Source organism: Oreochromis aureus, linkage group 16 (assembly GCF_013358895.1).
Source record: "Oreochromis aureus strain Israel breed Guangdong linkage group 16, ZZ_aureus, whole genome shotgun sequence".
Taxonomy (NCBI): Eukaryota; Metazoa; Chordata; class Actinopteri; order Cichliformes; family Cichlidae; genus Oreochromis; species Oreochromis aureus.
In genome coordinates this window covers 2,913,526-2,965,956 of record NC_052957.1, presented here as the reverse complement: position 1 = coordinate 2,965,956, position 52,431 = coordinate 2,913,526, and the positions used below count along the sequence as shown (strand labels likewise).

General features: G+C 42.2%; 1 protein-coding gene across 3 annotated transcripts; it reads left to right on the top strand.

The window, feature by feature from the left end:
• The first annotated feature begins 801 nt into the window (after positions 1 to 801).
• epb41l5 (erythrocyte membrane protein band 4.1 like 5) lies at positions 802 to 37,884 on the top strand. 3 transcript variants are annotated; one of them, XM_031749484.2, is made up of 26 exons: positions 802 to 1,052; positions 2,443 to 2,654; positions 11,015 to 11,119; positions 12,012 to 12,054; positions 12,568 to 12,646; positions 12,794 to 12,838; positions 13,847 to 13,899; positions 17,872 to 17,992; positions 18,303 to 18,390; positions 18,591 to 18,679; positions 18,771 to 18,840; positions 20,976 to 21,145; positions 21,822 to 21,928; positions 22,876 to 22,894; positions 23,592 to 23,637; positions 23,907 to 24,025; positions 30,050 to 30,201; positions 31,043 to 31,140; positions 31,299 to 31,433; positions 31,684 to 31,751; positions 32,434 to 32,508; positions 33,176 to 33,248; positions 33,935 to 34,015; positions 34,350 to 34,412; positions 34,632 to 34,771; positions 36,289 to 37,884. In XM_031749484.2, the coding sequence occupies exons 2-26, from the start codon at positions 2,475 to 2,477 to the stop codon at positions 36,356 to 36,358; spliced, it is 2,289 nt and encodes a 762-aa protein (XP_031605344.1). In that variant the 5' UTR covers positions 802 to 1,052; positions 2,443 to 2,474; the 3' UTR covers positions 36,359 to 37,884. The 3 variants fall into 3 exon arrangements, with proteins under 3 accessions (XP_031605344.1, XP_031605343.1, XP_031605345.1); XM_031749483.2 differs by having other exon boundaries at positions 803 to 1,052; positions 32,383 to 32,508; XM_031749485.2 differs by having other exon boundaries at positions 804 to 1,052; positions 32,437 to 32,508.
• Positions 37,885 to 52,431: the final 14,547 nt, after the last annotated feature.

Here is a 52,431-nt window from a genome sequence, read left to right as displayed (position 1 = left end):
GAGTGATTGTTGGCAAAGCTTTAAAGCTGTAAAACCTTGAACATTAATATGCAAAAATCTGAAGACAGCTGAATCTTTTCAGATCTTAATCACAATAATATGGAAATTAATCAGGATAAGGCATTGTTTTAGCATTTTAAAGGCCTTTTGACAGAAGTCTGCCTGTGTACCTGGCCACAAAACCTCAAAGATGGGCTAAATTTAAAGGCACCCCTGTAGTCATATGTGCAGGGAACAAAACATTCATTTCAAATTAAACTGCATCAGTTTCTCAGAGGAGATGTTTGCTTTCCAAGTGCCTCTTTACGTCTAGGAGCCAAGAAAGTTAAACTTATTTACTTTCAGAGTAATTTCTCATGAAATTTGTCTTTTTCTTAAAAGGGTCATTTTCCGTTTTTCCACAGCAGTTTTACTATTCATTACTTTCTGTGTAGACATAGTAATAATGTTTGGGCACACCAATTCCCTTAAATGAACCAGCGGTTCCTACAGCAACCAGTAGGGGGTGCAGCTGTTAAATAGTGGCCGTACTTTGATTCAAGTTCAGAAAAATTAAATGAGTGGTTAAATCCTTAAGCGCTGCAGCGTTTCAAAAGCATGCCAGCTATTTCCAGTTACATGTTTACACATATCTGATTTTACGTGTACCAGCTCAGCAGCCCCTTTTTCTTCTCTCATAAATGAAGTAGAAACTGAAATAAAGTAAATATAAATTGCCAAGAAAATGACCGCTTAATGATTTTTTTGTTTGTTTGTTCCAAATGAGTAGAAAAGTTTAAAAAGAAAAGGTGTGTCGCTTTAAAAATGCTAATCAAGTCCCTTTCTTCGGGATTTGTCGTGACGTCACTTCCTGAGGAGCGCTTGCCTCCTACTTTTTGTTGGGACCTGGGAGAGAAAATTATCCCGCAGAGGCACCGAGGCGGAATAAAACAAGGAAAAGGAAGAAAAGAAAACAAGAAGTCACAAAGTGCGGAAATGTCCGAGGCTTCTGTTTAGCCGACTACGATGCAGGCGGGCGTCCTTTCACCGTGAATTCCCGCGAGGAGGTTTTTGTAAGTAGCCCATCATTCAGACGTCCTCGGATCCACAAGTGTCTACTGGAGCAAGTGTACGTCGGCTCTGGGCGCTAAACGCGGCGTTCGTTTTGTCGTGCGGGGTGCGCCTGCCCGGTCGGAGTCGTACTTCTTAAACGCATTCGTGGCTAACGGTTAGCCCGCGCGGTATAACGAACGCACACCTGTTGCTTTTGCTTACACCAGGTACTTCGGGCCTTAACTGGGTAAGGTTACCGATAAAGCTAGGGCTAATTTGGTTAATTAATGTTGATCCAGCGGATTTTTCAAATTATTTTAGGTCTGTTTCGGACTTTTTTTTAGGAGCTCTGGTTTACCGGGTGGCCTGAAGTCACAGGAAAAAAATGGAATATATTAAAAATACGCACACTTAAGGTCGATTACCGTTAGCAGCTGTTTTCAGACTCATTTAAAACGTAAACTCTAACTTTGTTTTGCCGTGTTTAACGTTACTTTGCCTTCTTGATGTCAAATAACATCGCACATATTTATTTTCTAGATTTATTGTTATATTAAAAAGCCTTCTCATCGATAAAATCCTCCCATCAGTGTTTATAATCTATTTGGGGATTCTGTTAGGTGGAAAGAAAATCATCTGTTTAACCGTGACACCAGGTAGATGGTTACCTGCGGTCAGTGATTACAGCCCCACCTTATCGGTTCTGTTTCCTTGACTAAATGAGCAGCATAACTACATACAAAGTGATATCAGCTCTATTTGAATGTCAGATTTTTGACAGCTTAGCATAAAATGTGTCACCTGTGCAGCTGTACACTCTAACCAGAGGACACACCTGTGTTCCTGTGGCTTAAAACTGTGACATCCATCCATGTTTTGCTGTTTATCCCAGCCTAGATCACAGCTGTGGGCCAGCTGTCTAAGCAGAAATCTCCAGACATGTTATCCAGACCTCCTGGGATGCCATCTAGTATTTCCCAGTTCAGTGGAGCACTTTACCTGGGCCAGTCACAGGGTTTCCCCCCCAGTTGGCTAAAAACCACTCAGGAGGCATCCTAGTCAGATGTCTGAAACACCTCAGCTGACTCCTTTCAGGTTGGAAGAGCAGTCATTCTACTTTGAGCTCCTCCCAACCCTGAAATGACAGAGTTCCTCACCCGATCTCTAAGAGAGGGCCCAAGCACCATTCAGAGGAAGCTCATTTCCACTACTTCTATCCGCCATCTCATTCTTTCAAGAACTACTGGAACTTGTGGCCATAGGGTGAGGTGTAGGAATGTAGATTGACAGTGGGCACTCCACCCTGGTTAGGCTGACGGCCATGGCTCGACTACAGACCAACTGCATACAAAACTTATACATTTCTACCTTAATTATTAAAAAAAAAATCTGTACACTCTTCGATTTCAGGTGCGTACAGGTGCCCTTCCTCTCCCCTCATCATGTTAAGTTTCCTGCGCAGGACGCTGGGGCGACGCTCCATCCGGAAACATGCAGAGAAAACCCGGCTACGAGAAGCCCAGCGGGCCACAACGCACATCCCTGCTGCTGGGGATGCAACGTCTATCATCACCTGCCGTGTGTCTCTGCTGGATGGGACAGACGTCAGTGTTGACTTACCGGTAAGGAGTTTTTAACGATACTTCCCATTGTGCCAGGAAACGTCTGTCAGCTCCTCATCGCACTGTCTTTGGTAATTATGATATTCATTGATAGTCATCAAAGCCTTTACATCTTAGAGAATTTCACTCTCTCTGCGCTCAGTCTTCTTTGAAACTGTCAGAAACTGGTGGATGTGAAGTTTTGGGAACATATGCAGACTTTCTCTGGGCCCCAGACCGGCTCCCGGTTTGTGGTTAGTTCAGGCAGAGAGTCCCGATTTGTTTATGCAGGTTCCTGTTATTTCTGGCCATTATGATCAATAAAAATATGGTTTAAAAAAACAAAAAAATGATGCACCAATACAAATCATTACAAAGTAATCAACAACAAGTGTTTAGATACAGGATGACTTGCTGCTCTGCTACATGTGCTGCATACAGTGCTGAGTATATTATAAAACAGACTGAGAGCTACTCTGCTGGACAAACTATATTATAACACCATTTCTAAATCACTAAAAGTATATTTTTCTGCATTATTCTTCAGGGATGAGGAAAACTAGCAGCTTACGAGAGAAAATAGACAAATTTCCTGGGGGGAAAAAAGAGCAAATTTACCAAAAAAAAGAACTCTGAAAACAAGTGGTGCTATTTTTTTTTTTTAATTAAGTCAAGTAAGCTTCACTTTTTAATATTAAGTTGTATAGAAATTCATAAGACTTTGATTATTGACTCATAAGAAATATTAGAAACAATGTTATAAAACCACCAATGCTCTTTACAGATATCACATTAAGTGACAGAACAAAATAAAACTGTCCTGAACTAACAACACTGGTCACTATGTTGTTGTACACTGTTGAAGACAACAAGTATGCCACCTGTGATAGGACAGCCACCTGATATTTAGATTGATATCAGCGCTCTAAAAATGTACTTAGCAAGGCTGAATAGCACGCTACAAAAATAAAAAATGACCCATTAACCAGCGCAGGCATGTGAGAGAGTCATCTTTTTGGACATGTCTTTATCCTTGCTCATCCTTAAAATTGACACCCTGTTAATAATAGCATAAACAGTCAGAGTGAATCATTCTTTGTGACTAATTGCCTTCAGATAGGCTCTTGACATAAACAGCAGAGTTCTTATGTGGTTATGAGAGCTGGAAAGTGAAAGCAGCGTACCGCTGACCACAGTGTGCCCGTGTCAGTGGAGCAGTCCTGTTAATCCTATGAAGCGCGTGCTCTCGTGCTCCTGATCACCTGTAATTCCATGATCCTCTCTGGAGAACACGCTTGGTCACATGACATGCTGGTCACCACTGCAGAGTTCACTCCTCCCGTCTCCTGCTCCTCTTTTTTCTCTTTTCTCTTTATTGCCTCACAGACGAGCGCCTTGCTGCACAGTGATAGTGATTACACTTCTAGGACAGTTTCCCCCTCGTGTGATTATTATTTTCCTGTCGCTTCATGTTCTTCCTCCCATGAGCCAAAACTCCAGTGAAGCCAGAAGCTTATCTTGAAATCTGTCTTGTATAAATTCCAAGGAAAATGTGCTCAGGAGAAGATCCTCCTCACTGTTACTGCCTGATTTCACTCTCCCTGTTGTATATGTTGTAGCTCAAACTGCCTGCTGCCAGCAGCAGTGCAGACCTCATTACAGGAATTTCTCATTTGCGAGCAGGAATGTGTTTTACTCAGCATATCTCACAGGTGATGTCACACATCTGAGCCCGTCCTCAGCCTGACCTGCCAAATCCTTAACATGTAATCCCTCCTACCAGCTCAGTATTGTGCACATGAAGAGAGAGTGCCATTGTTTTCTTACTCGGTCCCTTAGAGAGGAATGTTATCTGCTTGGACGCGCTCTCTTGGCCTCTTGTTTCTGCTTGGGAATTGATGATTACAGGAATGTTACTACTCCAGCCTGTGCTTGCATTCATACATCTAGAAACTCAGACGTTTGGTGTGTGTGTGAAAAACTTCTACAAATGCATTCCAGCAGGACCTTTTTCTTTATGTGGGGACTCGTTGTTTTACCCCTCCCCAAGATATGCTTATAGGTAGCTTCTGCAAACACTCCCATCTTATCATGCAGCACACTCTCAATGATTGGGCAGCAGCAGAAACACACTTGTTAACAGCCTTACTCAGTAGTCTCCTCACTCATTTAACTTTAGTTTGCAGTTACGATAATGTCCCCAGTTAGCTGAAATAATTTTAGTGTTATGTTTTTAAAACAAGCAGCTCAATCTTGGTCTTGTTTGCCCATCAAATTTTTCTCCAGAAGGCGTTTGACTCATCCTGTGTTCTTCTTGAGCATCCTAATCCGTTTCCTGTCAACTGAGGGTGATTGTTTGGGTCTTCCTCCAAACTTTGTGGTCACACGTCCAAATAAACTTACAGCTGTTTGAACTGATGATCGTGGAATCTGCGGTTGTTTAGAAATGGCTCCAAGAGATCTTCCCAATGTGTAAATGCACAAATCTCATCCTTAGATCTTAGAGTTCCTTAGACTTTCCTATTGTTCGGGAAGGTCCAAGGTCAATCTAATGACCGCACTCATTGGATTGGTCAGTGCTGTCAAACAAATCCTCTTTATTATGTTGACAAAGAGAAACTGCCAGTTGTAGTCAGTCACAATATTAACTTCTCATCAACTTAAAAACAAGTTCAGCACCGCTTATTAAAATATATTATTGTGGAATACAGAAGAATACAAATTAATTTAAACTTGTCCACCCCGTTTTTTTTTGTTTGTTTGTTTGTTTATTTAAGATGTATGCTGTACAATAATTTCACCCAGAAAAAGAACAGTTAAAAGAAATGATTATAGCCTCAAACGTCTGTAAACTTCTGGTCACAGCTGTAGTGGATGATTCTCACAGCTTTGCTGGAAATCCAGCTCAGCCTGCTGTGGTACTCGTGACACAGAGATCTGCTGATGGTGATTAATTTTCAGAGTCAAATTTTTCTTTAATCATCTATTTTTATCATTGAAATTGGAATATTTGTTTACAAAGCAAGCACAGACGCAGTCCATCAGTATGTTAGTCTCTGCAGTCTTTTCTTTCATGTCTGTTTCATATCTCATCCTGCTTTCATTAGATGTCATAGACGTCTCCCCTCTGTGCTCTGTCAGTGGTCCTGCCCTTCACCACTTTAAAGCCTGCCTAGTACAGAGCAGTACCTGTTGACAGACGCTGAGGTGCTGCTGAAGCTGGGGGTCTTTCTGATAACCTCATAATAAGCTGTGTCTCACCGGTGGGTTGGTCACTACAAAGTTATGCAGTTTTTCTCAGTGTAGTCATCAGAAAGATTAGTAAAGATTTGGACTAACAGGGATTTTCCAGTTAATCAGTTTGAGACACAGAGTCTGTGTTACCTTCTGTGACTGAAATCGAGTCCTGTTATTTTTGATCATTTGGAGCACACAAGTATCCGCTACGTTGGAGCTCATTACTTTCCAATAAAATTAAAAATAATTTCATTACAGTGCTGGTAATTTTGTTTTGACTCTGACTAAAGCCTCGTTGGGGGATGCCCGATTTCCTGTGTATGAAAAGCTGAATAATAATGAAAGCTGCTAAGGATACTTGGGAGAAAACAAAAGTGTATTTTAAGGGGTTACGGAAGCACAATTAAAACGTTGTGATGTTCAGGGAGGACCTTTTGTATTTGCCAGAATCTCTGTGTGTGTGTGTGTGTTAATGCAGAGTTTATTTATCAGTTTTAATTTGATGATCCAGATGAAAGAGAATTTTCCCGCCTTGCAGCAGAGCCCTACTGGGAAGTGTTGGCTACACCAGTGGCACAATGTTTAGTTAAAGAACTTAAAGAAAACTTGTTTCCTGTCGCTTTGGGAAGCCGTGATGGTTTGGAGAGGCTGTTGTTTTCCTTTGTTGTTCTATGCTGTTTGAACTGTTTCTCCTACGCTGCCAGCTACGCAGCACAGGGAGCCGAACTTTCATTATATTTCATACAAACAGTGTGAGCGTTCAGAGTGAAGCACAGAGCGAGGTTTAGAAGCAAACGCTTCAGCTTTCAGCCTCCAGATGTCTGCATTTCAGACACTGTTAATGATACACATGTTACACAGTTCATGATTCGTTTCTGGAGTTTTATGGTCCATATGGTTCAGTAAAACCTAAGTTCATTGTGACAAACATGAATATATATTCTTTGTATCTGTACTGACGTTGCTGTCCATTTAGCTTGTCTGTGTGTGTGAATGCAGACTTAAGAACTGATGCAGAGGGGGATGAGCATCAGTGACATCAGTTAAACCGATGGCTGTCCAAGTGTGTTGGACTTTTGAAGCAGATGTGAGATAATGTAACTGAAATGAATCAAGATCTGAAATTGCTAATTTAGCATCTGGAGGTGTTGTGTGAGCGCTAAAAATTAACCATGTTGTTGGTGTTATAACTTCAATGGTTAACTTCAGAAGTCGCTTTGTTTCACTTTGGATTTTTTACTCTCAAAGAGGAGAACTTTACACCCACAAGTACAGGTGCTCAGGAAATTCGGCCGTCTTTGGATCTACCATCATCACATTGTTAATGATGAAGTCTAACAAATCCAGATACAGAACCTCTCTCAGTGACAGCAATGAACCTGACTTTAATGCACTTAAAGCCCAAAACAGACCAGATTTCTCTCACTGAGTGAGAAATAAAAGAGAAGTAGCTGAAGTAATTAACAACAAGCAAAACAGCAGTAGCACTTTGTATTAAAAGAGCCTTTGAAATTTTACAAAAGCATGCACGTGCACGCAACAGTCCCAGTTTGTCATGTGGACTCTTGGGGAAAATGAACTGCCCACCCTGCTGCAGAGGCCTCATTAACAGAACCTGCAGCTGCTCTTTCAACCACTCAGTCAACTTTCAGGTTTGTGTGACAGAAGTGTTAGTTAGCTGTTGTTGCTCTCTGCATTTATACTGTGTCGGCCATCGAAGCCCTCTCTTCGTCCCAGTCTGCCTCTGCAGACTTCTCACAGCGGAGGCTCTAAGGTAGAGTTTAAAGTTGACCAATTTTGCTATAATTGAGCAGCGCTACTTCACAGCTGAGGATAATAATGTCAGAAGACCTTTGGACAAAGAGCGGGCTGGATTGTAAACAGGTTCATCGCTCATAATCATATGATTTACGATGCTTGTAAATGAACTTTTATATTGGATCCCTGTTTTGGATCTCTAATTCTAATCTGCTCTGTATTTCACTCACAGCTGTTTGTAAGAGGCTCTCTGTGCTCCTGCTCTCACGTGTCTGTGCTTCACACATTCATTTGCATTGTTTAAAACAGTGGTTTTTAAACATTTTGAGCTTTAGGTATAACAAAGGGAAACCAGAATTTGAAGCCACACCTGTATTCATATGTGAAGTCCCTTCTTCTCTAAGGCACAGACTTTTTTTGGGCCTCTCTGCTAGCGTATGCCCTCCATGCATCACCTTAACGTGGCTTTAGGTTCAGACCTTGTCCTCCTCTACATCTCTCTCAGGGTGGTGTTTCTCAGTGTCGGTGTAGTTTGCTTGGTGACATATTGGCATCCCAAGTCAGACTTAAGCTAAAGCAGACTAAAATTTCTACCACCTGAGTAGTGTGGATTGGCTCAGTGGGCGAAGGTTCCCTTGGACTCAAAGTAAAAAAAAAAATCTCAAATCACTATAGTGTGTTTTAACACACCGACTGGGAACCAGTGGTCTAAACGTCTGGCACCAGGTGTCAGCTTAGACATCATAAAAGTAACTTAGGTAGGCAGAAATGCTATGTGCCCCTTCTCAATGCTACAGTTGGTTTCCTTTATTCTTTTGAGATGTTCGAGTGGCTGTAAATACACACTGAATAGGATCCATACCTCACTGGTTTACCATCTCTGGTTCTTGTATGTAAGACCCCCCCAGGCCAAAGGATCCTTCCCTTTTGGACGTTTATCCCCTTCCTTATGTTAAGTTTACACCACTGCCAGCAGCTACCCCACCCTATCACCTCCACTGACCTTCTTTTGTCTGTAGTACGAGAGAAAAGGTCAAACCCTTTTTTTGCTTTTTGAATGGAGTATTTAAGAATAGACTAAATTTACATGCATGCAAACACTCGAATCATGTTTTTCTTTCTAAAATAACCGTGTAACGCTTCTACTCATCTTAGATATTGTTTCCTTTTCTTTTATGGACACATTGCTCCCCTGGCTGCTTGGTTGGACTTGTACTGCAGTAGTTGATATCGGTTAAAGACTTCTTTTGTCATTAAACAATCTGAGTGTCTCAGAGGGAGAACTGTGTGCTTACAGGGAGGCAGAAAGACTGCAAAGACTCTAACAATGCTACACACACACACACACACACACACACACACACACACACACACACACACACACACACACACACACACACACACACACAATGAGTCCTTTGTACTCCCTCTCCCAGGGTACTGTAGGGGTGCGGTATGCCTCGTCGGCTATGCCAGCTAGCATGGGGCCAGCCCCCCTGTGCTGCCCAGGAGCTCTCTTGGGATCTCTGTGTGTGTGTGTGTGTGTGTGTGTGTGTGTGTGTGTGTGTGAGATTGAGGCAATCCTGCTTAAGCCTTTTACTCATTCTTAGTTCTTAAACACTTAACTCATTTCTGGAAATAACATTTTGCACATAGTTGTTGCGTTATAGCCTCAGAAAGGATGTCATGTAACTGGTTTGGTTCGTCTGTTTGGTCGCATGAAGTGAGATAAATGGGAAACTCTAGGACTAGTATGCTAGAAACAATGTTACCTGGCACATGGAAAAGTACTGTGGCATCCAGGGAACGTTCACCACATGACTGTTTTTGATTTAAATAAAAAGGCTTGTGCTCCAATAACTGGGGGGTGGTGAAACCTGGTAAACAGTTAAAGCTACACCTGTTTGATCAAATAATTCCAACTTTCTTATTATGGACGAACAGATGCTGCCAGCTCGATCAGGCAGTGGTGACCAATAGGGCTGGGCTATATCATACCGTTCATGGTAATACCGGTGTAATTTTGGGCAACGATAGGAAAATGAAATATCGCGATAGAATGTGGGTAAAACGCGCATGCGCAGTGCCTATGTTTACATACGCACAAGGGCGGTGACGGAGAATGAGAAGAGCGAAAGCTGATCGTTGAATGAAACGGATGAACCAGAATGTGTTTGTAAAAATGCTGCAACTTCAGTGGTGTGGAACTGGTTTAGCTTTCGTCCGTCAGATACACAACAAAGCACTATTTTTGGTAGCGCATGCTAGCGGGCCGTCGTTATTACCGTGTTGTTTGGAAAATACGGCACACTTAGAATCAATCCTTTGATTTTTTCTGAAAATCGACAGTGTCCCTTATAATCCCGTGTGCCTTATGTATGAATTCTGGTTGTGTTTACTGACCTCGAAACGATTTTATGTACACGGCGCTCAAATCTGTCAAATGTTTTAGTACGACTTTGCTAAGTTACGAAGCTGCACCGCTGGATGGATTGTCAGAGCATTACAACTATCGTAGGCAGGAGCCTCGCGGAGTGATACGTACTGTGCTTCAACATAATATTACTGTATTGTGTGTGTATAACCCCTTTTTAAGTTTTGTGGATATTATACATGGTTATGCTGAGGATATGTCGGCCAGTTTCCACTGGAAATGCCTTTTGGTTAAACTGTCAGCGAGGAATTTGCACTGTTACATTTTTATATAACTTTAATGCACATAAAAAACAGCTGCTTGTTTAAGTGAAAATACATTGATGGGGTTTTTTGCACTAATAAAGTTGTGGAGTTGTAAAGTATTTTGTCTAGTGTCAATTGTATCGTCAGTTATATCGTTATCGCAAATTTTCAAATGCATATCGTGATAAATATTTTTGGTCATATCGCCCTGCTCTAGTGACCAATTGGTACCGATTTTATGGGCTGATTCTAAACTCTCAAATGAGAGGACGAGGACAACGGTGGAGCTGCAGGTTGATCTCGGATGCACACAAAGCTTCTATTATGGGATGTGACTGCTCCTCATGGAAATGTGAGACTGAGAGAAGAGCGGTGTATATTTGAGAGATATTTCCCAGTCCCAACGTGAACGCAGGCAGTGACTGGTACGGCCTCGTCAGAGAGGGCAACACCTATTCAGCTTCTGACAGCTTGACATTTTCTCTAATCTCTTCCACACAAGTCGGAATGTATTCCAGGGAATTATATTATTTCCAATAAAACCTATAAAAGTTTTCAGAGCTGCAGGCATTGCAAAGACTGTGATCAAATAATCAGTTTTATCATTTATAAACTTCATGGAGGCCGAGATGACCCTAATTTTCATTAATGTGCTGACACAAGAACACTAAAGTCTTTTTTTCTTTTTCGTGTGTTTCCCTCAACAGAAAAAAGCCAAAGGCGAGGAGCTGTTTGAGCAGATCATGTACCATCTGGACATTGTTGAGAAAGACTACTTTGGAATACGCTTCATGGACTCGGCACAAGTTCCAGTAAGGATGGAGGGTGTCTTTTCACTCTGTATTGGTTGTCTTTGTTTGTTTATTTATTTAATTATTTATCCCCCATTACAGATATTGGATCTTGTGTTGATGTATAAAAAGTAAATGTTTACACACCGTTTGTTTACTTTTTTTTAACTTTTAGCACTTGTGTTATGAGAAAATATACATCTAATTGTATTTGTTGGGTAAGGAGTTCATTTTAATTTCTGACTGTATTATAGTAAATATCAAAAATTTAAATATCTATTCTTTATCTGTATGTTCCTGACGTATAATTCTGTGTCATGCTTTTATTTGATATCATACCAAGTGTCTCTGACAGTCGTGTTTTAGCCACACTGGCATCATATCCCACATTACTGCTCTCCCAGGAAGGGTTGAGACACAGACTTTCGCTTTCAGGGCTTAAAGGCTTGATCCACTCTGGGAGTCGGGCTGTCCTCTTACACAAACAGTTTGAAGTCATCGGTCTCTCGGGGACTCTGTTCCTTCACAGGGAAACTCAAAGGCAGGCAAACAGGAGGGAGGTTTAGAGCGCTGGGAGAGGGAGGGCTGCAATAAGGAATGTGGGGGAGAGAGATGAGAGAGTGCTGTGAGTTCCTCTGTTATCTATCTCTGTCTCTGACATGGACAGACACCTCCCTCTCTCTAACATAGTTCATGCCTCGCAGAGCCTGAACTTCCAAGAAGAAACCTCGAAGAACAGCGCACTTACTAACCAATTAACTTAACTGGTCACTTTGTATCAGTTGCACAAATCAGTGCTTAATGTTTGTGTTCAATAAAAGCACACATGTAGTAATGTTGCTGTTGGCTTTCATCTCAGTTTTGCTAAACTTTGCTGTATTGATTTAATTGTTGCTACTTTGTATTCTTTCAGCATTGGCTTGATGTCACAAAAAGTATCAAGAAACAAGTGAAAAGTGAGTATTACAGCCCAAACACATTGATTCCTGTGTGAAGAGCATGTTTACATTTTTGGAAGAGTTCAGATTAATTAGTGCGTGCGTGCGTTTCTGGACTCACTGTGGTCTGTCTAGTCTTTAAGTCAGGTTTGCTAAATTGTCCCTGCAGTTTAAATGTTGCAGAATATAATTGTGATGGTGCGTTCACACCAAACATAAAGTAAAGTTTTTGTACGGCACGGTTGCATTCACATTTATCCTGGGCGAGACGAACAGAGTGAAATCAACATCTGAACGATTTAAAATATTCTCTTGCAAAAAAAAGTAAATATATTTTCACTGTGTTACGTGGCAGAAACTCACCAGCTGGGATTCTCCTGCCGACGTCACCATCACAAGTGGATTTCTTTGAAATGTCTTTGCTGTTAGAGGCCAATACGACTGTGTTCATGTGAATAACATGAGGCACACCATTACACACTATTGTGTTCTTAAATTTCATAAATATCTTTTTTTTATTCTTCCTTTTAGTTGGCCCTCCTTACTGCCTTCACATGAGAGTCAAGTTCTACTCCTCAGAGCCGAACAACCTGCACGAGGAGCTCACCAGGTGGGTTTAGACACCCACACCTACATTTCTTTCCTCACACTCACATTTTAAAATCCCACTGTAGTGAACTTTAAAGGAAGTCACCGTTTTGCCATCCACCGCTCAGAAGGATAAAATATCTGATAATTTCGTTCTGTTTTCTTTCAGATATCTTTTTGTGTTGCAGCTGAAACAAGACCTCCTCAGTGGCAAGTATGTAACTTCTTTTTCTTGTACACATGAAGCACTTTTTAGCATTTGCATGTTTTAAGTTGTCAGGTGTTAAAAATGATGCCTGTTCCCATATTTGTTCTTTACATTCTGAGGTTTCTTCTGCTTGTTCAGAGCAGAAAATGATCAGCATTTTTCAGCCACGCGCTGTGATGCAGCGCCTCTCTGCTCGAGCACTCAAAGCATTTTTACACGGGAACATTTCCCTGACAGCTGTTAATACAGCTGTGCTGTAACTGTGTTTGGTAACTAAACAATCCTGCACTGTAGCCTTTGAATTGCTTTAAGTAAGAAGCTTTATTAATTACCAAGGCGTGGACAGCTTTTCAGTCAGGAATGAAAGTTGGAACGTTTGGCTTACTGAAGGGACACGGAGACATTTACATAGGACTTACCTGCATTTATTTAAAGGTCAAACTACGTTAGGTTTTACTTCTGGTTCAAAATATAAATTTAAGGATTGTGCAGTTTCTTGAGCTTTGAAATGTATATGTAAGCTTAAAGCTCAGTGTGCTCTGCAGACTGTCCTCAGTCATAGTTTCTAATCTCTGACTAGTTAAAATGAACTTCTCCTGCTCAGATGTGATCCTTTTATAAATGTTGGGTTTGCAGTTTTTTTCCTTGTAAGCTTAACGTCAGGTTACTGAGGAGTTTGTTATTAACAACAGCTCGTCAAACAGGTAAATTCACTGGGTAAGAGAGATGTTGGCTGCGTGCGGAGGACGTCTACAAATCTCTGAAGTGTGCGAAATTTGTAATATCTTTATAGTTTACACAGATCTGATGAGACACTCGACTGTTGAACTCTGGTTAATGTCTTTAAATGTGAATCCTTTGTGTTGGTTTTCTTTGCCCTGTAACCTTTAGAGCCTTACAGGATTATATATCATTGGAGTATCGGTGCCTTCATTCAGTCATTAAATGGAGATTAAAATATGGAAATCTGATTTCCTTTCACTGTGACTGATGTTTGCACGTCTGTATTTTTAGGCTCGAATGTCCGTTTGACACAGCGGTGGAGTTGGCTGCCTTCTCACTACAGGGTAAGCACATCAGTGTTTCACACACAGAGCTTATGTTTTATGCAGATGGTGATTGTTCTGGTCTGGAGATTCAGCGCAGCTTAGAAAGTTACTGCAGCCAGATCTTACAGCAGCTGGAGAACTTTAGTCCATGCAAACTAAACGAGGCTGTAGAACTGTAGCTTCAAATGCTAACTTGATGATCTTGGTGAGGTTGTGTGCCAACGAGGCTCTCCCATCACAGATGCATACAGAGCAGCCTGGGTGCGTCTGATGTGTCCCTGTTTAACGAATGTGTATTTGATCTGGAACCAGTCATGGCAGTCTTTGACTTGCACTCCTACCGAGCAGCTGAAATGAGCTCATACCTTCACACACCTGCAGTAGCTGTTTCATAAGTCTACTGTTTACCTGCAGGAGCATTGTGAGAGGTGCTGCAGAGGAGCAAAGACTGAGTCAGTGGAGACATTTATGGAATGGGCTTGCGTGCACCAACCCTTGTGTGCTCACACTTACACATGGTCATTGTGGGTAAATGCCAGCTCATTAGTGCTCGATCCTCTTCTGAGGCCCCCTAATCCAGCACCCTTTCTGCCTTCTCTCTGCCCCTCAGCTGAGCTTTCTCCCTTTATCTTCAACTTTTTCACATTTATGTTGTTGGTCCACATTTAGGGATAGGGTAAAGTTATATTTTCTCCCCTTTATCCCGAGGCTTAGCTCACAGCTGGACTAGCTAAACACTGAAGATCAGCAAACCCGAGCTGCTTCTGTGTACCCAAACACTGCAGATCAGTTGTAATCACGACTCTTTCTTTCCCTTCTGTTTGTGTCCAGTGAGACAATTTTCTGTGTGACAGTTTATTTCTTATGTTGTCAGCTGGAATACCCGTTACCTCATTGGACACTTTTAGGTGGGTGATTCAGTATAAAACCAGTTAAATCTGAGAAATTCATGCATACAGTAGTGTTCAGAAGTCTCGAGCAACCCCTCATTTCTTTATATTTTGCTTCAATGGAGCCAGACTTTCCTGTAATTTTCAAAGTGCTCTTTCTTTGGACAATGGCTGCTTTTTCTCTTGCTTTCAGTCCAATCCTTGTACCCGACCGTTTTCAGGGAAATGTTTTTGTTTAAGCCGCGTAACTCTGACCTCTAAATCATTCAGGCACTCAAAGACTCCTAACTCAGTGTTGTGTCTACACATAAGAGGAAACATAGCAAAGAACCAATTTTAAATTTAATCTTTGTCTTTGTTACAAGCAGCCGGCCACAGAAACTGATCATTTCTTCTCTTCTTTACTTCAGAAAATGGCAAAGATAACACAGACTGGCATAAAACAATACTTTTGCACCTGCAAGGTGGTTTTTCCAGAGAGCTGTTTGCTGAAAACGTGACATATCTTAGTGTAGACAAGCAGCAAACAAAAGGTGATGTGGACGTGTCTACAGTAGAGATGGCACGATCCCACTTTTTTATGTCCGATACCGATATCATAAATTTGGATATCTGCTGATACCGATGTGAATCCGATATAGTGTGTTTTTTAATCAATAAAACTGTTTTTTTAATATCTTGCTGCATTTTGTATAAGTTCATACTGACGTTTAAATAAACAACAACACTAAAACTATTCTGTTATACCTGTATGTAAAAAATACACTGCACCCAAAATATTTCATAGTTCAGCAACACTGGTCAATCTGATAAACTTAAACCTGCTCCATCCTCCCTATTCTGGTATTTTAAAGAGTACTTAGCAGAAATATTAAATAACCTAACTAATAGGGTTGCAAACTCCCAGCAAATAAAAATAGGGAACCACCCCCCACCCTCCACCTCATGATGCTTAATCGACGTAATCAACTTTAATTTGATGCAGGGTGAAAAAAAAAAAATGAACAGAAATCAATTATATTTCAAGAATAATTAAATAGATTCAACATCTTTCTTCAACAGAATTGCAGACTGCACAGATGGTACCTTCCCAAAGGAAAAGTACTATAGCTTACTCGGGTATATAGACTTAACAGTTACTATATACAGTAATGGACTTCTATACATTTACATCAGATTAAAACTTTGGGTGTAAGATTCAGATAATTATTTATTAAAAGCTAGACATTTTAAATGAGAATAAGAAAGAAAAGTATGTCTTTGTGCTCCCTTTTCCCTGTTCATGCCCTATCGGCCCCCCTGGCTAAACTTTGCTAGATCCGCCCCTGCACAGTTACCAGCCGTCAGCTACCTAGAAAAGGATCCTGGTGTAGAAAGTAATATTAAATAAATTCTAACAACAGCTTATCAAGCTTAAACGTGCTGCTGTTGTTCAGCCGCTGGTTTCCTCTTTCTGGTGCAAAGTGGGCCAAAAACAAAGAAGAGAGACGGACTCGCGACAGAAAAGCCGATCAGCTGATCATTGATCAGTTTCATGATTGAAGTAGCAGCAGGAGAGGGAGAGAGAGAGGCAGTCGCTCCATATATCGGTTGTTAAGCTTAACGTGGGAACGCTTTACAAACATTCAGAGATGAACTTACACACTTGCTTTACTTCTCTCTGGGATAACTTCGGAGATTAAATGCTGGTTTGGTAGCGAGGCTACAAATACACACAGCCGCTCTATCACGTGATGCACACTGCTCCAACGTGCTACGGTTATGAGCCGAGTTACGCCGTGTCGCAAGTTTTGTGAGGTGTTTTCTTGATATTTAATGGATCGGATTACATTTTTTATTTCTCTCCGATATCCGATCCAGTAATTTACGTCAGTATCGGACCGATACTGATACGTAATATCGGATCGGTCCATCTCTAGTCTACAGCAGATGAACAGTATCTGAAAGTCAAGTTCTTAAGAAACAAGAAAAGACCCGACACAGGAGCTGAGAGATGCATCTGGAGCTTCATCTGATCCATGTACAGAAATGGTTTCAGTGGTAATGAACTATCAAGCAATTGTGCAAACTGTCTTCATGCCTTAAATACTGTGTTTCCATGTATGTTTGAACATTTCTATAAATTGTTGAACCCCTTTCCTATTTTCCTAGAAAAATGTAAAGAACAGATTTATTTTTATGAATTCATTTAATTATTAGTTTAATTTTTTTTAACCCTTCTAAGCCCATCGGAGCGTGCACGTTCTGATTTGCGTAACTATTTTTAATTCCCACTAGAAGTGCAACCACATAAGCTAGCGCTATAATTTCTTTTGCATATGAAACCAAAGGAGTTGCACTTACATATCATGCATTCAACTTGTCCCAAGTCACCGTTTCCTTCCACATATGGCTTTGCAAAAATTGCTGATCCGATCAGCTGTTCATAGCACTTCTGCATTAGAATAAACATCAGGGCGAACTATTGCATGTCTACCATTACCTGCAAAAACTGGAAGTGACATCATTTTTCATGGGAAATGTAGTTTTTTTCCCACTACAGGGCCTTTCAAAGGTTTACTGGGGTTTTTGAAAATCGTGTTTGACTTTATGGCTTTTTGTATAGTTTCTGGGAAGCTTAATTTCACTGTTGGAAATAGTTTATTATGATGAACATGCTGTTTTTATGCAAATTGGGCACAGTAATATTTATTTTGTTTTTCCTGCAGTTTATAAAAATTGGTGAAATACATTTCCTGTGGTTGGAAAGTATTTTGGGCAACTTTTTTGCATTTACAGTTTTGATGGATAAACCTGAAATTTCTGTAACTAGAAATGTGTGTTTACAAAAACAATTTTTTATGTAGTTACTATGGACTTCATGCATATATATTTATTAAAATTTGAGATATAATGGTTGTATTGATGTATAGCAACTTGAAATGTTCCCAAAAACGGGACACAGCAGGTAAAAATATAAAGATAAGCTCTGGCTCTTGGTTCTGTGGTGGAGAGCCTCATGTGTGCTTCCTGGGGTTGAATTTGGGATTTTGGTAAAATGCTGAATGGGGGAAAAAAATATTCCATCATTAACCGTAAAGATGCGTCTGTGTGTTTGCAGCTGAGTTGGGCGACTGTGATCCATTAGAACACAATTTGGATCTCGTGTCAGAATTTCGCTTCATGCCTGAGCAGACAGAGGAGATGGAGCTGGCTATATATAACGCATGGAAGGAGTGCAGGTAAGTGTGTCATTGTTATTCAGGTAGTGTCTTTGTGAGCACAGGTATAAAGTCATGTAATACCAACGCTGCCATAGACATCAAACATCTTGGGACTGCACTTTCATTTTTTTTTTTATGTAGTTCGCACAAAGTTGTTTTAAATCACAACAGAAGGTAAAGACCCGACGATTAAAGGGATCCCCAACGATCAGATGAGGTCACAGCTGGCTTGGGGGATGAGGAGGCAAAGGGAAAGCACGTGAAGCGGTGGGAGGGGAGGAGGGGAGTGTAGTCTGATGCATTTGTGTTTCCTCCTCACCTTTTTCAGAGGTCAGACACCAGCCCAGGCTGAGATCAACTACCTGAATAAAGCCAAGTGGCTCGAAATGTACGGGGTGGACATGCATATGGTGAAGGTAAGTGGCGCGTCTTTCTGTACCATTTACACACACATCAAGCACACATAGGATTCCAAACAGGAAGTGCCCTTGATGAAAGACAGGAAGAGAAAGGAATGTGCATCGCAACATTACCATATGATAAGATCATAATGTGAGGTCTTTGGTGTGTCTTCTTTCTTCTCTCTTCCTGTCTTTTCATCACTTCTGCCCTGCAGGCTCGAGATGGTAACGAGTACAGCCTGGGCCTGACACCCACTGGAGTTCTGGTGTTTGAAGGACAAACTAAGATCGGCCTTTTCTTCTGGTACGTTTCATTCAGACCGAATTCACTTTATTTTTCATGCTTTATAGACGTACTTTTTATTTTGTCCTGCCTTCCTGTGTGACTGTCGTAGGCCCAAGATCACTCGTCTGGATTTCAAGAAGAGCAAACTGACGCTTGTGGTCGTGGAGGATGATGATCAGGTGATCACGAGCGCACACACACGACGTACACATGACGGGCAGCAGACCGTGGAGAATACGGAGTAGATGGGCAGTAGAAACAAAATAAAACCAGGTGTAAAAAATGTTTAACTGAAATTTTAGAAAAATGGATAAGACCTAACTCCTGTGCTTACAAGACTAAATTAATTCAAAATATAGATAAAATGTCTTTAACTGTAACACCTGCCAGTGTGATCACGTTATTCAGCACATTAAGTGCGAGCAGGTGTTTTTATGTGTGCGTTAGGCTGCAAAGTCTCCATTACTGTGGCTGTTCTAATTTTTCACTCTGACTCATAATAAACACAAATAAAAGCTAAACTAAAAAAACTTTTAATGAAGCTAAACTAAAGTGAAAAAAAAATCAAAATGTAATAAGAATAAAAGCTAATTTAACAAAATTTAAACCTTTTTATTAACTCTGGTTTTGGTTGCTGCACGTTTGTTCCTGTCAGAACAAACTTTTACCATTTTTCTCAGCTTGTCTGGTTGAAGTAAATTACAAAATATCAGACGCTTTAAAAGCTAAACTTTACTTTGCAGCTGTAACTCTACACTGTTCGATCTAATGAAACTCACTGAACACATCTAATGTGTCCGCTTCCACAAAGAAACACGAATCAGGATGAATTTCAGCTTTTTGAGAAAAGTTCATCTTACAGTGTAAAATCATTATCCTGAATCCTTTCATAAAATTCCAACAAACAACAAATTTTTTGTTTCTTAACAAAGAAAAATCCCCCCCAAAAAACTTTGATGTTGTTCCCAATCCATATTATAACAGAGAGGTGTGTGTGTGTGTGTGTGTGTGTGTGTGTGTGTGTGTGTGTGTGTGTGTGTGTGTGTGTGTGTGTGTGTGTGTGTGTGTGTGAGCGTCTGTTTGTGTCCATCCCTCGGGTCTTTGACTGAGGTTAATAAAGGAGCCTGCCCCCTCTGGTATTTCTGGTATGCACCCCCCAAACCTACCAACACACACACACACACACACACACACACACACACACACACACACACACACACACACACATTCTTGTTTTGTTGTCTTAGCAAGGACATGTAATTGACATAATGCTTTCCCTGACCATCAAAAATGAATGCCTTACCCTAAACCTAACCATAACCTAATTGTAACCCTGACATTAAAAACACATTTTGAGCCTCAAAAAATACCTTCAAACTTCTGAGGATCAGCGTGTGTGTCCTCACAAGTATAGTGGAATACCAGTTTCTGGTCCTCACAAAGATGTCTAAACAGGTAGATGTGCGCACACACACACACACACACACACACAGAGTTTTCACCTCCTAACTCTGTCCTTTAACAAATGTATGCTGTAGTAATGTGATGCACACACAGACATTTTGACAGTAAACCCGTCTGCCCGGGTGGAGGAAGAGAAGCAGTCACTTCCCCTTTTTGCTGAAACCCCTGTTGTGTAAAGGATGTTGTGTTTTTCCCCTTTGGAGTGGGAGGTTATGGTGTAGCTTCATGCATGTGTGAAATACCAGAAGTACACCTGAGAATGGATGAAAATGCAGAAACAGTGTGACTGGCACTGGCCCGGCTCCAGGTCTTGTAACTGGCTGCAGTGCCAGGCGGGCTTTCATCTATGTCTCTCTGAGAAATCGGATTAATGAAGCAGCACCTGCGATGGTGGTACAGCCGTTCATTCCTCACATATCTGTCCCCTTCTGCAAGGAAAGCTCTGATTGTACTCCACCGCAGACGCGAAAAGCTCGAGGTTCGATGGCCAAGTAGTCATTCCTATTGCTCTTCAGTAAGTCTATGCATGCCTAATGTACATGCATAGTTGAGGCATGTAATGTAGACGTGGAAAAAAATAATCAAAACTTGTGCAGTTTTTCCAGTAATGCTTCCATTGATCAATAGGGGGCGGTAAAATGCAGTGACTTTAAAATGTACTTTAAACATCAGATTCATCATAAAAATTGTAAATAAAAATAAAAACATCATTGGCTTGTTTGAGTCCTTTTTACCTGCCAGGTCACTGCCACGGTGTCAAGTTCTACTCCAACTGCAGAAGTTCTCACAATTTGCTCTAATGATGTCAAACTGCTTTAGTAGAGTCCAACCCTGTCCCAATCCTCCTCAGGGTAAAGAGCAGGAGCACACCTTTGTCTTCAGGATGGACCACCCCAAGGCCTGTAAGCATCTCTGGAAGTGTGCTGTGGAGCATCACGCTTTCTTTAGGCTGAGAGGACCTGTGCAGAAGAACTCTGCACGCTCTGGATTCATACGCATGGGCTCACGCTTCAGATACAGGTGAGAGATGCACAGCCAGTGCAGTTTATAGGATGTGGTTGTTCAGAGTCACGGAGTCTTTTTGTCTATATGGTCTTAATCAGTTTTACATAACGTTTAGCCTTACATCCCAGATCATTAAAAATATAATTCCCAAGCTTTTTTAAAAAAGGGAATCAGAGCTAAAATTAGGATTTTAGCTCTGAGAAATATGGTTGTGGTGGGAAACGTGTGCAGTTAGACTTAAACGTAAACCGGGGATTATGGCAGACTGCTCGAGATTAATATGTCAGAAATTTGATGTGTTTGTTTGTCATTGTGCGCCAAGAAGACAGTCTCAGATTGACAAACAGTACTTAATCATTCTCTATACATGCAAGTAGCCCATGTGTGTACACACAGATACTTGCAGTGGTACTGACAGGCACTCAGTATCAACATGCTGCAGAAGCAAGCTGCTTCCCAACTGTGTGTTTAAACATTACCCAGTTGGATAAGCACGGGCAGTAATGTTGATTTAACACGGGGGTTGAAGGGGTTTGTTGTTAATGAAAGGTTATCGCCTGGATGCTTTCAGGGTTCAGCAGGGGTCATTGCTGCGCCTGTTTTTGTCACAGAGCATCATTAAGAAATAAATGTTTGTTGGGAACAAATAGTGTTTGCAACTGTAAAGAAATTCTTGTGTTTGCACGATCAGCGGCAAGACTGAATACCAGACAACAAAGGCCAGCAAAGCAAGGCGCTCAGCATCGTTTGAGCGGAGACCAAGCAGACGCTACTCGAGAAGAACCATGCACAACAGAGGTGAGCAGTCGCACACATACCTGCACAGCCTGAAACGTGACAGTCAGCATTAACACTCACGGGAACAAATATTCATGTAAGCATGCATCACAACATCAGGTGGAAATATTTTATAGTAGAAAGTATTCTTGTGACATTTTTCTCGTCAGTTTAACAGCTAAAAATTAAAAACACTGACTGATTGGCCACAAAGGAATTCCACCTGTGAGCTGAATGAATAAGAGCTAAAGTAGTTGGGAAGGCGTGCACCTGTGCACACAAGGTCCCCCTCTATGTGCACTGCGTACGCTTGGGCAATAAAGTTGTAACAAAAGCTCGAGAAGCTTCCTGAGGACACAAACTAACAGAGCTTTAGAAATCCTCTGCTCCTTGTGTAAAAAGCATATGATGACCTGCTCGCCCCACTTAGGCAGAACTAGTACTGTTTTTTTTTTTTCTCCGTGATTGGAGAAAAAAAACAGTACTCCTCATCACCCGAGCAGTGCCCCCTGGAGTAGCTGTGTGAAGGCTAATGTAGTCTCCAAGATGAGCATCATGCCAGGGGGCCTTTGTGTTGCAGGGTCTGGAAAAACCAGTTAGTACTGGAGGAAGGATGGAAGGAGAGGTCCTTAAAGAAAAGCTGCCCAGAGTACAGAGTAGCTCACCTTTCAGGGTGATCTTACAGAACATGAGTAACCTGCTGTAACCTCACGTGCCCCTCGCTAAAACTGCAACTATAACACAGGCACACTGTGCACCAGTGTAAATGCTGGAAATGGCCTCGACCCTTCGTGCAGGCTGCACTGTAGCTTTACTTGTATTAAACTCAGACGCTTCTACAAAGAAATGAATTAAGGGTCTAAATGTTGGTTCAGTATGAACAAGAGCAAAAACAGTCATGTCTGCTGTAAACAAACAGCATTATTCATGTGGACACAGTTCTTAATGTGTTTTCTTTGCTTTTCCAGGACCGTTCAACCCACCAGAGTGAGTACAGTGACGTATAAGTCTGTTCTTGTACATTTAAGATACTTTATTTGTCCTCTTTTTTCCGACCATTTTCACATTAATGTGTGTAAATGTTATATCTCATTTATTGATTATATGGAGGCTTTCTTTCTGAACACCCATATTGGGTCACATGATATAAATTTATCTGTAGAGATTTTCACCGTTTTCAGTTTAATCATCAGGCTGAGCTATGATCTCGACACAGAGCCTTTTGTTACAGGCGTGTGTGTGTGGGCTAAGGCGTGATGTCAGCTGTAGCTTTAAGCTGTCGTGGGAACTGAGCTGCTGAGTCAAAGCATTTATGATAAATGAGACTGTGTCAAATGGATGAAGACTTGCTGTCTTAATTATTTATGAGGGTTTTCAAATTGCCTTAAATTAAAACTTTATCATAATTTAAGACAACTTTTATGTTTTCATTGTTCCATCCTGCATGTGTCCTGCAGGCTAGAAGCTCCACAAACAGTTTGCCACCAATGATGGTCGCTCACCCAAATTTGCAAAACTTTAAAACTTTATTTCTTAAATGTTCTTAGCCGTTTTGGGGTTTTTTGGGGGGTTTTTTATTAGAGAAACATTTCAGTTGCTTGCAGTGTAAAACCAAATAAACTATATTGAGAATGCTTGAGCAGAGCTGTTTGCTCTTTAAATAAAATCAGTTTCTTTCTCTCAGGGCTCTTTCCTCAGGCAATGGAGTCACTTCCAGAAAAGACAACAAGGTGAGGAGAAAAACTGCTGTTTTTTTAATTCCTCCACTGTTATCTGGGGAAAAAGAACAGCAGTGAAACAGAACAGCAGCTTTAGATGTTATCACTGAGAGAGCAAATGAAGTCCTGTGAATAGATGCAGTTTGATGATAAAAGATTTCAGCCGTTCGTGCACATGTTCCTTCTTTTTCTCAGTCATTTTAATATCCCCAGGTTTAATCATCCGTTCGGCCATCTTTGTGCATGTGTAGCTTTAACTTGTTTGCTCTGTGCTCCTCCAGGTGACCCCCAGCAGAAGTGCATGGTCAGCCATGCCTGTGGTCAGCCCGGTTGCTGCTTCTGCCCATGGACCAATGGAGATCGAGGCTCTGCCCAGGAGTCCTGGGGGAGAAAAAAGAAGGTTGGTACCTGCACATTTAAAGATTTCAGCCTCACTTCTTTTGCATTTCAACCTCTAGATCTTTAATTTTTTGAGCTCATCTTTCTCCCTGACGAGCATTTTAGAAAACTGAATCAGGATTTTAAAGTTAATTCCTTTTTTTGAATGTCGGTGACGACTTACAGCTGCTCATTGATGTATGAACGAAAGATGCAGGAAGACACACAGCAAAAAGATTTGGGTTAAAAATAAGGGAGGGCCACTCACCTGATTCCTTTTAAATGTTTTAACTGTTTCCTGATTGTTGATTGGAGAAAAAAAAAGCCATGATACTGGCCTCATCGTGCTGTGAGAATACTTTTTTCATGTAAGACCACGAGTATGGAACGACCCCAGAGTGGACAGGCAGCAGAGATGGGCAGGAGGACGTGGATGATGACAGTTTTTATCTTTCTACTGTATTTTTTTACTCCCATCATTCAGCCTCAGAGCGATGTTTAAATAATTTCAGGCTTCTTTCTGTGATTTGATCTGTTATTTATGGATTTATTGTGTGTGTGAATGAACACAAATGTGCATTTGCATGAATGTATGTAAGCATCCAGCTTTGTTATAAACCTCCCGTGTTTCCTTGTGTGTTCCAGTATGATTATGTACTGAGGATAATTGTCTGGCAGCACGCTGGTAGGTACAGTCAGACTGAACATTGACATGCTCTCGCTTTAACCAATCATTCGCTGTGCACTATCGGCTTTGAGACTGTGGCTTTGGAAATGGGTTTTCTTGCACCGAACAGACAACAATTCTGCTGTTTGTTCCCTTTTGATCAGCATGGAATGCCAGCAAATCGGTGCCGGGAATGATGTTGTGATTTGGGCTGCTGTGCGGGAATTAGCGACGTGATTTCAGCTTCGGATCTATTCTCTTTGATACTGTTGGTGCTTTGTAGTGTGTAGGTATCCTTTCTTTTTTTCTTCTGATGTCATTCTGAGCATCCTGTGAACCACCAACCTCATACTGGAAAACTTTAGGGAAAGCACCAGAACAACAGCTGTGTGTGAATCGGTGTTTATTTACGGATGATTTGTCAGATATATCTTATCCCCAGAAGAGACCTCGGCTTTATGCTGGAAAATCCTCGTATAAAAGAGTGAATGTTTCTGACCCGCATACAAGAAGGCTCGTTCGGATTAGCAGCTCAGGCTGAAACCATTTCTGCTCAGCTATAAAACAGGACTTCCTGTCACGTCTGTGGTGCACTGGCTCATTTTTGTTTTTAGACTTAAACAATAATCCTGGCTCACGTCAGCGTGGTGTGTTTCCGTGAATGTGAGTCATTTGTACCCTCGGCTAAAGAGATTCAGAGCGGTTTACCAATTAGTTTACCATTACTGTAAATGATGCCCAGTAGGAAAAAAACCTAATTGTCCTTTAAATTGACATAAGACATAATCTTAAATCAGGCCAAAGCATTTACATGGCCTCAGTCTGCAGACTGTAAATACCTAATATACCCTGAAAATGAGTTTATGTAAGTTTATTTATTCACTCGATTTTTTTCATAAAAATCTCAGCATTCCTGCTCTCACATAGATAAAAATGATGATGTTACACATTTCCTGTTTTTACCCCTCAGCCATAAAAGGCTGATCAGGTATTGGCGTCACCTGCTGGCCAGGCGGCGTGGACGCCCAAGTTTGTGAATGCGATAACTCGAGAATGAGGCGACGTAGGATTGTGACACTGATACCGTAAGCCCCTGTACTGAGGGGCTGAGGTAGAGCACTGACAGCTGCCAGTATTTTTAGAGCTTTTAGGAAAGATTAAGTTTGCGTCTGATGCCATCGTTTCAGCGACACGTACGGGCCAGCGATGCTCTGTTCTTGAGGCGATGCTGTCGAGCCTTCAGGGACTTCTGCATCATTAAAAATGTTTCATCAGCACAAGATCTTACACCGAGATGAGTCTGTTTATAACCGACTGAGTGGACACGAGGAGGATGCTTTGACAGTGACATTGTTACATCACTAATGCGTTCGACTAATCCCCCCGTGCTCTTTCCTTTCTCCTCTCAGCTCTGCTTTCTCTCGCTTTGAAATCAATGGGATGGTTTTTTTTGTTTTTGTTTTTGTTTTGTTTTTTGCATGGACCCCCCCCCCCCCCAACCCGCCTGATAACATGAACAGTCAACAGAGAAATAAGTTGATACCTATAACCCTAATGTTAAGCTGTGATGCAGACATTATAGTCTAGATTATATTTACCAGGCAGAACTTCTAAAAACTGCTTGGCCAAAAACGCACACATAACATCAATGTTCAGCATAAAAACACATATATTATTTGTAAGGATTCGAGTGTTATAAAAATAATCCCCAAATGCTGTATACATGCTGACATTTTTGATATCTTGGGCAGTTTATATGGTGTCATCCAGATTAATTAACATGCATACATACGCTATGATCATCTCTGTAAAATGTATATAAATAAATAAAACTAATCATCAGTGGCAGCAGATTATAAAAGCCTTCATGTTATGGTGAGAGTGGAAACATTGGAGTATTTCAGGCGAGCGTAACAGCAAAAAACAAAGTGAAACTAAAATGTGAGAAATACTAGTTTAAAGGCGTTAATGAGCCCACAGTGACATCATCAGTGTCCCATACTGCCATGCTGTGCCTTTAAAGGTCGCCCCCCTCCCTGACCCTTGTTCAGTCCTGTAAGCTGTTAGTGGATTAGTCTCAGCTCAGTCCCTTTGGAAACGCTTTAACAATTTAAAAAACATAAAATGAAAAATACAAATCAAATCTCTGTTGCTAAACACTGCACGCAAAACCTAAAGGTCACTGGAAGTTCACCCACTTATCATCTAGTACCGTCAAGTCAGTCCCAGTTTGGACCCAAACTCCCAGGAGACCCGTCGTGGATAAAAGCTTCTGCTCAGGAATATGTAAACAGTATAAACATGGATTTGACATGAGCCATCAAACATCAGCCCCTAGAGGTGCAAAGCCAGGTCACCGATGCCCCAGAGACATCCAGTCCACTTCACTTAAGTGTTTATGTGACAGCATATGTCACACCACACTTCAGACGGTGTTGCTATAAGCTGGATGGCAGAGCCTGACACTGCAGAGCTTGTCACGCAAACCTGTGTCTTATTCATTTATTCAGAATGATTTATGCCCATCAGAGCGGCTGTTCTTGTCACTGAATAAATGGTAACATATTTACACAACTTGTCCCAGTTATTACACACTCCTACGTTCATGTTATCAGCTTCCTGCTGCCTTCTTTATTCCCTTTCTTTTCTTTTAACAATCTTCTTCTTCTGCACTCATTCCAATAATTGTTTTCCTCCCAGTCTTACTCGTTACTTTACCTCCCACGCCCTGTATCTTCACTACCTCATCACCTTCCTTTTGTCACTCTTTCACCGCCACCATATTCTCCTCAGGTGTCCTCTTCCCTCCATCTTCCCTGCTCATGTTTCATCAAAGCTCCCCAAACGGAGTTGGACAGATCCGACCAGCTGACCGCCGTCTCACCGGCTGTACCGGCGCGAACTGGTCTGCACGCTAATGAATGGGAAAGGCTCAGCAGTGAAGTGACTCGCCTCAGAAAGCGTCTGACCACATGGATGGACACACTTTGTGCGAATGTACAGATTTCTGATTAAGTGAAGCGTTCCTCAGCAGAAGTCTAACACTACCCACATTTGTCCAGGCTCTCCTTCACATCCTTTCCCTTCAGTCCATCTCTGCACCTCATGCCTCTGCTCCTTGACCTTTGGTTCAGCGACAGTTTTGAAAAGATAACTTCCCGTTGCTCCTGATTCCTAGCCTCTTCTTTCTGTCCTCCTCCCCCCTCTTTTTCCTCCTTCTGACCTTCATGCCAAACCTCGGGGGGGACTGGCAGGCTGGGGTGAGATGGTATCAGGCTCAGTTTTATGAATTCAATTCCAGTCTTGACTCTGTGAGGAAACAGCAGGTCACAGAGGTTCTGGGGGATTTAGGCCGGTCCTCTTCTGCTCCTTCTCCCCCTCAGTCTCAGAAACAATTTCCTGTGTTTGTAATATTTCACACACTACTGCTGTTTAAATTCAGTTAAACATTTTTATAAATGAAAAAGTGAATCTGTTCTTGCATTTCTGCTGCTCTGTTTAAAAGGGAGTTGGATAAGAGGGTGGATGTCGTTCATCTGTAGACAGATTAGTCTGAAAGGGTTTTGGCTGTAGGTGAAAAATGAAGCTAACGGTTCACCGTGTCTAAGGTGATTTCCAAATAATTTCTGGATTGGGTAAATTCTCTGTTTGAAGGTTTTATTGTTGCCTAATCATATTTTATGTTGAGCTTCTGTGAAAGCTTCTGAAATGAACCTGATGCTGCCGCCTCATTCGACTTCTAGCAACAGATCGAGCTAGAATAATGCATTAAAACGTGCTGCGGTACAGTAACGTCTAACTGCGAGCACGCCACGGTTAAATAGCTGAATAATCATGTCAATAATTCAAATGCACTGATCTTACATCGTAATTACACCGTTTATTGTACATCTCCACCAAATGAAGATAAATATGTAATATTACGTAGTTAATTGTTTACAACATGACCAAAGCGTTTGTCTTCAGAAACTGTTCGATTTAAAATCAAAGCAGGATAGTTTTAAATAAAGTTAGTTGTATTTCAGATCAGTCTTATTTTGAAATGATGAAATCAGAAAAGGCTCCAACTTTGGATGTTTGTTAGAATTATTTTATTTAACACGGTCACAACTTTTGTGATTCTATGTTCGATTGTTTTAAGCCAATTAAAACAGCTAATAAATGCACATTGGAAGTAAGTGGTACATTTAAGTTCTCATCCTTGCTTTAGAATATAGTGCAAAGAATATTTTATTGTCGGTAATGTGATAAAGTTTGTGTTTTCGGTTTGGAACAAATCAACTTATCATCACCCAAAAAGATCCTCATTGGCCCAGTTTGATACTCTCACATTTATCACACTGTAATATTCAGTCAAATCCAAATCTGGTGATTGTATAATTAAGTCGATATACGTGAGTCGTACCGGGTTACTGGATTACGATGTAGGATTTTTCAGTGCTCTTGTATCGGATAAACGTGTGCAAACAGATATTCAAAAATGCTGCTGCCGTTGTGGAGGACTGAATAAGACCAGGGAGTAACCAGTTGCTGGTTTCGTAGTGCCAGTCGGTGTGAGTCTCCTCGGTGGTATATGCATCTGTCAGATTTGCCTTCGTGTCTTATGGCTGGATTCCTCCTCACGGTGGCTCTCTTAACATATTTATTGGATTTTTGAGCCCACCTACAAAGAATCGCACTTTTCTTCACATCTTTTTGTGTGTTGTTCTTTAACCCCTGTACTCTCCAGGCAGGATGTTGTAATATACAACATTTGTTATGTTTTGCTGTGTCTTCAGGCTACAGAAATATGAGGTAATTACGAGCTGCTGGAAGAGCTTCTGCTAAAATCCGTGTGTCAAATGTTCTGCTTCAAGCACCTCTAATTCTGAGAATATTACACCGCATTATTTCCTACTAAAGTTATTTTGTGGGCAGCGTTTTTACCTCAGGAGGAGACATTTTTGACCTCCGTGGACTCTGGTTTCAAACGTATCTGTTAGAAATTACAATAGTTTTTCCACATGATGGCAACGTGACCCTTTAAGTTGACGTTGGTGATGATGTTAGTGGTTAAAGACTATGGTTACAAGTATATCTTTATGCTTTTCTTTTGGTTTTAGTAATATTAATTTGACATATTATTGGATGTTGGTGTGTTACTCTTAAACACCTTCTGCTATATCAGCGTGGATCAGTTCTGTCATCATTGCAGAGTCCGTTCATACGTTATCAAGGTAAGCTGTATGAATCACAATCCTTTTCTTCCAGTTTGGGTTAAAAACCAGTAAAACGGCCTCAGTTCTGTTTTCTCTTTAAATGCATTTGTTAACCCTTCCATCCACAACCCAGGTTGAAATGGCTGAATCTGCCATCCTTTCTCTTCTTGTATGTCTCTAGTTTGCCAGTGGTTGCTGACCTAATGGAGACATGCATCGATGATGTCCTCAGAGCTCCTGTTGTCCCTGCTGTCACAGCTATCGAGGAGCCCGGACAAGCCGCTGCCTATGCCGGTGCTAGCGTGGCTGCAGAAGATGCGCTGAGTCTCGCTGGTAAGGCTACAGCGAACTGGCCAATATTTAAAAACTTGTCTTAGAAGCCAGGCTTTAAGGAAAACTGCTGTAAAACAATACATGTCTGTTTTAAGAGACTGTTGTATAATGAGAGCACCAACTGGAAGACCAGCCACAGGTGCTCAGGTATTGGCTCATGCTGGTAAGCCTGGGTAGGCGGCTGAATCCATCCACTGTACAACGTGCAATACACAGGAACACAGCTGTTAATTATTACCAAGTAGGTAGCAGAGTTTCACTTGCCAAAACCACGGCACAGACAGTCTGAAGCAGGTAAGTTCATTAAGATGTTCCACAGATCAACAGGGCGATCACGACTGAGACGGAAACACGAGTGACAACGGTGTCACAAATTCTGCATGAACTGTGAACAGAAACTCGCTCTTTAAAAAATACACATGAGATAATACAAACCTGAAAGCACTCCTGATTAGAGAAAACAAAAACAAGGACATGAAGTTTTGCATCATTCTTACTAAAAAGTGCACGTTTACTTTGAAATGTTTCAGGCCAGTCTGTGATGTCACCTCACGGGGGAATGAGCTGTGATAGAGGAACTGCAGTTTCTGACTCTCTGGCCTCATTTTTAACCCTGACGGTTTCCGCCTGGTGCAACCTTACTGACTGTTGATTCACTTTTATTTTTCTATTAATGCCAGCAATAGTTACACTCAACCAACACAGTTAGGAAAAAGACCCAGAGCTGACTGTTAATAAACATCGGGGTCCTGAGAAGAGACGATTACTTATTAACGATATGAATAAAGCAAAGATAACTCGGTTGGTTTGTCTGTGTCTGTGTTTATGTGCGACTCCTCAGAAGCAGCAGCTCGTCTGAAGCAGCTGGAGTTGGAGAGCAGTCCGCTTCTCGCTGCTCCGAGAAATAACATCAACGTCAACGTGGCCATGAACAACCAGGCGAGTGTGTTTGTGTTATCTCCACTAAAATCAGACTGTGGTTGCTTTGATGGAGACCAGCAGCACTTCTGTGTAGTTCACTGGCAGTTCAGCATAAACAAACACATGTGCAGCACAGCGTGATGAAGCCTCTGTGACATCTGACCCTGCTCCAACAGGACGATGTGGTGAAGCTCACGGAGAAGTGCGGGCTGAACAGTGCGGGCAGCAGTCCATGCGTGACTCCGCTGCGCACCCCGGAGGATCTGAAGAGTAACATCCTGAAGGCTCAAGCTGAGGCGGCCGCTCTCAAGGTGCGCAACAGACCGAGGGGTGAAAATGTGGACAAAGAGGGCGAGGAGAGAGCCCTCAGATGTACTCTGATTCTGTTTGTCCATCAGAGTGAAAGCCTCATCAGCTGACTCAGCTGAGCAGTCTTTAGTTGAGCCTTCAGTATTTTGTAGCCTTTTGTTTTTAAACACATTTAAATAAAAACAGCTAAAGTGACATGTTGATTCGTGCGTGAATGCCCTCTCCTCATAAACGCCTGTTTGCTGTGTGCAGGGGGCTTTGGAGGAACACGCTGTGATGCTTGGAGATAAAAACTGTAACCTGCAGGAGGCTTCTGCGAGGTACGCATGTTTTCACTCACCTGCACTTTCAGGAATATGATAACTTATTATGTTCGGCTCCAGAATAAAAGAAAATAGAATAACTTTTCCACTCAGCCTGTTATTTAACCCTTTAGGATCTTTGCATTAAGCTGCTCTTCAGAGCGCACCGTGCTATCAGCACAGGGCACACTGTCACCGCGCCTCATTGTCTTGAAACTCAGCCCTCGTTTCTTCATCTTACTGAGTCATGCCAACTGTCAGTGCTTCGTCCCAGCCAATCACAGCGCTCGCTGCTGCTCGAGCTGATTAACCTCGTGAATATTTATAAGGATTATTAGCATAGCTCACAACGTTACGTCAGCCCCAGCTCGGCAGCGCTCCACAGAATGACAAACGAGTCCACGACCCCGGCTCGTAACCGAAGCAGTGAGCGACTCACGCTGGAGAATAAACAACGTTGGATTTGGCAGATTCTGTTGTTGACGGTTTTAGCAAATGTTTCCCGTTTGCATGGCTCTACGATGTTGTTTTAAAAGGATTTCTACTGAAACTCATAATAATCAAACGTGTTTAAAAGTAATTTTGTTTACTTTGATTATGTAGTTGGATAAGTTTGACCTCCTGCGTTATGCGTGTGTGTCTCTGCCAGGTTGAAGGTGCGTTCTGGGCGAATGGGCAGTAACTCGTCTCTTTGTGTTAGCAGCCGCCCTGACGTCCAGGACACCTGGGACCTGCTGAAGCCCGCCCCCTCCCTGGTCTCATCTGCAGGTGCCAGGTGAGCCTTTATTTAGAAAATCAAAACATTACTGTGGTTTGTACTTTGTTGCATCAGATCTTTCACGGGTCTTAAAGGCCTTCAAATATTGTTTTTTTTATTTTTTATTACCAATGACAAAGTGTCCTGGCTTTGTAGGTTGATTGAAGTTAAGGTAAAGAGTTTGATTTTTCATAGTTAGCAAAAGTTGATTTGTTTTCAAGAATTTGTTAAGGTAAGATAAACACAAAAGCATGAGAGTTGCACATTTAGATCAAATGGTTTAAAATAATGTTAACAGGGATAAATGTAAAGTCCTGCATCAGCCAAACAGGCAGTGAAACATTAATGGGGCAGATTAAAGTCCTTATAGTCTTTGCTGACATCTGCTGGTGTGTTTGAGTAATGCGTGCGTGCATGTGTGTGTGTGTGTGTGTGTGTCGGCCCGGGTGTGTTAAATCACATGACTTGAGTTCTGCCTGGATACTGCTGCCGTCTCTGCAGACAGTGACACATAAAAGCAGACACACAGTTAGCTGTGCTGTGTGGGTCTGTGCTCTTAAAATTTGAGTTTAAAAGTGGTGAAAGTCTCTTTGGGGTGTTTGGTGACTCACAGGAAATGTGTTAAAAGTTGTTAAAATTACGCGATCACACGTTTGTTTGATACCATTTCTTCTCCTGTTTTCAGCGCTGAGAGGTTGGCTGAAGATTTAAAACCCAAAAAGTCCTCCGAGTCGACCAGTGAAGCCCCGGCACCAAAGGTAATGTGACTGCTCACAGGTGATGACTACTGTTGTGCTTTACACTCACCAGCCACTTCTTTAGGCACACTTTGCCAGTATCAGATTGGGGGATTTGTACAGAGCTCCTCTGATGACATGGTCCAAAAAAATAAATAAATTGTGGCCACAAAATACTACTTCGTGGGCACGAAATGGGTATAACGTGCCCACGAAATATTTATTTGTGCCCATGAAATACTATTTCGAGGGCACTGACACGCTGTGGTCATGTGGGGATGGACGCGGTCAGCAGCAATACTCAGTTTGGTGGTTCTTTGTGTCTGGGGATGGGCGTCCAGGTACACACCGGCTCACTCCTGGCCTGAGTTCTTAGCCGACTAGCGTGGCACCCCAGTAGGTTCAGTCTTCATTGTGATGCAATTGGTAACAATAGCAGGTCATCCACTTCATCTGCTCCAGTCTGCATGCCAAAGTATCTTTGAGCAAGATACTGAACCGAGTTGTTCTGAGATGCGTTCATCTGATTTTGAATGTTTATATAGAATAAAGTGAACGTGTGAATAAAACACTTTGTGCGAGTAGAGTTAATTTACCCTTTAATCTGTGCCTGCACAGCCCGGTGTTTGCATGTGACCAACACAGGAAGTAGACGGTTTCTTTACTGCCTGCGTGTTGTAATAAAGAGTGTTTTTGTCACGCTGCAGGTTAAAGCAGAGGAGGTTGACCTGCAAAGCGCCGCCCCACTTTCTGACAACCTTATTGACTTCACTGATCCAACTCCTGTGGTAAGAATTACTGCACTGAATAATCTGCAGTGACACTCCCACTGCATGTGTACCTCAGCAGGTGTGCACACAGTCAGCAGTCCCATCACAGTTTGAACATGGCTCATGCTGGATTCTTATTTAAAGGTGTTTCAACTTTAATAGGGATGATTGATCCAGTGGATTTAATGGATGTTTTATTAGTTTGGAGGGATGAAGCCTTAAAGCTCATAGTAAACATGTATCTAATACTGATGTCACACGTTGGGGTTCAGCTGTGTTGTGTATGGAGGTCAGCTGTAGGTTAAAGTAGACCTTTAGCATGGATGCTAACATTCTTGTGACGTTGTTGTAGCTCCCACCGGTGCAGCCGACCAAACCTCTCATCACACCGCGCTGGATCATCCCCACGACCGCTGTGAGTTTATCAGCCTCACTTTCTAAACCTGTTCTTGTTTGTTTTTTTCCAGGTTGGCTGTGAGATGTTAAAAATGTTTTAGAAGCTGTTTTAACTTTGATTCATTGTTCTGAACCACGAGGCTTCTCTGCACTTCCATAGTCGCCGTGCAGTTTGGCTAATGTAGAGGCGCTGTAGACACTGACCTCCGTCCTTCTCCCTCATCCCCTTCTCATGCAGCCTCCCGGCGCCTTTACTAACGGCCTGCTCGACCTTGACCCCCCATCTAAGGTCAACCCTCTTCTCCCTTCAGATGGGGGAGCATCCCTCACCTCAGCCCTCCCTCACCTCACTCACACACGTAACGCCGTCTCCACCAGGTAAAAGTTTTTGCATTTCAAACCCAAAGTTTGTTTTTTACATCGCAGCCGTCGCTGAAGAGCACGAAACGGCTCCTCCTCACTTCACTGCGACTGAAGCTTCAGAAGAGAACATCCCTGAGAGTTTATCATGAATTTAACATGAGTATTTTGTTTGTGGAGGAAAAGGCAGCAAAGCAAATTACAATTGTTTTTCAGGTCCTTTATGCACACAGCTTTTTCTTAGTTTTTTATTATTTTATTTGTGAATGGATCAATATTAAACAATCAGAAATGAAAAACAATACTGAAGAACAGCAGAACTCTGTTTAACACATGCTGGGCTCTAAAAAGCAGGTGTTTCAGTGACAGCAAGTCAGAACATCACAAATCAAACGCAGCACCATTATTCTGACTTTCTGTGAGGTCCACATCTGAGTTCAAGCAGACTTCTCATTCACGTCTCAGTTCTTCAAAAGTTGGGATTAGAAGAGTCTGAAGGATATGACCTTTAACCTCGTAATGTGGCGGTGTGTCTGGTTCTTTTATGTTTTCCTTATATCGTGCCAGATTTTTGAACTTAAACACAGTGATCACCGAACTATGGAAGCCCGTTTCCGCCACACACACACAAAAAAGCATCCATAACTCAAAATTTCGAGATATCTTTCTCAAAATTTTGAGAAAGGAAGCTTGAAATGTTGACTGACTTTTCTCAAAATTTGGAGTTAATAACTCAAAATTCAAGTTAGTGCTGCCAATCAGTAAACTACGTGAATGATGTCATTTCCTTGTTACCCGGAAGCTGAAGCCCTCAGCTACAAATGCTACAGCTAAGCTACCGGTATTACAGCCAGTCATCAATGCACAAATTGGTGATTATTTTCAGTGTGGCTTCACAAATGATGAGATCCTTGTGTCTCCAAGTAGATTACTGATTTGGCAGAGCTAACTCGAAATTTCGAATTATGGATACTTTTCTTCTTTTTCAGAATTCTGAGAAAAAAGCCGGAATTCTGACTTTAATTCTGGAAAATTCAAATGGAATTCTGGAAAAGAAGAAAAAAAAAAGACGTGCCCACTTTTAAAAAAAAAATGTTTTCCTTTTGTTTTGTGTGTACAGTAGCTTAAATATATGTACTGAAGCTTTGCATTTTGTTTTCCATACAGTGAGTATCAAATCTGGGCTTTTAATTTCACGTTATTTTTCCAGTGTTTGAGTTCTTACGAGGTTGTAAGTGTGAGATATGGATGGTTTATAGATGCGTGAATGTTAACCATGTGACCTTAACTCTGCCATTTTGGACACACAACAATGTAAATTCAGTGCATAAAATTTTATTTTACTGTTGATTGAAAGAGGTAAAACTCTAAAGCTATTAAGTTGTCGCAGGTTGTCAGACTGCGGCGTGTTCACAGCTTAGTAATTTTTATATTTATCAAACTTACGACTCATAAAACTGGTTCCTGCACACAAACGTGTTGTTTTCTTTTCTGATGCAGTAATTTTACCATCTCTTCCACTCCTTCGTCCACAGCACTGTGGGTCAGCCGCCAGCCTCAGAGGATGGAGCCAAACCCAGAGGTCTCTTGACCACTGAGCTCTGATGAAGAAACGAGCGGCCGCCATCACGCTCTTCATCTTCCCGCCTGGTTTCCCGCTTCACCCCCTCACCCACCTACACGCGGGCCGGCTGAGTCTGAAAACGCAAAAGAGGCAGCTTGTAAACCACCGCGACCACAACCGTAGCTACACAGATCAGCAATATGAAGTACTTTTTTTTTTTTTTTTTAATGATCTCATGGCGTCGAGCTTAGTCTTTGTAAAATGGTGTATACAAACATTTTAGCCTCAGTATTAAGAAAACCTTGTTTTTAGTCTCCTGTTTGTGCACCACGTTAGTAACCTGCCGTTACCGAGTCCATCCAGTCACCCAAAGCGCTCTCAGCAGCATCACTGCCTGCTTTGAGACTCTGGTGGACGGTCTGGCCCTGGCTCTGGGTTTAAGCACCTGCAGTGCAAACCGCTGGACCTCTGCTACTCTGAGCTTCCCTCTGTGTGAAGCTGCTGAGCCACACTGGATGATGGACGGACGAGATATAAGCTTAAAGTGTTTAAACCCACTAACACTACATGATGTAGCCACTGGATCTGGAAACGTCACTGGATTACCTTCAAACACTGGACCTTAAGATGATTTTTATTTTTCCCACATTAGATGATGTGATGATGATGATTTTAGTTTTTCAGCTGATTTTTTTTTTTTTTTATGATCCTGTTCCTGCTCGTTGTAGCTTTTGATGATTTTAAATGGCCCCACCACCATCATGAGGACTTCCTGTTTTGATTCCGATCACATCTTATAATTTAAATTTTAATCCACACTTGTACCCCACTCTCATTCCTGTTTACTCATTAAACTTTGAGCTCCTGTGATCGCTGGACTGCGTGGTGGGAGATATGTCCGGGTATCTGAATGGATTCGACTCTCCAACATGTCGTAGCTGTTACTTTGCCTTATGTACATGAATGTGCTCCACGTGTCTGATGGGAAGATGCTGGAGATGCCACCCGTATGTCACCTTTGCTGAAATCGTTTAACCTGTGAAATATCCTGAAAGCTGATTTTGTATGAGAGCAAGGTGAGGCCTCCGTCTGCACCGTGGGAGTTATTAAATATCTTACTTTGACTCTTGAATGATAGAGTTGTAGTATCTCACTGTTACTGTAATCACAAGTCTGGCCACCCACTCAGGTTGTGGCTCTGTAGTACTTCTCATTATGTCTTCAACAAGGGAAGCCGGCTGTTTTTTCGATGTCGTCTTAGCAGCGTTTATGCCACAGCTCAGTGTAATTGTTCAAATATTACATGTTGTAGCATACAGGTTTAATGTTTCACTGTAACTGCTTCAGCTGCTGTTGATATGAAGTAGACATATTTTTTAAGACTACCTTGGCTGTATAGTTACTACTCTGAGGAGACTTGAGTTGTTTTCTAATTACAGAGGAAGTAGGGAAGTATTACAGATCTGACTGACTGGAAAAAAGCAGGCTGTGAAGTCTCATTTTTATATATAAACTTATTTTTCTGGAACACCTGATCATGATTCAGTAAAGTTTTGCCACAGTAGGAGTCGTTGTTTCTCATTCATTTTAAAACTGCGGTGAGTGTAATAATCACATTACACGCCTACGTTCAAATACACTTTTTATAAGTAAGAAGTAAAGTCTTTATCTGACTTAGACTTTCTGAGTCGCTACACTGAAGAACTCCTGAGTTAAAATCTTTTTTTGACTGAGTTTGGATAAATCTTTGCTAAGACTTGCTGGTAACACTTTATGATGCGACCCACCCATCATAAAGTACAGTGCAAGATAAGAAATATTGTCTAATATTAAGAAATTACGCAGTACTTAAAATTGCTTGCAGTATAATTTGCAGAGGTGGGAAGTAACGAAGTACAAATACAAATCTTCACTTGAGTACGTTTTTTTTTTTTTTTCTTCTGACTACTATTTACTTTTACTCCCCACATGTTTAAACAAATATCTGCACTTTCTGCTTATTACGTTTCCGAAACGGGCTCGTTACTTTTGCTTTAACGGATTTGGCTCGAGTTATTGTTTTTTCACGGCGACCCTCCGAACAAACCGATCTGAGCCTAAACAAACACATGACAGGCGGTGCTGATCGTTTGTTAACCGGCAGAGGACGTCGGATAAAAAGAGATGACGTGTGCGGTGTGTCGGGGTTAAAGCTGGTGCCCGTAATTCGCGTTACGTCAGCATCTAGCCCTGCTGAAGGGGAGCGAGCATAGAGGGAGTAACGTTTTTTTAAGTGTCAGATAATCTGACAACAAACGTCAGCAAACACAAACTGTTTGTGTGCAGTTTGTCTCAGTGTGTTGCAGCTAAAGGTCCCGCTGCTTATTTCACAGGTGCGCAGTGACCGTGGGTTCGTGGTCACAGTTAGCTTACGTCAGGTGTAGCAGAGATTCATATGAGTTTTAGCTGATGATGCTGAGATCCACTGAATTCCATCTTCATACCCCCCCGCTGAATCCAGTCTAACCTGAACACATTTTCCTGTTTAGAGTCACCCCAAGGCTACGTTCACACTGCAGGCGAAAGCGCATCAAATCAGATTTTTTTGACCCTATGCGACCCGTATCCGATCACGGTATGACAGTGTGAACGGCACAAATCCGATATTTTCAAATCCGATATTTTCAAATCCGATCTGGGTCACTTTCGTATGTGGTACTGAATCCGATACATATCCGATGTTTTAGAAAGCGACTGCTGTTTGAACGGTCATGTCGCATTAAATCCGTCTTTTACATCACTGACACAAGACAGACGCCAATCAGCGCCCGAGAAGACATCGCGAAGGCTTCCTGGCCATCCAGTGTAGATGTCAGTGAAACTGTTGGGAAGACAACGTGAACATTTTATTTGTACTGTATAATCTGCAGATTCTGACAGAAATCTGCAACTATCCTTAGAAGCACCGCTCCTCTAAAACAGCAATAAGGATCATTATTAGGTTATTTACATTATTATGTAAATAACAAAATAACTTAAAGCAAAAATTGGGAAACGTCAAGTCCGAAGTCTTTATATTAAGGGCCATCAGTCAAACAATACTGTTTGCTCTGGGTCTAAACAGCGCGTTGTGTGTGACATCTTCTTTTGTGCATGCGGGCCGCTTTGAGCGTTCACACTAGAGCGCGTTTGCTGTCGCATTTTATTTGTAGTGTGAACAAGCAGACAAAAAAATCGGAATTGAGCATTAAGACCTGCAGTGTGAACGTAGCCTAAGTCACCCACAGTGTTGGCGACAGAAAACACAGATCTAGTTTTTATTTCCCTTCTTTTTCTTCTGATTCCCCCTACTGACACTGTTTTATCATCATTGTTATAGCACAGGGTTCAGTTAGCTTTACTAACTTTATTTCTTTGAGAACATTTCAGAGGCTCTACTTTTTCACTTTTACTTGAGTAAAAAAGTGAACTGGTACTTCAACTTTTACTGGAGTATTTGTTAACAGTAGTATTTGTACTTCTGCTTAAGTACATAATGTCTGTACTTTTACCACCTCTGATCATTTGTCTCCTTTCCAATAAAATACCCAGAATTTAGGCACCACTTAAAATTACTTACATATTAATTAGAATACATACATTCACGTAAAGTATAATTATTTTTGTTTCCCTACCCTCGTATTTTAGTGTACCTACCTTTAAGTATTTGTAGTTAAATATAATTGGACTGATATTTCTAATACATTGAAATAGCATGTTATTACAGGGGAATTACGCCCTTTGTCATCAGCCGTATTATTACCGCTGTGTTACCAAGGAGTTTGTACCGACTGTCACAATAACTATTTAATAAAGTCCACTAGTCAAATGGCAAAGTTGACGTAGGTGAATGAAGTGGTCCTCTTCATAACCTCAGCTGCAACAGCTCAGAGTATTGTAGTCCGTGTTTTCCACCACTAGATGGCAGACGAGTACCGTTGTTACCTTCGATGCAGTCCAGAGCTGAGCAGAGCTCCACCTTCCATCACTTTACAGATGGCTTCATGCAGAACTGCAAATATCAAACTCATGAAGTCATTAAAGAGCTGAGGCTGCATCTGAGTTCTGAGTGTGAACAAGGCAAAAGGAAAAAGACTACATCCTGGCACATAATGATCTATTTCAGCCATCATTTACAATCTATCTGAAATGACAGCCATGGCACGCTCATTGAAATAAGAACTGACTTTAATGGAAAAACCACAAAGCACTGACTTTAGCTTATCACACTGAAACCTTTATTTAGTATTTTCTAAATGAAATAACTTGGTTACCTGTTCATCTACCTATTCATGCAAATATCAAATAGGCCAATTGCGTGGGAGGCTCTCGATGCATTTCAGCATGTAGACATCAGGAAGACCTGCTGAACTCCAAATTGAGCATCAGAATAAGGAGGAAAGCTGAATTTGGACGAGGCGTGGTGGTTGCTGGTCTGAGTTTTTCAGAAACTGCTGATCTGTTGGCATTTTTCCACACAACCATCACTGTAGTTTAGACAAAATGGTCAGCAAAAGACAATGATAGCTCCAGTAAGCACTCATTACAGTCAAGGTACGCCAAAGAGGTCGAGTCTTGAGGCAGATTAACCACAAGGGGTGTGGTCTTCTGTTTCCTGTCTGATAAGAACAAGAACCTGAGGCTACAGTTTGAATGGGCTCACGTAAACTGCACCACAGAAGATTTTAAAAAACCAAAAGCGCCGCCTGGTCTGATGAATCTCGACGAGTCTCTGCCTTTTCTGCTGAGGGCCTACTTTATCTTTAAAAGTCAATGGTTTTTTTCCCTTTTATTTAGAAACACTGATGCAAAACAAGCGTGACCTCTTTCAGAGTCTTAAAACAGGCCGGTAGGTCCAGCAGTAGCTGAGGGTGGACCTGTTGACTGCACTTTACTACTGTTTACCTCTAGGGTGCAGTGTAGCTCCAACAAAGATCCGGTGAACTCGATGGTTTTAAATCAACATATGGATTTATAATTTCATCTGATGTGTTGTAATAATAGCAATAAAGGAATCTGAACACAGTGATCAGAGACTTAAACGGGGATTCCAGTGGATCTCGCCCCCTGGATATACTCTGCCATGTCTATAAATCACATCTCCATGTTCAAGATTAGTGTTTGATTTGCTGTTAATCAGATTTCATATGAGTGATGTCTGCATGAGGAACACAGGAGTCATTTGTGACAGTGGGCTTGTATCAGAGGAGTGTGCACATGTAAGTAATGCTCACAATGAGCTCCTTTTCCCCCCCTAGAAGTAGAAGTCGTCCCTTTTTGATGAACTGGTGCATCATCTCTCCAGTTGCTTCATTATCAGAAACAAAACATCAACATCCTTCAAGGCATGATAAACAAGCTGCAGCGTGCTTATTCTGGAGCAGTGCTCGGTGGCTTTAGCCAAACATTTAATGCAAAGTAAAATAAAAATGAACTGCGTCGCAGTAAAAGTCTTCAGCGAGTGTTAAAATGAAAGCAGAGCCTGCTGATATTTGCGAATAGCTGTATTGGTTTACATTGGTGACTGGTCTGGCTGCAGAGCAACACATAGTTGGATCATTATGAAGAGGCAGAGCGGCCTACAGCTCAATAACTCAGCCAGGACTGCTCCCCTCAGCAGATGGGCCGACTTTCCCCCACCTTCCAAATGAATAATTGATTACGTACACGGACCTTATGCCAGGTCATGATTGCTTAAGCATGCTCAAAGCTCTGGGTAGATTCATGGAGATTTGGCTAACAGCCCGTGCCCTGATGTCACCAAGCAGACATTACATGGCTTCTCTTAAATTTTAATGTTCTTTGAGGCCGGCTATCAGAACTGTTGGGTGAATACCAAATGCATTTATAAACTCTCAGCCTTGTTTAGAGTTTGGGTTTTGCTCTGATAAGGATTTGTTAAACCCAGGTTTAGGGGACATAACTGCATAGTTCTTTACAAAAAATAACCAAAAAAGTAAAATGTCAGGTGTTTGTTATAGTAAGTTATTTGTTATTCACTTCCACAAGACGAGGCGTTAGAAAGAGGAAGTGATTTGTGAGTTATGACAGAAAGAGGCTCCAAAATGTGACCTGTCACTTTTTTCTTTTAATATCAACACTTTGTTGAAGGTTCTTTGGATTTTATATATTTTTTTTAGTTTTTTGATGACTGTTTGAAGACAGAGCAACAACATCTGTTCAAATCTTAAGCTGAACACGAATATCTGATTCATGTCAAAAAATATGATATTTAGATAGAAAAGCTGGCAGTGGCTGATGCGCTGAAAGAAATGAAAACCAAGAGAAACTCAGCATTCCGGGTGTTTGTCGGTCACTCGTAAACCAATTTTGGACAAATTTATGAAACTGTATTTGTCAAAATCTTCACACAGTAAGAGATTTTCAACATAACATTTCAAAACATACTGGTTTTCTTTAGAAAGCATAAATGATTTCTATTCGCACACAAAACAATTACGTTTGTGTTTGTATGTGTGCAGATTAACATGTATATCAGGATAATCTCTTTTCCATTATTTGTATCTCATTTGGCTGCATCCCATTAACCAACTGTCTCTCCTGTCATTTACAGCCTGTCCTGTTATTTTGTAAGCCTTTGTCTTATGCTATTGTTCCTTTGTTAAAAATGTTTAAAAAAAGACTTGAGAAGAACTGTTGATGCTCACAAAGCAGGAGATGGATGTACAAGTTATCACAGAGTTTCCAAGTGTCAAGAACTGGAGTGAGAAGAATCATCACACAGTGCAAAACAAGCCTGGCACAGGTGGGAGCAAAAGAGACTGGAAAGAAAGGTAGACCCCATCTGTCCAAAGCTGGAGCCCAACAACCCAAAACAACTGCCAAAACGGGTGAATGACTTAGTGAAGTCACTCAAAGAAGCCCAACACTAAAACGCTGCGCAGACTCCACTTCTGCAGAAGATACACCTTCAAGCCAGCCTGAAGCATGCTGAGGACAACCTGGAGAAAGATAATGCAGACTGGAAGCAGATGACATGAAACCAGAGCTCTTTGGCCCCAGAAATGCTGCTTATGTTCGGAGAAAGAAGGGACAGGCATCCAGCCCAAAGCCACTGTCCTCACAGTGAAGCACGGTGGTGGCAGTATTATGTGTCTGGACCGGGGAATCCCGACGAGGTGAAAGGAAGACGTGAAGATTTTAAAAGAAAACCTCAAGCAGTCAGCAGAAAAAATCAGAGTCGGGGTCATCGCCTTGTCTTGCAACATGACAACGACCCCAAACATACGCAAAGAACGACCTCAAGAAACCAAAGTGAAGCTGACCGACTCTCCTGCTACAGAGTCGGTAACGTCCTGACTAGAATCCCACTGAAAATCTGAAGTGAACTAAAGACTAAGGTCCATGCCAGAAACCATCAAATCTGGAGGAGCGTGAGATTCTCTGAAGAAGACTGAGCTGGGATTGCTCAGGAGACGCATGTGAGACATGTTGGAAACTACACCAATCGACCGCAGCTGTCAGCATCAGTGAAGTAATAATTTTGAGCCCTGAAGTTTTTGGTTTTTGTGAAATTATTTTGTTTCTCTGTGTAAAGTAAAATTATGTAAGCATCCAAAATAAAACCAGCTTGTGGGGGAAAGCTAGGATAAACATTCCCACTCTGTTTAACAGCACTTGGGAAATACTTTTTTGTGAAATTTGAAATGTAATTTTCATAGGGGGCTAATAATTCTGTCCTCATTTGTACCTGCTGATGAGCCACCTGCCTGATATTGTGCAGATCTGCCTCATGCTGCCAAACCACCTCGGCCCTGTCAGGGCACAGACTCAGGACCTCTGGCAACACAACAGATCATTTGGGTTCTCAAGCAAAGCCTCATGGATTGTTACTATCGATTGATCGAATGGGAGCCGTGGAGATTGGCGGCTGGACAACACCTTTGGGCTTTTTGCCATCTTCTTTCAAGCTAATCCTTACAAGTTTTTTCAATGTTGTGTGCCACATTAGCCTTCTGGCGAAGCAAGCGGCTCAGCCATCGATGGGTGGTTGTGCGTCTATAACAATGTTTCTGGTGTCTGTTACATGTCCCAGTAAGATCCAGGTAAGATTTCCCAACAGAGATTCGGTGACACTAATGGGAGTGTTCTTTAATGGTATGGCTCAAAGAGAAATGGGAAAAAGTTTATGGATTCATGGATGGAGTGGCAGATCTCCACCATTTCATTTCAACTTCCTCTCCAAGCAAACCTGAGTTGTGTCCATAGAGTTTGAGAGAAAAAAGGATGTTTTTCAGAGATGTAAAATCAAATGTTTCTAATCAGATCTGCACCTCGCAGGCTTTATTTGTTTTGCAAATTAAAACACACTTTCATTTGCTTGGTGCAGTCCAGATGCTGATGAAATGTCCTCTATTCCTGGCCCCACATCTGTCTCCGTGGCTTTCTTTCTTTTGATTGTCAGATCCTGATGAAGTTTCCTGTTTCTGCAGAATAAACTGACCTTGGCGCGGGAAAAAGTCCCCGCCGCAAAGATGAGCAAATGGTGGAGCATCTGGACGGGCGGAGAAAGGGAGAACTAAAGATAGTGATGCTTTTGACTGTGTGTGTTTGTGCACGTTTGATTGGCATCCAGATGTCGGGGAAATTCAACAGGTGATCTCCAGGACAGGGAAAAGCCAGACTGTCTCTGTTACACAGACACAAACGAGACTCTGTCCATCAAAACAATAAAGGCCGGTGTTTCGTTTTTTCTGGCTAGCGTGTTTGCAGGAGACGGATTCCTGTGTCGGAGCGTTTTGATAATAAGCTTACAGATCTCCGATATCGGAACAGGTTTACATCCTTGGTGTGTGTGTGTTTGTGTGTGTGTCATAGAGTGTATACATGTCTGGTCAGTGTGGGAAGGTATTCATAGTTAAAGCTCTGAAATGATAAAGACATGAGTGAGCAGTAATTGATCCCTAGAGGGCTGCACTGTGCCAGCAAATGCGTGTGTGTGTGTGCGCCAGGTCAGATAGTGATGTGCCAGAGTCAGTAAAAAGCCTCATTATTCACACAAGAAAGGACACACAGACACACACAGACTGAAGCACAGTCATTTTAATTGGCGATATTCATGTCAGCAGTTTGTCTCTCTTTAGGAAAAGCTTATTATTTATCTGTCATGTGTTGAGTATTGTGTTGTGTCTGCTCGAGTCCAGCAGGCTGGATATCAGTGTGTGTTTGTAGACACACACCGTGTGTCGAGTCTGTGCGCTTGGATCGTTTCAGGTTTCTGCTACACCACTTCCAGGAAGGCAAACACCTGATCAGAGCTCGACTTACAGGGCACTCATTTATCCACGTTTCACCCCTCAGCTGTAAAAGAAGGCTGATGGGGTACAGTTGTCACTCTCGCAGGCGGCCGGGTGAGCGGCACGGACACCCAACTTTGTGAACACGATAAGTCGAGAATGATGTAGGATTTTCAAACTGAATCACTTTAACTCTTTCCTCCATAAACATGTTATGTGATGACCTCTCCTGAGTTTAGACACCTCACTGTGCATCAATAAAGACGTCCAACGACTATTCCAATGGTAGCTGTAGAGCCAGAGACCCTCTCACTAACGTCTGATGCACGCTCAGACATTTAGTTGTTGAAGCGGGCCTGAAATATGACAGAAACCACTCAGTGCAGAAGAGAGAAAGAACGATTACTCCTAGTAGAGGTCAAGGAGGAAAGAGTTGATGTGTCGGAAACCTCTCCTCAGGCAGGTTTGGGTTTTTTCCCCTCTCTCCTGTCGGTATGTCTCTTCCTGTTTGGGCTGCCGTTCTCGCACCTGCTCTGTGTTGTTTCGGAAGTTCATAGTATCTAAAGGCTGGATGCTGCTGCTGTTCTCTTCCAGATCGTTCAGGTCAATATGGTGGGAATCAGTCCCTCTTTGATACCTGTTCATGGTGCTTTTTGTCTGCTTGCCCGGTGTTCCCGTCTGCTTCCCATTTACCTGTTTGAAGTCCCTGTTGTCCTCAGTAATTTTGCAAACACTGTCAGCTGATATCAGCACATTCACAGGAAATTATTTATCAATAATCCAGCTGCCTGCCTGCCTGCTCTTCACCGCCACTCACCGACCTGCCCGCCGTTTACCCCTCCAGCAGCCGTACGAGAACCAGAAAGAGTAAGGCGGCTGAAACTGAGGATACATTTTGCAGGATCCTGTTGAATTTTGAACTCCATCTCTCTTCCCTTTCAGTGCCTCGGGTTGTGTTCCTGCTGACAGATCGCTCTCTCGAGGCACCTCCCTGCTCTCTGCTAACTCGTGCCTACTTTTTAATAAATGCTGTAAAACTGCTGTCGGCTTGTTGAGTCTGATTCCTGAGTCCACGAGCTCAAACCTGACACAGACTGTGTGCCTAAGTCAGATCCTGGGTGGAAGAGTCCATAATGTCACACCTGCACCTCTTTCTGACCTTCTGCAGATCACCGCTCTGAGATCTTCCTCCTCTGTGACTCTTGTTGTAGCGCCTGCTCGTCTGACCACCGTGAACTTTAGCGGTTTGAGCCGAGTGGCCCCTCGTCTGTCCAACCACACTGATTCCCTGCCTGTCTTTAAAGCCAGCCTGTGTCTTGAATATATATAACTAAATATATATTATTTTTTCTTATTATTATTTCTTATTATTAGCAGTTTGTAATCGGTTCTGTTTAGCAGTCCAGTCCACAACCAGGGTTAGTAAAATACAAACATACACAGTAGATTTAGTTTTTTTTATTCTTTAGAAAGAAAACTGGTATATTTTAAGTCTATATTGTGTTTGTTAAAACCTGATTAGGTTTGGAGGTTGGACATAATAATAATAATAAACGTGCTCAGTGTAATAGTGAGACCCTCCATAACGATGCTGTTTTGCTTAAAATATCCTTTATTTTCCTCTAAAGAAACTCATTCTCTCCTTTTAATCCGTCCGAGGCATTAGGAGCAGTGAGCAACCACAGTGAAGCACCCAGGGACCAGCTCTACTTGTAAGCCACGAGGGCAAAGTGACGGGAGAATTAACCCTGCGAGTTTCTGACGGTGGGGGAAAGTAGACGTCCCAGAGGAAACTCTTGCAGGCACATGGAAAATCTTCATGCTCCACACAGGAGGGTCCTGTTCTGGCCCAGGTTGTAACCGAGCAGCAGTCCCTGGAGCTGAAAACACAAGGTAATGCTGAAAACTACAGTTGCCTCAATGATCACTTGGGCTCCAAAAGCAAGTCAATTCCCACAAAATCCCACATTAAAAACTTTAACTCTGCAGCTCAAAAAAGCATGTTTGCATCTTGTGTAGCAACTCCAGGAGAGGGGGGAAATTTCTTTATAACTCATCTACCTTGATTATGGAGTTAGGGGCGTGGCCTCTGTCTGATCCTGAAAAACAAACATGACGGCAGCCACAATGCCAGGATTTCATCCTCAACTATGGACGATGGGTCCATCTTCTATTCAGTCCATGGTTGTCTCCAGGACCAGCCAGCTCTGCAATAACACAGCCAACCACCGAGGACTGTGTTCAGTTTTAATGTAAAGAGACGTTATAGCGTCCCTGAGTAAAGTCATTCTCCCATCATATGTTGGGAAATTTCCAATTTCTAATTCAGGATATTTTCCACATTTGCTCTTTCTTGCATGCACGAAACAGTCTGAGTCAGGCAGTTAGGTGTGCTGCATGCACAATGATGCAATCTGATATTATCCAGGCTTCATACCAAGCAGGTGTGTGCATGTTAGAGAACAGCTGATGCTCCATCTGACTGTGTTGGACATTCAGTTCTACTGAGTAAATCCTGGAAAGGTTCATGCGTGCATGTGTGAGCGAGTCCACGGCTGTACTCAAGCACTGCTTCCCTCTGCAGCTCTGAACCTCTGTACTGAAATCTCTCTCTCTCCAAATGTCAGCCCGGTCTTTTGAAACAATCCACGGTGACAAACACAGTGACAGAGATTCCCCGACACATCAGAAGATGCATATGAATGAGACAGCCTCACCCTGCAGAGGAGAGGGCTGCTGTTATCAGTGCAGCAGGTTCAGTGGCTGGCCATGGGCAGGGCTGTGACAGGTTCTGTGTGTGTGTGTGTGTGTGTGTGTACAGAGGGAGGATGGAGGGGATATTGGGCCTATACGGCAAGTGTGTGCTTGAGAGCAGAGACAGATTCTGTGTGTTAAACACAAACAAGAGTCATTGTGAAAGAAAGAAATTGAGTTGTAGGTGTGTGTGTGTGGGTGGCTGACGGGCAGACAGCTTGACAGAGCTCATCTGTGGCAGTCACCCTCCTGTGTGTTATCAACAATGCCCAGACGGGTGCTGCCAATCATCCCACATGCCAACGGGACCTCACATCAACCCATCAGCCAGACCACAAAGACACACAAACACACACACGCATGCACAAACACCTGGGTCTGCCGCGGCATCTGCATGCACACACACACACAACAGGCTGCGTGCTCTCGCCCGTCACTCTTAGTTGCTGTCATTACTCCTTTGCACACTGGGAGCAGGTGTCACTCACAAGCAAAGATGAGGGTGGGAGACCCCCTCCATGCACAGCCTCTACACACAGACACACAAACACACAGGGTCCTTTACCCCTTTACTGACTTACAAATCCACCGTTGTTCTGTGGACTAATGCCACACTTTCTTAGACTCATATGTGGATGCACAACAGGTTGGCAGTAATAAAAGGTCTGAAACTGAAGTTGAAGTGTGTGTCTCTGTGTTTTTAGTCAGCGTGCTGGAAACACTTAAAGTTTGACTGCAGGTACTGTGGCGACATTAAAGTTTTTTAAATTTCTTTTTTATAATATTTGTCACACAGGAAAGTTCTGACATGGACCCACTCAGGAGCCGGAGGGCAGGTAGTGAAAATAAGGAGTTAAATTTAAAAAGTCTACATGGTTACAGAAAGGTTCTGCAATAAGGAAACAGGTCATCTAAAGTGAAATAAGGAAAAGTCCAAAGAGAACGACACAGAAAGCAAACAGGGAGGCCAGCAGGAGCCAGGAGAGCGAGCGCAGAAACAGGAGGAGGATGACTCCATGATGCAACAAAGACGAGGCCGCGTGCGTCTCCGCCACGGTACGTTCTGATTTTATTCCATCCTTCTGCCGGCTTCAAAGCACACTGAGAGCATTTCAGAAGCAAAGGAGCCTGCACCACATCACTTTGCTCTTCATCCTGCATATTTTTAGCTTCTGAAACTTGTGAAGCTTCTGAAGCTTTCAAAGCACTTATTAGCTTGAGTGGTGGATCAGCTCCAGTGGCCACGGTGCTGGTACCCCGAGTGGGATTCAGGCAATACGGAAGACACTAAATCTACACAGAGGGGGGGAAGTTAATGAGGGACAGATGACCTCAGTCAGACAACAGGAAGGTAGTAAACCCAGAGGAAGTCAAACTGGAGAACAAATCTTTAACTAAAAATGAGAGAAACTGCACGTTACCTGGAGCTGTACAGCTACATGAGAGCGTACGATGGTGTCGGTTACCCACAATGCCTTAGCTCCCTGAGGAGAAGAGGAGGAACGAGCAGCCAAGTTTGTGCTAGCAGGAGGAATTTAGCATGAGCACAGATGACACGCTAACATGTGCTCCCAGCTAACAGATTTTACTCACACTGTAGCGCTGTTTAGTGTTCATATGTGTTAAATTATTACCTTTAATATAAAAAACTTTTGTATCGTGGGTGACTGGCCTTTTCACAGTGGAGCAGTTAGCATCTCAAACATGAAAGAATATGAGGAAAACCTGCCAGGTCAGATTTGAAAGAAGAGTAGAAAAGATGGAGGCAGTCACTGTGATGTCACTCACTGGTCAGACCTCTACACTGGAGAGACCAAACAGCCACTTCATAAACGCATGGCACAACACAGAAGAGCCACCTCGATGGGACAAGGTTCGGCTGTCCATCTGCATCTAAAGGTCAAAGGTCACTCTTTGGGGAAGGCAATGTTTACATTTTGGACAGAGAAGACAGATGGTTTGAAAGAGGAGTGAAAGAAGCCATTTATGTCCACTGTGAACGACCATCTTTGAATAGAGGGCGGGGCTTACGACACCAACTGTCTGCCATCTATAATCCAGTTTTGAGATCCCTTCCTGGACACCTTAACGCCCACTCACATCCTGGGCCATCTGACCTCAGCAAATCACATGATAGGATGGGGCCAGGTTTCACAATGGCTGATTGTGACCCACACCCGTTTTCACACCTTGGCTCGTATGATTATATATTATATATTATAATATATAATATATATCCCATATTCTGTGCAGTCGTAATGTAAGACTCATGGCACTGTGTTTGTCCCTGTTAGAAGGTATTTAGCTACAGAGAGTGAAGGATTCTGGGTATGCAACCTATCCAGATGTACTTTGTGTAGTCCTCTGAAAGACCAACAATGTGTGGATGATGTGTTAACCGTGAATGACAGAAGCCTGTAAGCCATGCTTTAGTTTCCGTTGCTTTAACGCCTGGTCTCACCTCAGCCCTTTGCATGTTGTAACTTCTCTTCTGCTGCTGGTTTGAGGAACCACAGCAGCATAAGCACGAGTAGAAAACAGACTAACTTTTGACAATGGTCTATAAAACTGTGTGTAGGCTCTGAATATTAAGTAATGTAATGCTGATTAGTTGAGAAGGGGGCAACAGTGGAGGTCCCCAGGACGGGAAGAACTGCAATAAACAAATAAAGAATAAAAGAAGCCCTCGATCATCTCTCTGTAGGTAGACAAGCCATCCACAGACTGCCAGCAGACTGCCCATAATTTTAACCAGTCCACAAATATGCCTGTTATGTCTTTTTGCCATCACAGCAGTCGCCCCCTGCTGGTGATTAAAAAGAATGCAAGTTTAAGGCACTTTAATGTTGGCTTGATTCCTCAGTGGACACGACTTTCGTCTCTTATACGATCTCTGATTCTACATGTAAGAGTGCGAACAGAAGTAACCGAGCTGAGACACAGATGGAAAACAACAGACTATGACTATCATGCACAGTCAACGAGTTTAGAGAGATTTCAAAGTTTAACTTTTGTGTGCTGTAAATCTTAAAGTGGCTTACTGAAGTCTGCTTGTTTAAAATACAATTAAACCAAACTTCAGATTGTCCATTCATAAAGTGTATTATTCCTTAGTGCAGAGGTTCCCAAAGTGTGGGGCCCGCCCCCTAGGGGGGGGCGCAGAGCCATTGCAGGGGGGTGGTATGAAAAGAAAAAAAAAAAAAAAGAGCGCTTGGACACTGTGGACAGGTTGTTGACGGGGCTCCCACATAAACGCAAAGCAGGAGATGAAGCATCGCCAAATATGTTTCCAAACCAACTTCCTTCCAAGCCAAAGACTAGAAAATATGGTGAAGCATATCTTCCCTTTGGCTTCATCTGCACAAGTGCCAAGGTAGGTCTCCCCTGCAAAATTAGTTTCCCTGCGTCGGGAGCAGCGCTGGGCTCTCCAAATCACGGACAAACAGGATCCCACATTCTTGATTTTTGGTTCACAAACACTTCTTGTAATAACTAACTACTCCTGACATTTTGGACATGTTAGCTCTTTATGCAGTAAAGTTACAGTGGGATACAAATAATATCAGGCTGATCCTGCCGTAATTTGTTCCCCCGGTTCAAATCACGGACAAACAGTATCCCACAGCTGTTTTTGTTTTTGAACCCATTTTGCACAGAGAGACATTTTTTGAAAAATGTATTGACAGCAATGATGAATATTATTACACAGGAAAAAAAACAACTACACGTAAAATAATCACACCGTGACGCCTCTGCCTTTCTAAATGGAGGGACAGTAACTGCGTGTGTGTATGTAAGCGTGTAAAACCTGAAGATAGAGACAAAATACTGTTAATCTGACTATCTGCCATTCTGCAATTCATCTCATGTAAACAATAACGTGGCGCACACCGTGACATGAAAAGAGGCACATACCCAGTGTTGGGGAGTAACGGAATACATGTACCGCCGTTACGTATTTAGAATACAAAATATGAGTAACTGTATTCCGTTACAGTTACCGTTTAAAAAGGTGGTATTCAGAATACAGTTACTTTGTTGAAATAAATGGATTACACGGCGGTACTTCCCTGTTTCATATTGTC

Excerpts from the sequence above, each read along its gene's own strand:
- epb41l5 (XM_031749483.2), top strand. The coding sequence starts at position 2,475 with ATGTTAAGTTTCCTGCGCAGGACGCTGGGGCGACGCTCCATCCGGAAA. Across the intron at positions 11,120-12,011 it reads TGGACTCGGCACAAGTTCCA|CATTGGCTTGATGTCACAAA; the intron begins GTAAGGATGGAG and ends GTATTCTTTCAG. Across the intron at positions 13,900-17,871 it reads GGCTGCCTTCTCACTACAGG|CTGAGTTGGGCGACTGTGAT; the intron begins GTAAGCACATCA and ends GTGTGTTTGCAG.